This window comes from Macrotis lagotis, chromosome 1, assembly GCF_037893015.1.
Source record: "Macrotis lagotis isolate mMagLag1 chromosome 1, bilby.v1.9.chrom.fasta, whole genome shotgun sequence".
In the NCBI taxonomy this organism is placed as follows: domain Eukaryota; kingdom Metazoa; phylum Chordata; class Mammalia; order Peramelemorphia; family Peramelidae; genus Macrotis; species Macrotis lagotis.
Window position 1 is genome coordinate 474,301,216 of NC_133658.1, and position 56,166 is coordinate 474,357,381.

The window sequence follows — 56,166 nt, forward strand, 5'->3', positions numbered from 1 at the left end:
CAATTTACAGATGTATTATAAAAATTCTTCATGAACTTTAAGTCTGTCACTTCATGAAATGCTTCTAGAACCAACTTCAGGTCCTACCTCTCATAAAGTGTTATTATGTGTCCTTGAATGAGTTACTTATTTTCCTGTCTCCCACTCTTCTATTTTCTTTACTTATAAAACAAAATAGAACCAAAAAAAGATATTAACTTAATACTCAATATGTATATGATAAACTTATTTGTTTATACTTTGTAATAAAAATAATATATTTCAGTAATAATTCAACAATGGCTTTAATAAAATATCAGTTTTTTTAGTAATTCTAGAACTGTCAGTATTCTTTTTTCCATTCAATTTTATTTGCTTTTTCTTTTATCTGCTCAGAATGAATATTAAAGTTTTAGATTTCTGGTTGCAAAGAGAACAAAAAATGAAGAAAATGACATATATGATTTCTTTTATAAATAAACATATTTATTGAAGTTCTTATAAATGGCACAATGGATAGAAGTATTGGAGTTGGAATCATGGTAAACTTAGGTTTGAATCCTGCCTCATATACTAACAGAACCCTAGAAAGAGTCTCAGTCTCAGTTTCCTGATATGTATAGATAATAATAATAATAATAATAATAATAATAATAATAATAATAACTCTATCACAGAATTGTTACCAGTCTCAAGTGAGATATAAAGTATTATATAAATGCAAGCTATTACTTGAAGCAGCCAAATGTTACAATGACTAAGAATACTGGATTTAGAGTCAGAAAAACCTGAATTCACATCCTGACTTGACACTTATTAGAAGGAACTTAGGTAAGTAATTTAACCTCTCCCATCCTCAATTTCTTCATTTGGAAAATATGGATAGGGTAGCTTTGTGACATAATGGATAGCTAGCCTAGAGTCAGGAAGACTGATCTTTCTGAGTTCAAATCTGACCTCAGTCACTTACTAGTTGTGAGAGCCTGGGAAAGCCATTAAACCTTTTATAAAAGAATCTGGAGAAGGAAATGGCAAACCATGATAGTATCTTTACCAAGAAAACCTTAAATGGTGTCATGAAGAATTGAACACAACTGAACAACAACAAAATATTGATAATGATAACATTACTGTGATTAGCAGAATAACCAGAGCATGGAAGGGGCTTAATAAACATTTATGAATTGACAGACTATTGGTTCTTAGGAGGATCAAATAGTATTTTTAAAGCTTTTAAGTGCTATATAAATGTTAGTTATTACTATTTATTATTTTGTTTATTTTCTCTACTTCATTGTACAACAGTGGAAATTAAGGACATGCTCAGATATTAGGGAATGGTTAAATAAATTTTGGTATAGATATGTAATGTAATATTATCATCATTTCAAGAAATGATGACATTGACTTTTAAGAGGAAGATATTTATATTTAGAGAGAAGTGAGAAGAATTCTCATCAATGTAATAATAAATTACGGATCTAATTTCTTTTGGGGGGCAGGCAATGAGGTTAAATGACTTGCCTAACACAACAGAATAGTGTCAAGTATCTGAGGTCAGATTTAAACTCAGGTTCTCCTGATTCTAGAGCTAGCGCTCGAGTCACTCTGACACCTAGCTGCCCCTAAATTATGAATCTAGAGGACTGAAAATGACACACACTACCCACCTCTTGGTAAAGTGATTACTTTTTATAATGAAAAATATGACCTACATTTTTGGACTCTGCCAAAGTCCAAGATTTGTTTTGTATAATTATTAATTATTTTATGGAAGTTCAATTTTTTAAAAAAATCATTCAGTTAAGGGATGGGGGAGAGTACATATGCTTATAATTTTAATTCTCTTAATATCTTTCACATTTCATGGAAATCATCTCCTAGGTTATGCACATTCTCCTCTGTTCAGGTCCAGAAGGCTCTCCCATGGTATCTTAAGATATTTCTCAGAAATTCAGAAAATAGTGTGGAACCTGAAAATAATTATCTTTCTATATAATAAATTTTAAATTAATTATATATTCAGTGCTCTTTTCCCTCCATTTCTGACATCTTTTCCCCCAAATTCTTTAAATTTCCTTTTTGGGACATATAGATTACTTTCTTTCCCTGTGATACTTATTAAAAATTATTTCATTTGTAAAGTGCAATAAGAAGTCCCCAACTTCTTATTTTTATTTATGACTGTCTCTTGAATCAAATATTTTGTTCCCCACTTATCTCTGTTAAAATCTGAGGGTACAAAAAGATCAGTTGTATGATATTTACTAAAAATAAAAGGCAAATGTGCAAGGATTTTAAAATAGATGATATATTTCACTTGGACATAGACAGATTGACTATATACAATGACAGGTGGTTTTAGAAATTTGATACTAAATTGTTTCCCAAAAAAATCTTTTTAAAATAACATTTATACTACAAAACATAAGTAATAAGCAAAAAATTATCTTTTATCTTTTTGTTTCAACATATTTTTCCTCAAATTACTGGAAGAAATATATATGAGCCCTATAAGAGACTGGAGATATCATTTTTAAAAATTCCTAAATCCCCTGCTATGTTCTAATATTTGTTGGGTACATTTTTAAAAATATCAAACTAGTCACTACCACATAGAGTGATTATTATTCATTTGTACTAGGTACTTTCTATGGGAGATACAGAAAAATGGTTGCAAGCAAAGCATTTAAATAAGAGACAAAATGAAAATGAGTTCAAATTACATAGTAATTTACATGTGATTCTATGTTAAAACAAAGTTTTTGTTGGTTTTGATGTTTCTTTTTCCCAGTCTTTCTCAAGATTTGAAATCTTTAAAATGTTTTTGGATTTCCAACTTCTTAAATTGAAGTTTTAAAAATAAATAAATTATAGGTCAATGCAATCTGTGGATTTTAGTTTTGTGGGGACAGTTAGTTGCTAGAGTGAGATCTTAATAGGATTTGGAAAATTCTGTTTTCATCCTATATTACATAAATTTTTTTTATTAATAAAAATTTACACCAACGTATTCCCCTTTCCTATTTTCCAAAAACAACATGTAGGCAAAAGGTAATAGGTGGTAACTGGGTCAGATTTGGTTCAATTCTGAATTTTAGATTTTGTGAAGAGTTTAGCTCTTCCACTGTACTAAATCAAGGAGTAGACTCTTTACCCTTTTTTTAATGTTGTTGAACATACCAACCATGAACAACTAAGTACCTCTTTAGTTTCCTCTCATAAACTGGTGCAATACACATTCCTATTAATTAATCAATCAATAAAAAGCATTATTAAGCACTAGTAAAATGCCAACACCTTGCTGCTAGGGTTGTAAGGAAAAGAAACAATTTTCACCCTGAAGGAGATTTCATTCTATTGGCGAAAATCACACATTCATATACAAATATTTCAACACAATTACTGAGAATAAAGCATCTAAAAATTTACATGTGAAGATGGGAAAGTATCATATTGAAAAAAGTGGAATATTGATATGAATTAAATCTAAATACTTATGGTAGCAGATTAATAATGACTCAAAAATAGACTCAAGTTCATATGGCAGCAGATTTAAAAGCTAGAATTTATAATGACTAAAAATGATGCAATTATATTTCTAGGCTTTAGTTTTTTAAAAAAATCCTAAGAATAGAACAATAAGATTTCAAAAACATTGCTTTAGAGATTTTGTTTTTAGCATTTTGCATTTATAATCTCAATTTAATAATCCATTTAGTTTTTTCTAATAATCACAGAAATAACATATGGAGGAGGATCTAGGCTTTCCTTTCAATGTTAAAAACAAATACTTAAATTTCACTCATAACTGAAGTCTATAGTTAAATAAACCTTTTTTATCATTTGTGTTGGTGACTTTCCCCCAAAAATATCACTGGAATGAGCTATCTTCTTCACCTTTTAATTGTCCTCAAATGTATATGAATTAGGGAACAATACACTTTTATATTTGTCCCTCTGAAACTTTTACATTCAAGCATTATGACACAAGTAATGGAGTTAGAACACATAAAAGTTTTATAAAAGACTTTCTAAGAATGAGGATCAGAGTGCAAGTTCTCATTTCCACATTAAATAATATGACCATTAAATCATATATTTTTTTTAAAAAAACATCATTATACTTCAGGCAAATATCTTTGCATCTTCATCACACAAAGAAATTTGCAATTTTCATTTAGGTGGATCAAATGTTTTAGGAGAAGAAAATTCTTTTATTAGGTTGGTGGGTCCACATACACACACACACACACATACATACACACACTCAAACATCTATATAACATACATAATAAATGTCCATTCCCATCTTATTCCAGTTCATATGACAGTCTTTGCAGATTCTTGCCTCCTTCAGACATTCTCTGTTTCTGAAAAAGGAAGATTGTAAAGAAAATGTCATTCTATGGAATGTCCAACATAGATATAATTTGTCTAGAGTTCAGTAAAGCATTTGTCAATTTAAACATAGATAATTAGAAATGATAATAGAGTTTAAAGGGTTTTGAATTTTTGGAATGTTCTAAAATAATTACTAGCATCAATATTAACTTGGAGGGAGGTCTCTTTGTCCTAGGATCTGTCCTTGCGTCATGGGATCATAGAAAGTTCTCCAGAAGGCATCCTGTCCAACCTCTTTATTTTACCTGAAGAACTGAAGTACATTAAGTGACATTTTAAAGGTCAAATGATTAATAAGTGCCAAAGTCCAGATTCAATCTTATAGCCTTTGACTATAAATCCAGCACACTTCCAGTTATTTAAAAACTCTTTCCAATAACTTTAAGGAAGGCATAAATGAAACATTCATCAAGTTTTTAGATGACACAAAGTTAGGAGGGATATGTAATTCATTAGGTAACAAATTGAGGAACCAAAAATCCTAAATATGCTGGAAGTTTGTTAGCTTTAGTGAGATGAGCCTAAAATCAAAATATTAAACAAGTTTAAAAAGTCATCTTTACAGGAGATGATTATAGTAATCTGCTCTTTGATAAACCCAAAGAGTCTGGCCATTGGGATAAAAACTCCCTCTTTGATAAAAACTGCTGGGAAAATTGGAAGTTAGTATGGAAGAAACTTAGATTAGACCAACACCTCACACCCTTTACCAAGAGAAGATCCAAATGGTTACAGGACCTAGACATAAAAAACAATACTATAAGCAAATTAGAAGATCAAGGACTAGTCTACCTGTCAGATCTATGGAAAGGGGAACGTTTATGACTAAGGAAGAGTTGGAGAACATCACCAAAAACCAATTAGATATTTTCGATTACATTAAATTAAAAAGCTTTTGCACAGATAAAACCACTGTAACCAAGATCAAAAGAAATGTAGTAAATTGGGAACCAATCTTTACAACTAATGATTCTGACGAAGGACTCATTTCTAAAATATACAGAGAACTGAGTCATATTTTTAAAACAAAAAGCCATTCCCCAATTGACAAATGGTCAAAGGATATGCAAAGGCAATTTACAGATGAAGAGATCAAAGTAATCCATAGTCATATGAAAAATGCTCTAGATCATTAATTATTAGAGAAATGCAAATTAAAGCTTCTCTGAGGTACCACCTCACACCTCTCAGATTGGCCAGTATGACCAGGAAGGATAATGATCATTGTTGGAAGGGATGTGGGAAATCTGGGACACTATTACACTGTTGGTGGAGCTGTGAACTCATCCAACCCTTCTGGAGAGCTATTTGGAACTATGCCCAAAGGGCAACAAAAATGTGCATACCCTTTGACCCAGCAATACCATTACTGGGTCTATACCCTGAAGAGATGAAGAAAAAGGGTAAAAACATTACTTGTACAAAAATATTTATAGCAGCCCTGTTTGTGGTGGCAAAGAATTGGAAATCCAGTAAATGTCCTTCAATTGGGGAATGGCTTAGCAAACTGTGGTATATGTCATGGAACACTATTGTTCTATTAGAAACCAGGAGGGATGGGATTTCAGGGAAACCTGGAGGGATTTGCATGAACTGATGCTGAGTGAGATGAGCAGAACCAGAAAAACACTGTACACCCTAACAGCAACATGGGAGTGATGTTCAACCTTGAAGGACTTGCTCATTCCATCAGTGCAATAATCAGGAACAATTTTGGCCGGTCTGCAAAGGAGAGTACCATCTGTATCCAGATAAGGAGCTGTGGAGTTTGAACAAAGTGCAAGGACTATTCCCTTTAATTTAGAAAAAAAAACCAGATAGCTTATTGTCTGATCTTGTTACTTCTTAGACTTCTCTTCTCTTTAAGGATATGATTTCTCTCTCATCACACCCAATTTGGATCAAGGTACAACATGGAAACAAAGTAAAGACTGACAGAGTGCTTTCTGTTGGGGGGGAGGGGGGAGGGAAGCAAGATTGGGGAAAAATGTAAAACTCAAATAATATCTTTAATAAAAATAAATTTAAATTAAAATATCATCTTTATAGACACACAATGAGGAAGTTTGGGGATCAGTTTCGGTTAATCTAAAAAAGAGCAGGAACTTCTGATGGACTATGCATGCAATATGAGCCAATAATCCAGTGTGGTGGCCTCAAAAGCTAATGATATCTTATACCACATTATAAAAAACAGAATGTCCAGAAAAAGAGAAACAGCATTTGTCCTCCTCAAAGTACATCTGAAGTAATACATTTAGTTTTAGATGTCATATTTTTGGAAGAAGTGTAAAAAGTTGGAGACTCTCCAGATGAACCAAGATGAATTGAGAATCTTCAGAACTTACTATATGAAGATCAGTTGAAATGGGATATGTTTAGCCTGGAGAAGAGAAAGCCTAGGGGAAATATGAGAGCTGTCACAGGAGGCAGTGTGATATCCCACCACTGTACTTCAGTGACCCTTGAGCAAGTCATATACTTTGGACTAAGTTTGAAAAATGAAGATATTGGAATAAATGACCTCTCATTTCTCATTTAGCTCTCAACTTTTCATCCTAAAATGCTAAGTATTCATTCGAAGGATCAAAATGTAGAAGAAATATTAGATTTGTTTTACTTGGTCCCAAAGAGAAGGAGTAATGGTTAGGAATAGCAGAGGGAAAAGATTTAGGTTTAAGGCAAGAGAAAGGTGGGGGAGAAAGCTACAACAAACAAATTAGAGTTAGCCCAAAAGTGTATGCTTTGAGTTGCTTTGAGAATTACTAGTTTTCCCTCTTTTAGTGACCAATAATAATAATTACAATTTATTGGTTGGTTGCTATGCAAAATGCCTTACATATATTTGATTCTCACAACAATCCTAAGATGTAGGCATTATTACTATTTTCATCTTAAAGATAAGGCAGATACAGGTTAAGTTACTTACCTAGGGTTATATAGCTGGTAAATAAATATCTGAGGCTAGATTTCAAGTCTGGTGCTCTGTACACTTTGTCAGCTAGTTGCCTTACCAAATCTTTCAGTTGAAACTGGATGATCACTTATTAGGAATTTTTTAGAGAAACATCTTATATAGAAAGGTGCTGGACTGCATTTATAAAGAGGGTTTTTCTATTTTGGGACTGTAAACTAGTTAAATCATAGGTCTGGATCCCCTTTTCCTTCAAATCATAAATCAAGTAAGAATGATGTGAAGATATTAGAAAAGGCCCCTGGCAATAGGAAAGCAACCAAAATTAAAGATAAAATTTATCTATGGCATAATTTATCTTTTAAAAATTTCTTTAGAATTTGCAAGGTCTCATTTTAGGGAGACATACTATTGCAGTCTGATCAACTGCCAGCAGAGGGAGACTATCTTGCAATTTACAGAAGATTGAGACTAAAACTAAAAAGTTCTAATTTATGGGCTCAAAATGTAACATCTAATCAATGTTTTTTTTTTCCCCGCTGAACTCAATTCTAATATCCACACACAAGAAAATAAAGGCATGATCTATAACATCCCAGGATAGGCCTTATATTTAAAACTTTAATTAATGTGGCTAAGGTCAAGCTCTACCTTGTCCTTTCTGATCTATATTTTAGAGATGTCTTTATGGATTTCAAATAAAATTAAGTATAAATGTTGTGTGCCAGTAATTGCACCTGGTGAATCAAATAAGTGCAGTTTCTGGGGTGACCAGATACCTCCTGCTAGGCTCCTTAGTTGTGCAGTTGAACTACTCAGCAGAGGCTTCAATTTCTTTTCTGACTTTTTGAATAAAAAATTTCATGTTTTACACACACTTTTTAAAATGATTGTAAATGAATTAAAACTTTCACAGAAAAAATTTTAATATTATGCTTTTGTATGAATAAATGTGAAAAGTATTGCTTTGTAAGACTACAACTATGCTATAAGGAGGCAGCATGAGAGGGAAACTTGGAGGCAGAAGACCTGGGGTTTCAGAACACCCCTCTTTACTACTTACTATCAGCTAGTTGGCTATCAGTAAAAAATTATTAATCTCCTTTTATTAGGCAATGTACTAAATGCCGGTGATTCAAGAATAAAAAGCAAAAAATAGTCCCTGCTCTCAAGGGGCTCACAAACTAATTGAAGAACCACATGCAGTCCACTCTCTATGAACAAACTACATAGACAATAATTTAGCAATAATTAACAGAGGAAAGGCATCAGAATTAAGAGGAATCAGGGCATCTGAGATTTAAAGAAAGCCAGGAGAGCCCTGAGGAAGAGAAAAGAAGGGAGAGAATTTCAGATTTGAGAGATAGTTAAAAAAAAAGCCAGAGGTAAGAGTTGAAGAATTTTATGTGAGGCATAGCAAAGAGTCAAATGTCACTGAATCACAGAGTAGGGTTGGGGTTCAATAAAACTTGAAAGGTGAGTGGGGAGCAAATTATAAAGGGCTTTGAATGTCAAACATGTAATTTCATATATGATCCTGGAAGAAATAGGGAGCCACTGAAAGATATTGAATGGAGTACTGGGAATGGTGTACTGGGTTTGGAATCAGGAAGACTCATCTTCATGAGTTTTAAATCTGACCTCAGACATTTATTAGCTGTGTGACCCTGGGGAAATCACTTAAATCAGTTTGCCTCAGTTTCTTTATCTGTAAAAATGATCTGGAAAAGGAAATTGCAATCCACTCTAATATTTTTTCCAAGAAAACTTCAAATGGCATTGCAAAGAGTCAGACATGATTCTTGAATAAAGGAGCTTATTGAATAGATGGATTTTAGGAATGTCACTTTAGTAGTTTTGTATCTATAGAAACTGAGGGTTAGTATATTTCATTTATAACATCCTTTCCAATTTTAGAACTATGCTTTAGGTTAGATCAGTGTATCCAAGCAACTTGGTAGTAAAAACAATAATAATATAATAGCAAGTTTATGGATGAGAAAAATTGTCTAAATTTAAATATTAAAGATTCTAATCTTTTCTTTAATTGCATGCTTTATTTCTCCTCCATTGATTCTAGTATATTTATGTACCAAGGTACAGGTCTAGTAAATTAGGGAAGCTCATTGCCAGGATGAGTACAATCTTAAAAATAAACTTTTTTTAGGTTTTTTGCAAGGCAATGGGGTTAAGTGGCTTGCCCAAGGCCACACAGCTAAGTATTTATCAAGTGTCTGAGGCCAGATTTGAACTCAGGTACTCCTGACTCCAGGGCCAGTGCTCTATCCACTGTGCCACCAAGCCACCCCCTAGGATGAGTACAATTTAAAATTTAAAGCCATGGCCACTTTTAAAGATCATCCTCTGAATCATAAGGAATTTGTGATCTGTACCACTGGAAATCAGCAATTCTACATGTGATGAAATGGAAGACTTATGCTTTGAATCAACCTTAAATGCTTATCAAAGCTAGTGTCACACCATCAGCAAGCTAACTGATCTCTCTGGGATCAGTTTCCTAAAGTGTAAAATGGAGATTATATTGTCTGTTGGACTTCCAGAGTTATTATAAGGTTCAGATTAGATAATGTAGGACAAGTACTTGGGTAAATTTTAAAGTATGATATAAATACTGCTTTTATTATTATTAAGTAGGGGAAATGAGGGCTCAGAATTAAATTAACAAAATTATGGGTAATTATATTTAGAAAACACACATCAAAATAATATTTTTTGTTGAGGACATGAGAAAATATTCAATTCAATTAAATAAACCTTTATTGTCTACTACCTGTCACGCACTTTATTAAGTCCTGAGGAATTTTTTAATCAAAAAAATTTTTTTAAGCAAAAGACAGTCCTACTTACAGGACTTACAATCTAATGGAAGAAACAATATGAGATAAATAGGAAATAATTTTAAGACAGAAATTAAGAAAGATTAGGAAAGGTTTCATGTAGAACTGGGTTTATTTGGGACTGAAAAGAAGTCATGTAGGTCTGTAGTTGAAGAAGAGGAAGGAGAATATTTTGGGCTTTTGGGATAGACCAAGAAAATGCCCAGAGATAAGAAATGATGTTCATGGAACAACCAGAAATCTAGTGTCACTGAATTGAAGAGTATGTAGTTGAGGAGTAAAGTATAAGAAAATTAAGAAAGTAGAAGGGGGCTAGGTTATAAAGGGTTTTGAATTCCAAACAAAACTTTCTGCATTTGTTCCTAAGAAGGGACTTTAGGCAAGCAAACTCACCAGCAAGCTCTTGCAGTTATCTAGGGGTGAGGTGATGATGTCTTTCACTAGAGTGAGGGCAGGGACAGAGGAAGAATGGAACATATTTGAGAGATGTTGTAAAGGTGAGATCAACAGGTCTTGGATATCCGATATAAGAGATAGTGAGAAATCCAAGAGAAATCCTTACAGGACCTGGGCACAAGGTGTTGCCCTTTACAGTAACAGGTAAGGTAGAAGGGGTATGGAAAAATAACTTTTTATTTTTTATTAGAATTTTGTTTTATTTTTTTCTAATGGGGAGGAAACAGAAAGGACTAGAACTTAATATTTATTCATTGGTATAATGTTTGTTTATTTAAAGAATCTTCTAGCTCAAACTCCTTCTTTTCCCAAAGGAGAAAAATGGAAGTCAAAGTTTAAGTGACTTACCTAAGGGAACATATAATAGAAGGGATAGAGCCCACCCCTGTATAGGACAAATGAGGCGATAATTTTTTTTTTAACAATGTGATATAGATTGTAAATGTATATCTGTATCAGATTACTCAGTATCATGGGGAGGGTTGAGGGAAGGAAGGGAGGGAGTCAGAAAATGTGGAATTCAAAGCTTATAAGAAGATAAATGTTGAAAATTATCTTTGCATGGATTTGAAAAAAAGAAAATAACAAAACATTAAAATGTTGGAGTATGGAGTATATCTCCAAATAGTGATCAATATTTACTACATCTACTTTCTCATTGTTCACTGACTTCTTTTTATTTATTTATTTGTTTGTTTGTTTATTCATTTATGTATTTGTTTGTTTGTTTGTTTTCATTCATATGCACATGAATATTTTTAAGTTACAAAATTTTCTTCCCTTCCCACCCCTCTCCCCTCAACAGTGAACAGTCAGGTTACCATTGTACATACATATTTTTGATAAACATTTTTACAGATTAGCTATTTTTGGTATGAGAAATTGGGATTAAAGAAATATATGAGAGATTTTTTATAAAGTGTTATCAGATTCTGAAGGGTTGGGTTTTTTGTTTGTTTTATTTTGTTTTGTTTTTCTTCCTCTCAATGGGGATAACATTGTCCATAACCAGTTGGGGAATAGTTTAGAGGGAAAGATGTTTTGGGTTTAAAATATCTACTGAAGAGATTTCTGAATGGCAGTTGGAGGTCAGAGAAGAGATTAGGATTGGAAAGGTAGATTTGTGAGTCATTAGCATTGAGATGATCATTAAATCCATGAGAGCTGATGGGAACACCAAGGAAAGCAATATTCAAGGAGAAGAGAAGAGGATCCAAGACCCCTAAGGATACTGATGGTTAGAGGGTGTGACCTGGAGGAGGATCCAGCAAAGGAGACAGAGAAGGAAAGTTCAGATAGGTAGTAGTAGGAAAGTGATGTCCCCAAGCAGAGAAGCAGAGAATCCAGGAGGAAAAAGTGATAAACAATGTTGAAGTCTTCAAAGAGGTTAAAGAGAAGGAGAATGAGAAAAGAGCATTGGGTTTGGCAATTAGGATAACATTAGTAACTTTGGAAAGAGCAGTTTTAGTAACATGAAAAAGTTAGAAGTCAGCATGTTAAGAAAAGAATGAGAGGAGAGAAAGTGGAGGTACATATCATATGCAACCTTTATAGTCTTTAGCTACAAAAGGCAGAAGAGATATAAGACAATAGTGAATAGGAACAGAATGATCAAGTGAGGATTTGGGGGGGATAGGAGAGACATGGAAATGCTTTTAGGCAATAGAAAAAGTCAATAGAGATGAAGAAGTTGAAAATAAGAGAGACTGAGGATGACAGAGGGAGCAATCTGTTGGAAGAGATGGAATGGAAAGGGATCACTTAAACAAGTAGAAGGGGTTTACCTTGCTTCAGAGTAAGACCACTTCCTGTGAAACAGTGGGGAAGAAGGAGGGGAAGAAGGTATATGTGTCATAGGAAATGACGAAGAGAAGAGTGGGGGAACTCACAGCAAATGCTCTCAATTTTTTTCTCTAAAGAAAAGTACTCTGCTGAGGAAACTGGGAGAGAGGGAGCCATGGGAGGTTGAAGGAGAAATGAAAAAGTTTGGAAGAGCCACTGTGGAGAGGGGTATCGAGTTAATTTGGGAGGTAAAGCAGAATTTCCTAGAAGCAGTGAGGGCCAAGTTAAAGCCGTGCAATATAAAATCTAGGTTAAGGCTCACCATTTGTTCTGCAGCAGTTTCTCCTCCGGTTGTAAGCAAAATAGCTGGTTGCTGCTCCAACGAGTGATACCACAACCACAGAAACGATGGGAGAAACTATTCTAGCTATTGAATCACCTGTGATAAAGAAGAAAAGAGTTTGTTTTTAAGTTCAACAAGATGGAATTCTCTTGTTATTCATAAATAACTTTCTAGTTACCTATTTAATATTGAAAAGAACAAAATTATTTTTGGAAAAAGAACAAGAATTATTTTTAAAAATATGAAAAAAATCTACTTAAAATGCAGAAAAAACTCATTTTTAGAAAACTTCAAACAATTGATGGGGGAAAAAACCCTAGAGCCTTGTTGTCCTGGCATTGCCTTTTCAAAGCCCTTCTACTTAATATATTTTTCTGTGCATAAGATTTCAGAGAAAGACTTTGAAAGGAATAAAGAGATTTCAAATAGGGTCTTAGTCTAACCTTTGTAACCCTCAGTCTCTTCATTTGCAAAATGAGGGAAATGACCTCAAATAATCCTTTGAGTTCTATATACATTGATATGATTTACTCTCTCTGTGTGTGTGTGTGTGTGTGTGTGTGTGCGCGCACACACACACACACACACAAATATATGTATATATGAAATGAGAGGAGTTTATCAACTCCTAAGTACTAAGTGTTGATCTGTACTGACAATTCCTAGGTTCTGGGGATTTAGAAATAAAAAATGAAACAACACCTATTTGCAATAATCTTATATTCTTAGTAGGGAAGATAAGTACAGATAACACCATGTATAGCATAAAGTTAATAAATCTTGTATATATTATATATATATATATATGTATGTATATTATATGTAGAGAAAGTGAGAGAAACTAAATACAAAATAGTTTGGGAGGGAGGGCACTACAAGTTTGATGACAAAACTGACTTTATGTAGAAGGGATCTGAACTGTATTTTAAAAGAAGAGGACTCAGAGATGGCAGAGGTAAGGAGGAAGTGCATTTCAGGCTTGGGGATGGGAAATACAAAGAAAGTATACAGGAAATGAAGTGTCATATGTGAAGATCTTTAAAAAAGACTTGATTGGCTGAAATTATAGAATGATGGATGAAGAGTGTTGTCAACAGAAGTTAGAAGATAGATTGGGAATAAGTGACATAAGGATTTAAAAGCTAAACAGATGAGTTTATATTGTATTCTCAAGACAATAGGAACCTATCAGAATTAATTGAATGCAGGAGTCACATGGTCATATATGTGCTTAAGCAAAATTTCTTTGGCACCAGGATATAGGATAGACTCAAGAGTTAGGTTTCATTCCCCTTTCATTATAATCAAACTGCATTTTCCATACTGACAGCTTCTTCTCCTTATACAGTAGAACTGAATCAAAACTTTTTCATTTACCATGTGCGTTTCCATAATTTGAATATCCTCCTCCACCTAAAAGAGAAAAAAAATGTGACAACAAAATATCTAGACCAAAAAATTAATTACAGCTAAACTACACCCAAGGTGTCATTATATGACCGATGACAACACAATTGATCTAGGACAGGCAAAGGAGTGTGCTACTCTTTTGACAAAGGGCTGAGCTTAAAAAAGAGACATTTTCCCAGAAAGATGTTCTCTGGAGAAGTTTAAAGTCATTGCCACAGTTATTTGTTCATGATCAAAGTAAAACTAATAAATAATAGAATAGTCTGGAAACAATCCTGTTCTGGTTCTGAGGACAATAGCACATCATTTAAGTTTGTGCCATGCTAAGCAGTCAGACGAGTCCTTTTTTTTTTTTATAAATAGTATTTTATTTTTTTCCCTATTAATAGGGAATAAGCCATGATTTAAAAGCAAACAAATGCATCAATAAAACTTTTTTTAAAAAACTTAAAAATGATAATGCAGGAAGGTAAGGGCTCTTATAGAGAATTTGCTTATTCATAAGAGTTTGTCCCAAACACAAGTGAATTTATTTTTGATTATCTCATCCAGTCAAACTGATAAATAGCATGATGAATTTAGAGTCCGAATGATGAAGTTAATGGACTTCAGTGAAATACTTTATTCCTTTTCAAGGATTTGGCAAATCCCTAATAAGAATGTTTCTACTTCATTTTTGCAGAAGACCATAACATCAGGGGAGGTGATACCATCACAAGCATATGAATTGGAAGAGTGACCTGATATGCAACAATAACTGGAGATGGCCCTGGATGTGAGGCCGTCAGGGCTAAGTGACTTGCCCAAGATCTCACAGCTAGTAAATGGCAAGTGTCTGAGGCTGGATTTGAACTTCTGACCTCCTGACTCCATTTCAGGAAAAGACAATTTCTAATATTCTTTTTTTAAAAATTTTGAGTTCTAAATTTTCTTCTCTCCCTCTTTCCTCTCCCCTTTCTCTAAAATGGTAAGCAATTGATAATAGGTTTTGTATATATATATATATATATATATATATATATATATATATATATATATATATATATATATATATATGTGCAGTCATGTAAAATATAGCTCCATATTAGTCATAATGTGAAAGAAGAAACATTAAAAGGAAAAGATCATAAAAAAGTAAAAAATAAGCATGCTTTGATCTGCATTCAGAATCCATCAGGTTTTCTTTTGAATGTGGATAGCATTTTCTATCATGGATAATTCTTTTCTTAAGAATATTACCATTCATCTATCATTATGAGCAATTTTTTGGGAAGGCTAGGTAAAAACTAATCATTGACCCACTAGGAAACTTACTGGGTGAGTCAATTCATTTTTAAAGACAAACCTAAATATTTTAAAGTGTCGGGGAGGACACTTCTAGCAAATACTGCATTAGAAGTCATGTTCTAGAGAGAAATATTAAAGAAAAGAAGCCAGGAAAGTTTTTTTGTTTGTTTGTTTGCTTTTGCAGAGGGGAAGCAAGAGTTTTGAACTACAAGAGTCTTGAATCTGGTTTGTAGTAAATCAAATATTTTCTTCCATCAAAATTTCAATGAAGGTCTTATTGAAGCAAAGTTTTGACCACTTGGTCAAATAGCTCTGAATTTATTAGTTATAATCATTCTATGTTGTTAAAGACTCTTTTGCTACTATTCTACCTAAATCTACTTATAAAATCTGCAGCCCATGATACCACAGCATCATGACAAGTCAAAGAAAGAGAATGAATGCAGATGACATCAACAGAGAGAGCAAACACAAAACAATGGACCCTCAGAAATGTAATGTAAACCCATTCTCTAATGGGAAAAGTTCATATATAACTGGGAACTTTTTTTAAGTTCCTTTCTCTCAAATCATGCATTTACCATGGTTATTGTAATCGGAGCCCCCTCCTCCTGCAGGAAAAAAAATAACAATTAATGAGAGTTTGTTCAGATGGAACCAGTATTTCCAGTCAAAAATCATTCCTAAGATAAGAGGAAATGTCAACTAATAGGCTAAGCTGGCTGACCAAGCCCACATATCTTTAAGATCAACCCAAAAGAAAAGCAAAGATCATTAATTGCCAGAGATGAAAAAGCACTAGCTAAGACAGCTCAGATTCAGTGGGTGACCTTGCAGAAAGAGTTAGTTCTTTGTAAGGGACAGCTCACTTCAACTGTTGGACCCTACAAAAATGCTAGTGTATCACAGCCTTTCCAAATCTTGCTTTTACCATATGTGTTGCCAAAATTATTGGAATGATATCCTCCTCCTGCAGGAAAGAAAACTGGTACTAACACTTCAAACAGAAAAACATGACTAAATTTATAAGAAGCTTTATGAGACACACCAAATCATCCCCTAATTCACAGTTTTATATAATTTCAAATTTATCAATTTAGAGATTTTGATACTAAATTTGACTTATATTTTAAATGTTTTAAAAATAATCTTTAAAACAGATATCCATCATTTAAATGCATTTGATTTTTAAATATTTTTACAGAGAGGAAAGTGCTCCAAATAGAAGATAATAATTATCTTTTCTAAGGCAACTTCTTGGATATGATTTTGTACCTGAAAAGAAAAAGTTATTTATTTTCAATGTGATCAAGTCTCAGGATGAATTAATGAGAAAATACCATACATTTGAAAAATAAGATTCCAAATGTTAAATATTTAATTAGAGCACTTTTGCCCTACTAAAAATGTAATTCACATCATTCCTGCTCTTTATTTTATTATATTTAGAATATTCTTTACTATGAATTATGATTTTTCCTAGTGGTAAAGAAAAATGAATAACATTTTTAAGAAGGAACCAAAAGTTTAAAAATTATTATTCCCAAAATTCCAGTTGTGTCATTGTCTTTTCCCAGTTTAACAACTCTTCTATATGTCTTATGATGATGTTTGTTCTTTGTTTTCATAGAAGACCATGATATCAGGGAGGTGATGTTATGACAAGCACATGAATTGAATTCAATTGAGGGAATACTGTGCTAAGTCATGTGTCTCACTTTCTCCTCTAGAGCCATCTGGGTCTAGAGGCCAGATATGAATCAGGTTTAAATGACTTGCCCAATGTCACACAACTAGAAAGATCAAGGGTCTGAGGCTGAATTCAAACTCTGTCCTCCTGATTCCAAGGTCAGTGCTCTATCCACTGTACCACCAAACTACAACAATGAAGTGGATACCAAGACACTGAATCTCAAAGCACCAGGATCTGAACTTTCTGTGTCATCTTTATTGTCTTCATAATCATCATTCTTAAACAGTTGCTACTTGTCCAACTTACACTAAATAATAATAGCTAAAGTTTGCATAGTGCTTTAAAATTTTCAAATGTTTTATAAATAACAGCTATCTTAGGAGGTAGTGCTATTACTGTATTCATTTTACAAATTAGAAAATTGAAGCTGACAGAAGAATTGCTCGTAAATGTCGTAATTGCTCGTAAAGGTTAGAGTCTGAACTCAGGTCCTTCCTGATTCCAGATTCAGCTCTCTAGCTGCCCTAAAAAAAACTCCATTCATTATTAAAGGGAATCATGCTGTAATGATATCAAATATCAATTAGATCTCCAGTCTTGCATTTCCAACCAGATATCAAATAGTCATCTTAAATTCAACATGCCTGAAACTGAACTTGTGTTTCCTCCTAAACTCTCTGTCCCTACCAAACTTTCCTATTACTGTTGAAGGCAAGAGCATCCTCTAGTCCCCCAACTCATAGCCTCAACTCCCCACCCTCACATTCTCCCAACCTCCACCCCATAACTCAATCTGTTGCCAAGGTATATCAATTTCACTTCTGCAGCATCTGAGTATATGCCCATTCTCTCTGATCCTGGCTCATCCTGGTGTAAGTCACACCTGGTCTACTCCAAATTGTGTGTTAGTTGGTATACTTACCTTAAATCTCTCCACAATCCATTCCATCCTCCACTCAGCTGCCAACATGATTTTCCTGAAGCCCAATTATGACTATATCATCCTCATATGCCAAATAAGTTCCAATGGCTCTCCTATCACCTTCAGGATCAAATTCAAAACCCTCTTTTTTGGTATTCAAACCCTTCAAAATGTCCTCCTCACCACTATCTCCCTAATCTTCTTACACATTACATTGCCCCCAAACAAATGCTTTTAGATCCAGTGATACTAGCCTCCTTGTTCTATGAATAAAATACTCTCAGTTTTGGGAATTTTCTTTGGTTGCCTCCTATGCCTCAAAGTTCTTCCTTCTCATGTCTATCTAACGGCTTCCCTGATTTCTTTCAAATCCTAACTTAAATTGCTCCTTCCAGAAAACTTTCCCAATCCATCTCAATTCTAGAGCCTTCTCTGGAATATTTCCTATTTATCGTGTATATAATCTGTTTATAAATTTGCTTATTGTCTTCCTTTTTGAGACTGTGAGCTCCTTAAAAGCAGAGACCATCTTTTGTCTCTCTTTGTATCTTTAGAATTTAGCACAGTGCTTCACATATATTAGGCACCTAACAAATGCTTATTGACTGACTGAAAACAATGTAAATATTGCATTGTCTATCATACCTGCTGGAGGTCTAGGTTTGGGTGGGTAACGTCCATCATCCAAATCTAAATCATTAATATTACCTGTTGATGTGAAGCAAAATATAATATGTAAAATTATCTCTTTTTCACAAAAGAATCAAAAACTGAAATGAACTATTTTTATTATTTTTGAAGGCACAGGGTTGCTTACATTGATATATAATTTCCTAAATCTTTAATTTTTTTATTTCTAGCATTTATATTTTACATTTACATTTAGTATTACATTTTTAATATATAGTTATATAAAATTTCTAACATTTTAAAAACTTTGAATTCCAAATTCTTTCCTTTCCTCCTTCCCCACCACTTTTTTAGAAGGTAAGCAATTTCATATAGATTATATACCTGTTTTGTCATATAAAACATTTCCATAATTGTTGTGAATGAAAATATAGATTTAAAAAACCTTCAAGAAAAATAAAGTAAAAAAAGTGCATCAATATGTATTCAGACAACATCAGTTCTTACTCTAGCTTTGGATGCATTTTTCATCACAAGTCTTTCAGAGTTGTTTTAGAAGATATTTAAATGTTTAAAGACTATGGGTTCCTTTTTGAGCCTTTCCTTTTCTAAGGCTATGCATCACCTATACGGTCTTCCTATAATTCTGTTTTCAGGTTTTTCACTATCTTGGTTGCCTTTTGCCTTTATTTCATCAATTCTCTTCTCAAAAAGAAGCATTTGGAAATAAGTATAATAGATCCCTTAATATGTATACTTCAGTTCTATGTTTGCAGCTAAAGAGTTTATTAACTTTTTTTTGATAGTCACGCTATTGATTTTCTCTAAACTTGTAGACAACTCAAATGCCTTATCATATTTTTAAGAGAAATCTATGGGATCAGATGGAGTACCTAGGTATAGAAGATAGAGCACTAGGCCTGGAGTCAGAAAGACCAAATTTAAATCCAACTTCAGATACTTAATAGCTGGTCAAATTACTCAATCCCTGCCTGCATAACATTAAATCATTTCAGTATCTTTGCCAAGAAAATCCCATGGATAGTCCATGGAGGTCCACAGGGAAATGAAGAGTCAAATAAAACCAATAACAACAGCTATGGAATCAGAACTCTATTTTAACCTACAAACATTGCACATGAGGAGAGAGGTACCACTATGGCAAGAATTTCTGAAGATGTTCCATCTTGGCTTAGGTTTTAACCTGACAATTATGGTTTCCTTCTGAATGTCATTGCTAAGCAATCTCTAGACTGGGTTATATCACTATATGCTGCTCAATATTACCATTCTTTAATGCAGTTCCTTCTTGGTCACATGGTTCTAAATTCATTACTATTTTTTTCTCAATAGCTACATCACCAGTTCTGAATTTCCATAAAGATGTGTCACTGGTTTCTCAAACTCTTCATATCCAAAGTGAAATTCGTTTTCTCTCCTTAATGTCTCTCCAAAACTTTTCTATTTTTGTCAAGGGCATATTTCCCTAGGCTCCCATTTCCTTGCTCTTTTTCCTCTAATTTAAAATTCCTCAATGAGATAAATTTCTTTTTAGAAAACTTCTCCTTTATTTCTCTTCTCTCTGTTCTGGTGTTTATTCAGTATATTAGAACCTAGATCTCTATCCAAATAAATAGTTCCTCAATTCCTTACTTAGCCTAGTGTAAACATCTCACTAACTCCTTTGAATCTCTTATGATCAGGGTCACATATAAGCTGAATTGATATCTCTCATGAGTCCTTTGATAGATCCCCCCAAGTCAGCCCCCTTAACTTTGGTACAGTGTTGTTCTTCCTTTTTTCCCCCCCTTTGGTTTTTGCAAGGCAATAGGGTTAAGCAACTTGCTCAAAGTCACCCAGCTAAGTAATTATCAAGTTTCTGAGGCCAAACCTGAACTCAGGTCCTCCTGACTCCAGGGCTAGTGCTCTATCCACAATACATTCTTTATGTTGTGTGTGATAGGGCAAGGGGAAGAGGGTTGATAGTGAAGGATAGTAGGAAGTCAGGACTCCCATCCCAGGACCACTCCTTTTTTTATTCCTCTTTACTATTAGGAGATACTTAAATTGCTAGAGCTAAGGTCAAGCTAGCAAGCTTTGCTCTGAGCTTGGTGTAACACCAATCCTTTCTGATCTTCCTTTGGATGAATTCTACTGCAGCTAAATCATAGAATTGACTCCAACTAGCCTCCAGTGGTCCCCTGAGCTTTGACAAGAACCATCAGAAACTATGTTCTAGTCATAAAGTCCTTCTATGAATAGATTTTTTTTTGGCACTAGACAAATTTGCTAATTGTTGCTATTATACCTTACCACCATGCTTATACCTCACTACTTCACTACTTGATTCTTTGGATTGCCACAACTTTATGTATCAAGGCTTAGCTTTGCTGCCTTGAATCTCTGTCTTAGAGGAGATTCTGGCACACATCTCATTTCCCTCCTCCAACAGAATAATGAAAGCTTTTCCTCCATAATCTATGTGAGCTCTTTGGTTTTATTTTTTATTTTTTTTACTTTTCAGAGTTAGTGGTTGGTGCATAATCTCTGTGACTCTGGTCATTTATTTTTAAGGTTTGACAAGGAAGATCCCAAAACTATAGAAATAGAGGCTATGGAACAAAGTAGTATGAAATAAATAAACAACCTTTAGATGTGAAATTAAAGATATTGTAATATTGAAAAATAAAAGTAAAATCTAAAATCTTTCAGGTAAATTATTTTTATCAAAAAAAATACAAATTATCCTTTGACTTTATTTTATCACTCAGTGGAGTCAGAGCTAATAGAAGATGACATTGTTGAAGATAAAGGTAATATATTGATATAAACTACTGTATCTTGACATTTTATAAGGAAATTATTTTTATTATTTCCTGCATTATAATATTTAGATTTTTAAAAATTACAATATTCTTCAGGCAGATTTATGACCCTTAAGTTAACACTAAATACTTTTATATTTGAGATTGGTTGCTTTGACTGATATAATGATGTTTCCTTTGGCTTTTCTTTTACCAAATTTCTTTTTTAGGTTTTTGCAAGGCAAATGGAGTTAAGTGGCTTGCCCAAGGCCACACAGCTAGGTAATTATTAAGTGTTTGAGACCGGATTTGAACCCAGGTACTCCTGACTCCAGGGCCAGTGCTTTATCCACTGTGCCACCTAGCCACCCCTCTTTTACCAAATTTTTTAAAAAATCTAACAGAATTTTTATTTTTAGAGAGATATTCTCTACCCCTTATTCATCTTTATGTGCTCTGATGTTTTTGGTTTTAAATTTTGCATTTAAAACTCTATTCTTATTTAAAGCTTTATTCATAATTTCTTTTGAAATTAGTTATATTAAAAAACTTTAAAAAAGAAATTAGTTATATTTATCTTTTGATCCATTATGGAATTTGTTATAGTTATTCCATGATTTCTAAAGAGTCTATAAGATTTTTCTTTCATGATTCATTTCCTTCCTACTATGGCAGTTATTCAAAATGGTTCAGTTTCTTTTGAGGTTTTATTCATTTTCATTTTTTATGATTCTCTCTGATAGTTTATCTGCTTGTACAGTAGGATTTTTATTTAAATGCTCTCTTGGTTATTTGATGTTTAAGATTTTTTTTCTCTTCCCTGTCATTTTGGGAATCTTCCTCATTCTTTGTTTTCTCTTTTTCCATTACTGCACAGACTCATAAGACTGAACTCCCGACTGGCCTCATTATATACCATTTTGGGAGCTAGGATTAACCTGTCTGGGTCCTTGTTTTGAGTAACTGCCAGAAAAATAGAGTTATCTTTGGATGGATTTCTTTTTCTTTTCTAGCATATACAAATCTCATTTCTCTCCTTACCAGTGTTCTCCAAACTTTTCTGATAATGAGCTCCTATAATTTTTGTTCTTTCCTGTTGGATATGCTGAAAGCAATAGTATATTTATTTTTCCTGATATCATCTGCAAAGCTGTCACTCTAAGTACCTAAGTTGAACTTAGGTTATCAGTACTTTGAGAACATATACCCAATTCAGGTGGTGGTGGTGGGGGAGATGGAACTTGCACAGCAGAGGGAAAATGAGCAAGAATTGGGTTCTAAGGTAAAGAAATAGTTTTTATTGTTCAATTTTTGGAGACAAGATCCATGACTGGACACTGCAGGGAGAGTGTTTTTATGTCATATTGTAAATGTTTTATTATCTTGTTAATTGAACTATAGTCAATCTATATCTGGAATATATTTTCTGGATTTTTAGGTTTAAATATTGGAGAAAGTTTCACAGAAAAAAATGAAACTATTCTCTGCCAATTTACTTATAAAAATGCCCCAAACTTTTTGTTTTTTAAATTATTAAATTATTATAATTATTTACAATCAGGCTAAAATTTTAGTTACCTAGAAAAATATCTGAAATACAATAAATATAATATCTAATAAATGTAATACCTAGAATTCTTACCTCCAGGATTGTCATAGGTTCCAGGTTGAGGATGATAGGGTGGCTTCGGTTTGGGGTGAATATCTGTTGGAATGTCAATACCAGAATTTTAGAGGAAAAAACATGTGCCTCAAATATTTAGAGTAAAGATACAGAGCATTTAAATATTAAAATTTTGGGATTTTGGTTCAAAGTTGTTACTTAAAGATCTCTCAATTAAAATAATCAATTAACCAAGTTTAACCAGAGCTCAAAGCTTTGGGTTGTTTTCATTTCTTTTTTATTTTTATTCCTAATGGCTCTGTCTAGGTCTTATTTTCATGGCACAGAGATAGTGTAATTGCTTACAATTAATATGACAGATGCTACCAGCATGAAAGATTTGAACAACTGCTTTATGGTTATTATAAGTGACAGAATAATTTATAAAGACTAATTTGAGCCTTCTTCTCCTACCCACCTCTACTCCCTATAAGGTTAACTGAAGAGGGTTAAAAATTCAAAAGTCCCCAAAGAAAACAAACTATTCATAGAAAAATATCTGCTTCTACTGCTTGGGTAAACTTTATTTCCCCTCACCAAGACTCGCTTAGTACTTCTTCGGAATGATTTGTTCCCATTGTTTTTGCTTTGCTTTGTTTTGTTTTGTTTTTTTTATTGGCAGTTAAAAAAGATTAACCTAGGGGAAGCTAGGTGGTGTAGTGGATAAAGCACCAGCCTTGGAGTCAGGAGTACCTGGGTTCAAATCCCGTCTCAGACACTTAATAATTACCTAGCTGTGTGGCCTTGGGCAAGCCACTTAACCCCATTTGCCTTGCAAAAACATAAAAAAAAAGATTAACCTAGATCCGGGAAAAAGTGATTAAAACATATTCAATTTTTCTGCAAATTTGATTTAAAAAAATATCATTTCAACACTTCAATAATTCATGACTTCATTCATTTAGGATGTTCCTTTACTCCCATATAGGTGGCTAAATTGGTAGCTGTTCTTTGGGAGCTGTTTTGACTCAAAATAACATCAATTAATCTGTGGGAAACTTGATAATAAACTATGAGAAGCATCCCACTTCTCCTGGTAACCTAAGTGACCTTAGGAAAGACACTTAATCTCTCTGCCTCAGTTTCTTCAACTATAAAAAGTTTTTAATTAAATGCCTTCTGGGGATCTTTCCAATTTAAAATCTATGATTCTTTTTTTTTTAAATTATCTGTGATTTTTATAATGAGGAACTCTCCCTTCACAAAAGGAGTTAACAAGATCAAGATTGAAAGCCTTCTTTGTCTTGATTGGTATATCCTAGAGGGCTACTTGATATTGCAAGAGTTTCAGTGAATTGTAGGCATAACAATAATCATTTGCACTCAGTCATTGGATGATCTCACCTTCTTACAAAATCATTTCATTACTGTATGGCTTTGACCAGCACCAAGGTATTCTCTGAGCTTGGACAATCACTAGACAAACTCAAACATGAAACACTGCTATGATTCAAACTTGTCTCATTGTTGCTGGTTTCCTTTATTGTCAGGACTACAATTATCTGTATGTAGATATGGTATAAATATAGAAGTTTAGTCACACTAAAGTGAGCCCTAGCACCAGTACCTCTATACATGTGTCATTGCTTGCAAGCCATTTCCCCTCTCTTTGATCTTAAACTTGTGTTTATTTTCCCATCTCTCCTGTCTCTAGACTGCCATCCACAGGTTAGAGGCTTATTCAGTCTGGTTATGTCTTGGTAAACTAATCCCTAATCTCTAATCACAAATACATATTTTAATGCTGATATACCTATAATCACAGAGATTTCAGGATATGTTCTAATGTTTTATGATGCATATTTCTGAGGGTTTTTTTTTAAATTTGTTGGTGGAAAGGAGTGGGTAGGAGAGAGAGAAAAAATTAAATGACTTTTAATCAGAAAGAAAATCAAAATTGAATTTGAGGAAGAAGATAAAGTAAAACCCAGGAACTCAAAAATAAAAAGTTTTGGACCATAAAATATACCTTCTGATCAGCTCATTGGATCCCATGGTCATTACTGCATTGAAGTATATTAACTGATGTTTATCATAAATGAATGTGTGAAGTTCTTACTATGTGCATAGTACTATAATAAGAATGAGTTACAGAGATAAAGGTTAGATTCTCCTCTCTCAAATGTTCAAATTCTGATGGATAAGAATGTTGGAGGCTCTGATGAAAGGTTTCAACTCTAAATTAAATAGTAAGGTCCCATGGTCCTTAGAGTACAGCAGTAAAGCTGACTGGTAGTTGATGAGGGTGACTGAACCCTTGGCCATAGCAGTTTGTACCCTGACAATAACTCTGAAAACTAGGACAGGAGCAGGATCCAGGGAGGTCCTGTCTTTGGGATGCCCTCCCCAGAACTCCTTCATTTCTAACAGCTGAGCAAAAGCTGTTGCTAATGGGTATGATGAGTTCCTTCTCCACAATGATGACTTTCTGGACAAGACTGCTATTCCAAAGATTCTTCTGCTCAGGACTCTTTCCACAAGGATTTTGGGGATATGGTAGTTAAAGCTGTGGTGCTGATTTGACTTGTCAGCACCTACTGACTCTACCTGAGAGAATTGTTATCCTGAGGCATCATCAATAAGTATATATCTCAATAATTGCATTACAAGTTGAGGTAGGATAAGTAAAAGTACAACCTAAGTATTATACATGAGGGTAGGGAAGTATCCTATTGGTGGTTGGGGGAAGGAGGTGAGTAGGGAAGGGATGAACAATATGAAAAAGCTTCATGGACAAGGTAGCATTTGAACTGAGCTTAAAGGACAAATTCAACAAGCAGAGAGAGTGGTAGGGTAGAATGGATGGGATGAATATAAGAGATGACAAATGGTCAGCATGAAAGCAATGTGGAATATGCAATGTAGACTCTAATACAGAGAGCTGGGTCAGATAAGACTGGAAAGTAAAGGTGATGTGAGATTGTGGATGGCCTTGAATAACACAAAAGAGTTGGTACCTTATTGGATAACTTTATTTAATATTTTGGACTTTGTTTCTAAAGTATTTATGACATGCCTAGCACAAAAATCTATTTAATAAATGCTTTTTGATTCATAGGTACTAGAAATTTTGAGCAGAAAAATAATAAAACTGCATTTTTGAATATGGAAAATTAATCTGGTCAGAGAGTAAAAGATAAATTGGGGAAGGAATTAGGAAGACCTACTTGGAGACAAATAAAATAAACCAAACAAATGGTGATGAGTGCTTATACCAGGAAAGTCACAAGAATATAATATTTTATTTATAAATATATAAGAAAATATAAGGTTTCATTTTAAAAGTTTTTAATCCTATAATTAGACAAAAATACTTCAATATATGCAAGAAGTAATGATTATGTGTGAAACAGTGAATCTCTACGTCATACTACTTTTTTTTTTAAAAGCAAATAAATTCCACAGGATTTTCAAAATTGTCTTATTTGTCTGTGCTTCCTTTTGTGTTCTCTTCCAGGTTCTCTGTACTGTACTGTACTATTGCTAAATCTCTAGCTACCTTTCCCCAACAATTAAATATGTGGGGATGGTGGAGACATATGACAAATAAGCATAGTTAAGAAAAACAAATCTAAATAGTGAACCTGTTGACAAATCATGGTTTGTTTGTTTTTTTTCCTGTATCACCTCTCTGTTAATATATGCATAGAAAGTATTGTCATAGGTTCTCTGGATGCTTGATGGGTCATTGCTTTGATCAGAATTCTTAAATCTTGTGCAGCTATTTTTATTTAGTTTTGCTATCCTTGTATAAATTGTTATTTAGGGTTTATTCATTCTACTTTGCCTTAGTTCAAAATACTTAGCTCTATTTTACTCTACTCTATATACTCCGCATTATGTACATGCATACACACACAAATATGAATCAGAAAGTTTGTTTTGGTTTGCTTATTCCATCTCCTGTATTACCTTGACATCCTCACCCCACTCCAAGTGTTTCCCTCTTGAGTTTGGTATATTTTTACACCAAACCCTATGTGTGTATTTATCTCTTCTTTGTCCATTTCAGAATAGCCAGAAGGGAACATAAGATCTAAGATTTAGAGCCAGAATTTCTGAGTCTACTCTAATCCTCTCACTTTACACTTGAAAAAAATGAATTCCAAAGAGAAAAAGTGACTTAATCCAATTCACTCCAGAGTAAGGATATATCTGGTATTTGATACTAGATCCTCTGACCCTAACTAAAAAAACAGCACTTTTTCCTCTTGGACCACGTAGATAATGTCTCATCATCCAGTCATACTGAATTGTTTGGACACTTTTAGAAGTGACAAAATAGTAAGAGTTCGTTTCTATCTCGATGTTATATTTCTATCATGCCAAATGGTAATCTTTTCTATTGTGCTATGCAATTGTGAAATCAGGACATCAAATATTTATTGTGTTTACTGTGTACCAGAAAATGCTAAGGGATAAGAATCAAAGCCCAAAACTTTACCTGTTCTCAAAGAGCTTACATTCTAGTAAGAAAAAAAAATTTGCAAATAGTTAGGATATTTCAAACAATGTAGGGATAGGTACACTGGATATTAAGTTTAAAATCAATTATCTGCATACATTAAAATGTGAATATATAAAAATTACAATCTATAAGTGGAATTATTTTTAAATTTTGCTTCTTAATTAGTAGGTTTAGATAAGTATCATAAGGAGCAATCCCTGGGAAAACTGAAATTGTTTTATATAAATTGTATTGAAAAATTTCTTCTTAGTACTTACCACCATTTATATCATCTAAATTAAAATTTGTTCCTTAAGAAAAATATATGATTTATTTTAAAAAGATGTTCTTTCCTTGTCTTACCCCAAGTTAAAAAAAATGATATATTCTAATGCTTAATGAGTCCCAAAAAAGGGGAAGAGAAGTAATTAACCTTCATCTGTATGAGCTATATTTGTAGAAAAGTTTAATTTAAATTTATTTAGTTAATCAGGACAACACATCACTTATTCTTCACTGGGCTTTATATTAAGTATGTTCCACCCTACTAGTTTATCAGAGATCCTTCTTTAGAACTCTAACTCGAAGTGTTTGATGATGCAATGGGAACTTCAACTGCTACATATTTCGTGGTACTTACATTCTTAAATTTTCTAAAATGATCTTTGATTTCATTAGCCTGGAAAACTCCAATAAAGGTAGTCCCTCCTTCAAAACAATCAGTCTATGACTTGGAGTGCTACCTGCAGCACTGAGATATATTAATGATTTGCCCATAATAACCCAATTGGTAAAACCACAAACAATTTATGAACTCCAGTCTTCCTAAATCCATGTCTAATGCTGTATTCTCTAGGCAGTGCTACGCCTACATCTTTTATACAGTTTTTTTTATTAATTTAATAAAATATTGACTAGACCACTGTACCTTTGTGACCATATGAGAGTATCCTACCTAAGAAGAATATTGGGAGAAGGAAGGAAAGAGCTATTGACATGAAATCTTCATTTTTGAAAACTATAAAAAGTGAGACATATTGTGTGAATTGGAGACTAGAACCACAATCTATTTCAACATTTTAGACAGGATTTCATGAGCCCTTTCTCCTTAGAAAAAGGAAGTGATCTTATTCCTCATAAAAGCAGAGGAAAAATTGACTAGGAAGATATGAAAAAATTCTGGTGTTTGTCAACTTTAAAAGAACTGTGCAATTTGCAAAGGTAGGAAAATTAGAATAGAATTTACATTTTAAAGAGGGAATTGTTAATTCAGAATTTTAAGCAAGATGAAAGACTTCCTAAACATTAGAGCTAACCAAAAGCAGAGTAGACTACTTTGGGAGGTACCAAACCATTTTCAGAGAGAATCTTCCCAGAATCTTAAATTTACTTTTCTCTAGGATGTTGTAGAGGGGATTCCTTGTCTAGTTATAAGTCTAACTAGATGACCTCAAGGTTCTACTTTGAACTGAGATTCTATTATTCTAGTAAAAAGATATTTTTATCTATTTCATTTATTTTTTCAATCTCTCTGCTATATTGTTGCTTTTGTTATTAGTTCTATACAATTCTTTGTGACCCCATTTTGGAGTTTTCTTGACAAAGGTACTGGAGTAGTTTACTATTTCCTTCTCCAGTTCATTTTGCAGATGAGAAGCTGAGGCAAATAGGGTTAAGTTCCTTGTCTAGAATCTCACAGTTAGTTCATATCTGAAACCAGATGTGAATATTTGAAAATTAGTATTCCTGATTCCAAGTCCAGTGTCCTGCCCACTGTGTCAGTATGCTGTTTACATTTGATAGTAAATAATTAGTTTTATAAAATAGGCTATTGTTTCCCTTAGTTTGATTGTTTTGGAGAGTCCCCTCAGGCTTTATTAACTAAAAGTAAAATAAGTTAGTCATTTCATCATCAAAGGAGTCACATATTGAGATGGGAAATAGATAAATATCTAGATAGATATCACTATCTCTAGATATATTTGTAGGCATATACATATAAATATATGTATAGATGTAGATATATTTACACACATATTTTAATATACCTTTTATATCCTACACAACATCTAGTACAGGTACACTAAGAAACAGTTGCTTTCTGAAAGATTTTAAGAATTTTCTTTATTAGATATTTATCTAGGAAGCTTCATGTATATCTCTTCTGTTAGTACCATCATTCTAATGCAGGACTTATTCCTGGACTATTAGAATAATCTGCTGATGGTAGTTCTGTCTACCTCAAATCTCTCCCCATTCTAGTCTATTCCATTCAGTTGTCAAAGAGATCTTGTTAAAGCATGGGTCCAATCATTTACCTCCTCCCACCCATACTCCTCACCCAATAAACTCTGAAAGCTCTGTATTACCTTCAGGATCAAAAATAACATCCTCATTCACAGTCCTTCAAAATTTGTCTCCCCTCCCCCCAACCCTTCCATTTTTCCTTCACCTTACAACTTCTCCCTCTCTCATTTATTCTATGTCCAGTGACATAGGCCTCTTTGTAGTCCTTAAAAAAGAACCAGTATCTCAATCTGGGGCATTTTTTGATGGCTGACACTCTTGCCTGGAATTCTCTCCTTCCCCTTCTCTGCCTCTTAGATTCCCAGATTTCCTTCAAGTCCCAACTAAAATCTCAACTTCTGCTAGAAACATTGCCCAATCCCCTTTAAAGGCTTTCCCTCTGTTGACTATTTCTAATTTACTTTCTTTTTTTTAAGGTTTTTGCAAGGCAATGGGGTTAAGTGGCTTGCCCAAGACCATACAGCTGGGTAATTATTAAGTGTCTGAGGTCGAATTTGAACTCAGGTACTCCTGACTCCAGGGCCGGTGCTCTATCCACTGCACCAACTAGCCACCCCTCTAATTTACTTTCTAATACTGTGTTTGTACATATGTTTTCTTATTGTTCCCTCCCTAGATTGTGAGTACCTAGAGGACAGGGGCCATCATTTAGTTTTTTTTTTTTTCACATATACAGTATGGTGGTCAATTAATAAATATTTATTTACTGGCTGATTTTTATAAATCAAGTTAAAAGAGAAATTTGTTAGGAAAGCATTTCTGAAGGTAGGGGGAACAGTTTATCAAATAATAATTTAAATAAAATAAGGTAATGCAAAAAAATCTTTGAAAGCTGTTTCAATCTTAAATTGCATTCATTAAACCCATAACAAATGATAAAGTAATCCTCTATACTTTGCACTGGTTCAACTAGTTTGAAAAGTTTTATTCAGTGCTTGGTATTCTAGGGAGCCTAAAAAAGAAAATGAAAATATTTTAGATGAAAAATGATTAGAAAACTGGAGGCATCTAATCTGGGGAAAAGGGACTATAATAGAATTGAAGTACATGAATAGCTGTAATCTGGAGGAGAACACATTTATTTATGTGTGTCTTTAGAGAGTTAGTATGTAATTGAAAGAATACAGGACTTGGAGCCAGGAAGAAATGTTTGAATTCAACTTCTGACACTTACCAGCTCTATGAGCATGGATAAGTCATTTAACCTCTCTGAACCTCAGTTTTTCCTTGTCTATAAAGAAGGGGCAATAGTATCTCACAGAGTTGTTGTGAGGGTGAAATGAGAGGCAATAATTATAATCTTACAGAAATCAGTTCATTGTAGGCCTCAAGATAATATAATAGTCCATGAATTCCTTGTAGTTCCTTCCTCCTTAGTTGCAGGGAATCTATTTTAGATAAAAAGCTTTGAGTTCAATCACAAGTACTCTGAGCCCCCAGATCGGAAAATTCCCAACATAGAGACAGAGGTCTTACTCTTTAATTAATTTGAAGTTAACTCCTGAAAGTAGGTCCTTTCCAGTGATTTATTTGTTTTGACCCTTCCTGGAGAATCACATATGCTGACTCCAGGGCTGAAAGACTTTAGGCTCTGAAATGATGAAGTAACACCCTCTCAAAGGCCAAGTAGGTGAAGGGAAGATGACAATAAGGTATTAATAGCCTTGACCTCAGCCATACAAACATCTTCAGCAATACAGAATCAACTCCATGTCTCTGCCTTTTCACTCAGTCATATCATTTCTGTCCTTTAAGTCCATTGTAACTGGCTTTCCCTTTGTAATTCTTGGGGTGAATCCATGCTCTGTTCCCTGATGCCTAAGTTTATGTCTGATTTGGTTTCTATCTTTCATTTCCCTTAGGTTAGGAAGACTAGACTATCAATAATCATTTTACTTCAGTTTACCATAGGGATAGGATAATTTTTCAGGGGTCTAAATAAAGATGTGATACCAGGACAAGCAAACAACGTTGTCTCCAGCATCCTGTTATAGTTAAGCCTATTCATGTATGCTACATACATACATATCTGTATGGGTATGTCTACACAAATGTAGCATGTGCATACATGTACATGTGTGTATATTATAAGTGCATACATGTGTGTGTTCTGTTTATATAAAAATCTCTAGATGGATGATTCTTGATATCAGTAGTGGTAATTCTATTCTCTTCCCTTTTTAGATTGCACTGGGAATATTGTATTAGATTAAATTATATGTATTCAAAATATTGAAAACCTGGAACATGTCCAAAGGAGGACATAAAAATAGAGACGCAAGATCTTGCCATATGAGACTTGATAAAAGGATAAAACTTAGATCAAAGTTTTAGGAGGAACATGAAAATAATCTGAAAATTTTCCATAGACTTTCATATGGTAAAGAGATTAAACTTCTATTTAATCCCAGAGGGCAGAACAAGGAATAATAGATAGAAATTACAAAGAGATGATTTAGACTTTATATGAGGAAAGATTGCCAAAATATCTTGAGTCAATAAAGTGGCACAGTAGATAGAACCCTGGACCTAGAGTAAGGAACACTTGAATTCAAATATGGCCTTAGTACTTATCACTTTTTTTTAGGGTTTTTTTTTTTTGCAAGGCAAATGGGGTTAAGTGGCTTGCCCAAGGCCACACAGATAATTAATTATTAAGTGCTTGAGGCTGGATTTGAACTCAGGTACTCCTGACTCCAGGGCCGGTGCTCTATCCACTGCGCTACCTAGCTGCCCCAGTACTTATCACTTCTGCTACCATAGGTTCCTCAAATATAAAATGGGGATAATAACATCTATATCCAAGGGTTATTGTGAGAACAAAATGTATTCATATTTATGAAGTGCTTTTGCAAAGTTTAAATGTAAATTCTAGCTATAATAATTAGTGCTATAACAAAGTAGTCAGGACTGCCTTCAGATAATTTTAAGATTTTCTTCATGTAATTCTTCAAGGAAGGGCCAGATAACTATCAGTTAGGTGTGTGCTGAAGATGAGACTCTTATTCAGGTATAACTTGGACTACTTGTCCGACTCATGTGGCCCCTCAAAAATTCTGTGATTTGAATATCTAAGTCTAAAATTCAATATGCAGATATTTATTTGAAAGAAACAAAGAAAAGATGGAGAGAATTCTATATTCAAAGGATTTTTACCATCATGTATCTATCTTTAAATCCTCATTTACAACTAAGTAAACTGAGTTTGAGATGAATTGACTCAAATTCAGGAGATAGGAATAGGAGTTCTCGATTAACCAAAGATTCTTTTTAAGCTTTATTTGATCCCAAGACTCATTGTTCAGTCCATTCCTCTCTGAGCTGTGTTCCTGACTGTTTGGATCACTTTCTCTGCCACACAACCTTTTCATCCTGAAAAAATGATTAACTTCTCCCTGTGGCCTCTTCTTGTGATTGGTCAATTCCTCCTACAACCTTCATTTTAAAGAAAATTCCTAAACCAACTATGTTCATTTCTTATTCTTCTCTGGACTCTGCTCCCGACTCACCAGACCTCTTTTTCATCATGTGGAGTAGCAACTCCTTTTCAGTTTCCTTTTATGTGTTATCTTCTCTCATTAGAATGTAAGCTTTTTGAGGACAGGAACATTGCCTTTCTTGCTTGTATTTGCTTATCCTCATATCTGGTATGTGCTAATATCCTGATAAATGCTTGTGGACTTGTTTAGGCCACTAGATTTTATCAACACTTTTACTATTTTTTATTTATTAAGGGTTCGTTTGTTGTTTAGTTGTTTTCAGTCGTGTCCAACTCTTCATGACCCTTTTGGAGTTTTCATAGAAAAGATAACTGGAGTGGATAAACATTTCCTTTTTCAGTTCATTTTGCAGATGAAGAAACTGAGACAAACAGAGCTAAGTGACTTATCCAGGGTCACACAACTAGTAAGTTTCTTGTTGTTTTTTAAATTTAATTTTATTATATTTCTCCAAGTTATATGTGAAAACCAGTTTTAACATTCATTTTTAAAACTTTGACTTCTGAATACTCTCTTTTCTTCCCACCTCACTTCCTTTCATTGAGAAAGCAAGTTATTTGATATAGGTTAAAAACATATAGTCATTCAGGCTAGTAAATTTCTAAAGTGAGATTTTAGTTAGATCTTGCAGCCCCTAGGGTCAGAACTCTCTCCACTGTACCACCTAATCATTAGGTTAATTTTAATCTTCATCTTGTTTGAAAAGCTCAACCCACATATGTGTTTAGTACAAACTTTAATTTTACAATTTAAAATGTTTTCGATTAGTTAAAGATGTAACTTACCTGATCCTGGTTTCTTGGTAATTGGGTTGGGTTTCCTTGTGATTTCCTCTATGATATGTGTGTGTGTGTGAGAGAGAAAGAGAGAGAGAGAGAGAGAGAGAGAGAGAGAGAGAGAGAGAGAGAGAGAGAGTTCAATATAATTAAAATTTGAGAATTTGTCAGCATTTCAAATAAGAAGTCTTCAGATAAATGATCTATTTTCTGGTATTATGTAAACTCTAGAATATTCTTGATCAGGACAGGGTTAGAAAGGTTGATCTATCTCTAAGATCCTTTCTAAATCTGAAAGACTGATTTTATACATTAGTGCAGTTAAATTGGAGCAAAGGATTAAGTTAGAGAAGCTTATCAAACCTTTGTCAAAAGGAGGTAATGTTCTGATCTTCTCCCTCTGTGTGGAGGTTCAGTCTTGTAGCTTCTAATATAAATACATACATACATGCATGCATGCATGCATACATATATATGTATAGACATACATATATATTCACATTTGATATATACAGATATATTATATGTGTGTATATATATGCATGTATATATGTTTATAGAGATACCCCAAAATGATGCATAATGTGCATGTAAAAACATAAATATAGCTATAAATAAATATATAGCGAGAGATATATGGATATGTAGATATATAGATATAACAGGATACTGAAGACAACGTTGTGGGTTTGCCCTGGCATCATCTCTTTTCTTATATCTCTGAGAAATTGTCCTAACCTTGTGGGAAACTGAGATCATATGGCTATTGACAGCCTAGTCTTCCTTTCATGAGGGAGAGGCAAGGTAAAACAATATAAACAGACCAGGGACATGCAGTAGGGGGCAGCAGGTGAGACAGAGCTGAGCCTCATCTTGGATTGAGAAGGGTTGAGAGCATACAATTGGCACTCCTTAGTGTATATGTGCTCAACTGCCTCACCTGCTGCTCCCTCACCTCACATTCCTGAAGTAGACCCAACAGACTAAGGAAGCATTCAGAATGCTCCCCAGGTGAAACTTTTTGATGTGAAATTATAATCAATTTCTTTTTTATATGAAATTATAACAACAAATTTTTTTAATATTATCTGCATCATACCGTGGAAAGATCACTTGTTTTAGAGCTAGAGATTCCATTCCATTTAGTTTTAGACCTGTATTACTCATATGTCCTTGGGAAAATTATTTTTCCTGTATCTCAGTTTCCTCATTTGTTAAAAGTAAGTTAAAAAAAGAGGGAAGAGGTTGAACTAGAGATTTCTTCTCTAGTTCAATGATCCCAAGATTCTGTACCTAAGACTTCAGGCAACTTGCAGCTCCTCAAACACATCATTCTATTTCTCACCTCAGTGCCTTTGCTTCATGCTGATAATGTTCTTTCTTCTCACCTTGGTCTCTTGGATTTCTTCCAACTTCTTCCAAGGTTGGATTCAAGTGTAACCTACTACAAGTTGTTTTTTCTGCCCTATCCTCATTTGTTAGTGCTTGTCCTTTCCACTAACCCCCCCCATAACTTTCTTTTTTCTTTATCCATCTGTGTATCTATCATAACCCTCTACCAATACAAATACTTTTACAGCAGGAGCCACTTTTTTGTAGTCCCAGTATTTAGCATGGTGCTTAGAACATAATATGGGGGGCTCAATAACCCCATTTTCATTTTAATTGAACCTTCCCTGGAGATCTATAGATAACAGAAATATATGGAGGAAGCACAACCCCTCCCAGTTCATCTGCACAGAAAAAACCATTAGGAAACTCTCCACTGGCACAATTCTACTATTGCTACACACTAGCTTCAGTGTTGTTCTTTCTCTTCCTCTTTCAAACATCTAAGGCTATACCACTGTGATATAATCAGTCCATTTCTACACAAATTCATTTCCACACACTGCTGCTATCTACTGCCTTTGGGCTGTCTCAAAGTCTGAGAAAGAGTGGTATTATTGTTAGGGCTATTGATAATATCTATTGTCTTAAAGTCAATCTGTGGCTTTTAACAGAGGTAAAAGAACATTGGGTTAGGAGTAAAACAATGTGGGTTCTAGATGTTTGAATTTAAAAAATTCCTTATAATTATCAGGGACACTAATAATAATGGCTAAAGTATTTCAAGATATTTAAATCACATAAAACATATGTTATCTCATTTGATACAACAACCCTTTCAGGTAGGTGCTAGCATCTGTGCTATTTTCCCCATTTTTAGTTTGAGGATACTGAGATTGGGAGAGATTAAATGACTTGCTCAGGCTCACATAGTTAATAAATGTCTGAGGCAGGATTTGAACTCAGATCTTCCCAATTCCAAATCCAGGCTCTATCTACTGTGCCACCTAGTCTAATTTAGTCTAATTTTATTTTATGGAAGATCACTAAACTTCCTGCTAGTAGTAAAATTATCTGTAAGGCAGCAATTCTAGATAGATGATGGATAGATAGATTCTGTATCAGAAATTTTTTCAATCAGATAAGAGATACTTGGAAAGCAGAGTCATTAAAAAAGGACTAGTGACTAGAGCATGGAATATTTTTCTTCTTGGCTTTACTTGTAATTTAATGCCTTAGCTAGCAGAAGCTGGTAAGAAACTGTGCCACAAAGGGAGAAGCATTGGATCCTCTCCTCTTATAGGCCATATGGCCCTGTGAAAATGGACCTTGGTTCCTTGCCTGCCTCAGTATTTATTTCAATTTTAGGTGAAAGTTATTAAGAAAAGGTACTCCAACCTTAAGATCTGTAGACAGTGTTCAGGAGTTCTAGTGTCTGGATGTCCTAATGTTCCTTTATCAGGGTTTTACAATCAACTCAGCTGGGATTTCCCCAAAGAATTGACCTTTTGAGACTTAGCCCTGAAACAAGACTTCATCTGGTAATCATGTCTCATCCAGATAGAAACTTTAGGGGTCTTCTATGTAGAAATGAGTCACTCTATTCTCCCTAGAGACCTATGTGAGATAGAAGAGTATTCCCTGAAAGTGCTTTTACTTTGGTTCTTGCTTATATCTTTAATATAAATAAAAACTGATAAAAACTAATGGTTGTCAAGTGGTAAACTGAAACTGAGAGCTACTCATTGACACTTAACAGCAGGAAGGTGTGAGAAATAGATCATTTGGACCCCTTCTCTATTCCAATCAACATCAATCAAATTGATATGACTTCATAGGAATATGAAGTAAATTATAAGATCTGTAGAGTTCAGAGCTATGAATTACAGATTGTAAGATCACTTGTGTAATCACAGGAATCTAGCTAGAGACCCTTAGTCCTTGTTTTGCATTGCTGTGGTGACAAACCCAATATGATAGAGGTGACTCTATTATATGGAAAGTTATCCACTCCTAATATGTTCTTGGCATGTAGCTTTAGCTTGTACCATTTCCTCCTGCCTAGTCAAAGGAGTCCATCTATCTCATGACCACCTAGTTAGCATAAATAGTTCTTGCTTCATCCAATCTGTGATCCTGTTGACAGATTGTATTTGTCTATTTTAGTTTATGTTTCATATGCCAATGGATGGAATTATTCTCTATTTTGTATAATTATTCTGGAGTATGTAGATATTAAACCTTATGAAAATAGGACCCTGGAAGGAGAAGGCATCTCAGATCATGAGATCTGAGGCTCACCTCATTAGAGGGGACCATGAACCTTTTAATAAAGTGTCATCTGTTTCTTTTATTGTGGGTGGGACAATTTTATTTCCCACAAATAACCTGACCAGTAGAGATTTAAGCAACTAGAAGAAGAGACAAGACATCCCCCAAAGTCCTCAGGATACTCCTAGAACCAGAAAGGGCGAACAGAGATGATCTCTTTTTGGGAGCGTGAACTACAGTTTATTGACTATATAATAAATGTACATGTATGTAATATATGAATATATATGTAAAATATATGCATACACCCACATAATGCACATAATGACTTCAACAGATCCTTTTTAGTGATTTTTTAAAACTGAATTGACAATATCAAATTCATGAATCCATGGAAAACAGAACAATTAATATTATCTAAGGAAGAGTGTGTTTCATGACTTCATAGTTGAAGCTTTGTTTTCTCACATCCTCATGGGAAATTTGCCACAATAGAAAATAGACTGGCAACCACAGCAAGATCAGATTTGTGAGGAAGTCCAAAGGAAAAAATCTTTTATCCTAACCTTAAAAATGAGGCAAAATGTATAATAGAAATTTGACTTATTTGAATTGGCTGAAGACAAAAGCATAGAAACCTCTTCTGAGCATCTGAGAGATAGAGAACTCATCTGAACATTTGATTAGTCCAAAGTAAATAACTGGAAGAAGTGGAAAAGATTAGATAAAGTTGAAATAGAAGTCTAAGACATCATTGGTTTTCTTCTCCAAGAAGATCATTGCTCACACCTGGCTAATCATAGGTCTAACCATGATGAATTTTAACAGAAAGAAAAAAAGCAAAGTGCAAAATGCATACTTAGCTATGTGGGTAGGAAATGATTCTATAGGAATTGGTAGTCTATGAAAGAATTCTACCAAGAATTTAAAAAAAAACTTGAAAGAGATGAAGGCCAATAAAAGGTATTCAAGACTAATCTAACCCCACTCCCACTCCCCCAAAAATGTTTAAGATAATTGGAGTCGGGGCAGCTAAGTTAATTTGGAGTCAAGAGAGTTACTATCTCCATCATCACCAGGATGTTAGGCACAGACCACACCTTGAAACACTGAAAAATTTTCAAACAAGATGAGAAACTTGGTTTCATTCATCTGAGAATTGTAATTCAGATAGTGGAACAAAAAGCAGTGTTAGTACTTTTTCACCTAGCCCCTGAGATAAAAAAAACAACAACAACATCTTTTTAAGTTCCAGTCTCTAAGATCTTTGAGCAAAGGATCCATTTACCAAACCAATGGAATGCTATCTTGAATTCCTGGACATATAGAGCCTGATATAAACCCCAGATTCTGGAAATTGGTACCCAGAATGTACAGCTTATGGCAACTTGCAACAAACTTGTGACAACTTCACTCACTCTAAGAAATGGTTAATTTCCACTCATTCCTGGACATTCATTTATTGACCCTTGCTTCACCCTATGGCTATGAGACAGTTCTGTGTGACCATGTCCTGCATCCTGAGATTCAAATCCAAGCACTGATGAACTTGTCCATTAAATTATCACAATGGGAGTGAAAAAGATGAAAACTTTTGACAAATTGATAGAATGTATGGTTTGTGGATGCTTTATATAATGTTATATTTAATGACCCCTGAAGTAACTTCATTCCCTTAGCCTAGGGTCCTAGAATTCTTTATTTTTTGTTACCTACCAGTATCATCAAGTGCATCTGCTAAATCGAAGTCATCTTGACCTATTAGAAAAATAAACAAAAAGTCATAATTTGAAGGAGAAAATAAATTATTTTATTTTGTTGTTTCCAAACTATATCCTTTAACCAATATTTCATTGAATTAGTCATTTGCCATTTCTTTAGCTCCTATTATGTGTGAAGCACTAGGAAAAGAGCTAAGGAAATATCTACAGTAAAAGATTTTAAAGATTCATCAGTAAAAATGATCATATGAAAAAGAAAACTATACTTTCCTCCAGGAAATTGGTTCCTCTTTATGCAGTGGAAAGAATGTGGGAATTACAATCAGAGGAGGTAGATTCAAATTCTGCCCTCCCCCATGAGATTTCAAGGAAATTATTTCCTTTTTGTTTGACTCAATTTCCCCATTTGCAAAACAAGAAAGTTTGACCAGATGACTTTTTAAGGTATCTTGCAAGTTTAAAACTATGGTTTCATTAGTTTCATTTTTATTATATTCCACATCATTTTATGATAACCTGCAGGTCAATAAATTCAATAAATATATATAAGGCTAGTAATTTGTATGAGATACTATAATAGATGTTGTGTATACAAAGTCAAAAATGAAAAAGAGTTATTGCCTTCAAGAAGCTTACATTCACAGTCTTGATTCAGTCTTCTGTCACTATTTCATTCACAGCAATGATACTTTAAGATTATTAAGATCTTCAAGAAGATTTCATTTTATCATTTCACACAATAATTTGAAGATTTTAATATCTGAGAATTTACATATAACCATAACACCTCCCCTCCACAATCATGCAAACTATAGCTGTTTATAGAATATTAAACTTTTCAACTTCATAGATTTCCTCATTTATCACAAATATGAAGTGGGAAAATATTCAATTTTACAGTTTGGACTGGGAATATTAATGAATTATAATGAAGCACATAATCACTGCAGTGCCATCAGTCTGACTGAACTATAAGCTCCTTAAGGACAGAGACAGTCATCTAAAGCTTGAATTAAAAAGCACTGCTTAAAACTAGTTCTTGTTATTTTCCATCTACAGGGGTAGCCCTTTCCAATGGGTTAAGATATTGATTTGGGGAAGTAATTGTATATAAAATACTAAAGTATATGACAAACTAAATAAAGAAAAAGGATCTCTTAAGTATTCGTGTAAATGAGAAACCAGTGTTTCTCAATGTCTAAGCTACTTTCAAGTAATGTTTTAAGCATTGGGGAAGTTGAGCTAATCTTAGAATAGTAGTTTTTAACCTGGAATTCGTAAACTTTTTAAAAAACTTTTTGAAGCTTGGATTTCAACATATTTAATTTCCTTTGTTTTTCTATTTGATTTTGTAATCATTGTTAAGAGAAGGGGTTCATAGCTTTTATCAGACTTCTAAAAGGATTCAGCACACACACACACACACACACACACACACACATACATACAGTTTAAGATTAGTGTCTTAGAAGATATTTTCATTTATTTGAGGAGGGATGAATAAACATTTCATAGTGTCTACAATGTGCCAGTTACTGGATTAAACACTTTCACAAATATTTCATTTGATCTTTACTACAATTCTGTGGATAGGTGTTATTATTATTTCCAACTGACTTTTTAGATTATCAAATTGGAATGTAGCATCTGAAAAAATGAAAAAGGAAGGTATTAGTAGAAACTTATCCCTGAGAAATAAAAACTTAAGAATTTAAATAAAATTTAGATAGTTACTTGGACTCATATGAAAGAAGGAAGAGGCAGGGAACAAGAACCTATTATCAATATTTTGTAAATAATCATTTTCTCTTTTCATATAAATGAGTATGCATTGAAAAACAAAGAAAAATGCTTTATCTCTCCATATAAGATGAATAACTATTCAAAAATGAGCCTAGATACCACTGGTTGATAAATTCTTTCCTCTTGAGTGTGTTAAAGTAGAAATAACACCCACCCTTCATTTTTCTTTAATCTTACCATAAGAATATTTTAAGGTATATGACAAACAAATGAATTATTGAGAAGTTCAGACAGATAAATATTTAAAGAATTTGTTTACACATATCAGATTCCAAAAAACTTGCTTGAAAAATGAAGATTAAAAACAGAGAATGTAAAAATGATTCTATTCATAACATTACTTTTCTTCTGATTAAATTTGGAGTAAGTTCTTTCTTCTTGTTTAGAAAAAAAAATTCTAGATTCATCATCTCCTTCCAACAAAAAATATGTAGATCACAAAAATGTTATTGCAATAGTCTGCTGGTGAGTTCTACCTGTCTTGTCTTTCTCTACTGTAATCCAATTCAGTCACTAAAGTGATTTTCCTAAAGCATTGGTTCAATCATGTGATAGCCTCCTACCCCCAACTCAGTAAAGACCAGTGACTTCCCTACTGCCTCCAGGAACAAATATAAAATTCTCTTTTTGACATTCAAAGTCCTTCATCATCTATACAAATACTGGGCAGTTTGATGGTGGATAGCACACCAGCCTTGGAGATAGGATGATCTAAGTCTAAATCTGGCCTCAGATATTTGATACTGTGTGGGCTTGGACAAGTCACTTAACCCTGTTACCTCACATCCAGGGCTATCTCCAGTCATTCTGATTCATATCTGGCCACTGACCCAAATGATTCTGGAGGAGAAAGTAAGCACCCCCTCACTCAAATCCAATTCATTTGCTTGTAATGGCAACACCTCCCTGATGTCACAGACTTCTTCGAGAATGAAAATCTTATCATTTATAAGCTATCCCATTACTGCCTTTCCAGTCTTCTTATACTTTACTCCCCAACAAGTACTCTTTGATCCTCTGACACTGACTTCCTGGTTATTCCAAGTCACACATCTCAGTTCTGATCATTTTCTTGGGCTGTTCCCCATGTCTGGAACACTTTTCTCCCTCCATTCTGACTACAGCTCTCCGAGGTTTCCTTTTAAGTCCCAACTAAGATCTCACCTTCTACAGAAAGCATTTCTGGATCTCTCTTTTCCCTATTAGGTTTATAAACTCCTTGAGGGCAAGAACTATATTTTGCCTCTTTTGTATCCCAACACATAGAGGATGCTTAAATAACTGTTAATTGCCATGACTGATTTACTATTTGTGTGACCCTGAGTAAGTGAGTGAAAGGACTTGCAAGTCCTTTCCTGATAGAAAAACTAGGATATAATCCTGTAATTTATGACCACCTGGTAACTGACTAATAAAACTCTGAAGTTGCAAACAAGATAAACTACTCCACAAGTAGGGGTTGTGGAGTGTGGGGAAAATCATTGGGAAAATTTTAAGCAAAGGAACTAGAATGTGATTATGAGTCACTTTGGGTGGAGTAAATGGCTCATTATTCAGACATGCTACAAGAAATGTGGGAGTACCATTCCTCCTGATCTGAACTGAGGCTTTGTAGGTTTATACAGGCTAGTAGAGAACACCAACACAGATAGTCTTGCTGTTTTGGAAGGAATACATTTATTTTGGGGCAACACCTTCTGAGGAACCACACAATTCAATCCTAGGTTTCTTGGATATTGAATGCTAGATTTTAAAATTTTTACCATATTCAGATATGTTTGGACTGATTTTCTTATGCAGAGGAAGGGATTTGGTCAGTCAGAATACCTAGTTTCGCTATCATTAATTTTTTGTCCTTAATTATTTAATATTATCTTTAATTATTTGATATTAATAATTTAATATTTAATTAATATTCATTATCATTAATTCTTTAAGTCATCCAAAATTTATAAGTACCTAGGAAGGAATGGGATTACTGGCCTCAAATATACTTTCCATCTCTAAATCTGTAACCTAATAGTTCTTTATTATAGAACCCAAAGCAATCAGTTAAGGTACGCTTTTCAGGAGACTCAAAGTTCAGAGATAAAATATAGTATCCATTCTCAAGGAGAATATAGTCTAATTGGGAAGTATGACAGCTAGATATCAAGTATAATAGACAGAAGTGCTGGTTTTGAAGTCAGAAGGATCTGAATTTAAAATCTTGCCCACACTCTTAGTACTTTGAGTGATCCTGGGTCAATCCTTTGGTTTCTCTGAATCTCAATATCCTCATTTGTAGATTGCCCCTAGATATGATCTTTTTGGAATATAAGAATCAGAGAGACTATTACAAATATTACTTCACTTTTACCCTCACAACAACTTTATGGGTAAGGGAGCCTTGATCCTTCCCATTTTTTAGATAAGAAAACTGAAGCATTTAAAGGTTAAGGGTCACACAGTTAACAGTAAGGTGAATTCAGGTCATTCTGACTGCAGAACAAGACTTCAATCCACTATCTTTTCTTGCTAGATATCTGCTCAGTGTGTTATTTTTTCTTAAAAAACAGAATTAATTTAGGAATATATAGAAATCCTGTTTTTTTTTTTTAATTCTCCAGTTCTGTTTTAGGTTTTGTTGATTGACTGTAGAGCAAAGAAGGAACTCAACTTATGAAGTGAGTTGCCAGAGGCAGCTGGTGGTACAGTGGATATGACTAGAGGACTCTAGTCAGGAAGACCTGGATTCAAATTTAGCCTAAGATACTTCCTAAGTTTGTGACTCAGTACAGATTAATAAATTAATGATAAAATAAAATATAATTAATAAACCACAGAGAGTAATAAAAGCTAGTTCTGAACCTTGATTTGCTCCAGTTTCCTCATCTGAAATATGAGAATAATAATGGCACTTATCTCCCAGGGTTATTGTGAGGATCAAATGAGATATTATTTGTGAAAATGACTTGTCACAGTGCCTAGCAGAAAGCAGGAACAATATAAATGCTTATTCTTTTCCCTCATAAGACACAAAACAGTTGACTAAAATATATGCATCCAAAAGGGATAATTATTGACAAGGAGAATCAGGAAAGATCATGGAGAAAAATTCCTTTAAAAGGTGAGTGTTATGGGGCAGCTAGGTGGCACAGTGCATAGAGCACTTGCCCTGGAGTCAGAAGTACCAGAGTTCAAATCCGGCCTCAGACACTTAATAATTACCTAGCTGTGTGACCTTGGGAAAGCCACTTAACCCCAATGCCTTGAAAAGGAAAAAAAAAAGGTGAGTGGTAATATGCCAGTGAAAAGATAGTTGGGGAAAGAATATTACCAGGTATCCAAGAGCTTAAAGGTAGAAAGTTGCCAAGGTAGAGATTTCTTTTTGGGGGGTGGGGGGAGAGGGGAGCAGTTAAAGAGAAGGCATTCATATAATTCCAGTTTTACACTATGCAGAGAGGAATATTGTGAGACAAAGATGGACATGTATAGGAGTTTCAATTATGGAAGGTCTTGTATTCCAAGCAAATAAGTTTAATCTTATTCAGTAAGCAGGGAATTTTGCTGAGGTACTGAAATAAACTACCATCATTAAAAATTGATTTCAACAGTCATTGTTGCCACTCAGATCAAGACACAGGGAACTGGAAAACAAATGCAATCTTTTTGTCTTACATAAGTAATCTTTACTGATTTTTGTTGAATTAAAGAAATAATTCAATACAACAAGCATTTATCCAACTCACTACATACAAGGCCTTAGGCTAGAAACTAGGTATAAAGACAAAAATGAAACACTTGCTAGCTACAAAGGTTCACATTCTTTGGAATCAAGACCTTCTATTACTCTGACTTCTCAATTCTGTAGGGAAATAAAATTTTTTTTCAATCAATGTTTTTTGCATTATTGATCATTATTGATTTCTGACATTCAATCATCAGAATATAAATTTTTAGAATTAGAGAATTAAGAATTAGAAAAAAAATTTAGAAATCATTTATTTCAACTTCCATATTCTGTAGATGAAGAAACTGAGACTTAGAAAGGATGACAATAATGATAGTAATAATAATAATAGTTAATATTTATATAGTGCTAACTATGAGGTGAGAGAAATGATTATTAATAACCAATGATTTGGAGAGATTCAGAGTCATTTCTAAAGTCCTGGTTTCAAAAGTTAAGATTCTTGAAGGACATTATTGATGATGGGATTGGATTAGCTTTTTTTTAACAAATCTCATTCAGACCCCAGACAGGTGGGGAAGCTATTGTGCTCTCCTCAAGATAGGTGGAGATAAATTCTTTGAATAGATTGCCCAGAGTTGGGAGTACTTTAGAAATAAATGACAAAATCAAAATTTATTTGAATTGGTTCACCCTCTCATTGTAGCATTAATTCCCTTATTAATTATTAACCAATCAGGATTGCTTACCACCATTAGGAACATTCCTCTTGCAAAGGACATATAAGCCTGAACCCAATGCCATGATTGTTTTTGTTATAAGAGTGAGAGATGGCTAAATCACCATCCTTTAATTAATAAACATGCTGGCATTATTAATGAAATCATCAAATTACTTAAAAATTATGTCTCTTTTAATCTCTGCTGTTGGAGTAGATAAGGAGGGCAGTTATCTTGAACTGAGGAGTTCTGAGATGCAGTAGGCCATGCCAATCAAATCTCTACACTAAATTTAGTATCAATATGGTGAGTTCTAGGCTCAGAGGACCCACCTAGCTGACTAAGGTAGGATGAATTGGCCCAGGTTGGAAACAAAGTCAGTGTGAAGTCAATTTTTGAGCTATTAGTCACTAGTCTTCCAGTCTGGGAGAGAGTCTTTTTAAAAAAAAAAATATTGCTTTAGAATAGGCAGTACATTTTTTTTATTTCTATGCTTAGTTTAAAAAATTACATTGAAGGTTTATATATTTTATAGCTTCTTAAAAATATTTGTTCATTTTCTGATATGATTGACTTCAGAGATCCTCCCAGAAAACAAGAATATGGAATAGTTTTTCTTTGCTATAAATTAAAAACTTTTGTGTTTAGTTACTGAGATGGTGTTAAGTCATAGGGAATAGATTTAAAGTTGGAAGGGTCCTCTAAGTCCATTAAGTACAACCTCCTCATTGGTGCTTTATAAATATTTGTTGAATGAATTATCATCCAATGTCCTCCTTTTCCAAACTCCCTGGAGTTAGAGGTGAAATTAATAAGATTATTACTCTGTCACAGTTAATAAATGGCAGAGTCAAGATTAAAACTTGTCCTCTTACTCAAAATTCAGCATTCTTGACACTGTATCTAGTATTTCCTCTAGTATGATTAATGAAACTGAAATCTGATAAAATTGAGTTTCACTTTTCTGAAACTAGTCTTTCTGCTCTCTTCAACAATGAATTACCCTGGATAGAAGATAACCTATTGTACCTTGAATAAAATCATGTTAAAGTCAAATTCCAGTGACTTCCTAGTATGATATTTCACCATTGCAATGGATACTTATGTATCTACTAATCAACAGAGATTAAAAAATTTTGCAACATTATGTGTGGAATAATTGTTAGTAATGAAACCCCACTGACAAGTAAAGAACAATAATTATTTGGGAAAGCTTACTGATCACATGGTGAACAAACAGAACTATTGATTTTTCTTGAATTATTTAGTTTTGTACTGGAAGAAAAGAACAGCTCAGAGGAGAAAAAGGAAGAAGTAAAAACATAACTACTGCCTAATTTTTTTTCTATCACTTGAATTCATCAACCCAATGTTAATTTTGTTTTTCAGTAGTGTCAAAGTCTTTGTAATCCCACTTGGAATTTTCTTGGCAAAGATACTGGAGTGGTTTGCCTTCTCCAGCTGATTTTACAGATGAGGAAATGGGGGGAAATAGGGTTAAGTGACTTGCCCAGATATAGAAGAGGACTTTTTTTAAAGATATCAGAGAAAATGAACCTTCAGCAAGCCTGAGGCTCTCACACCCAAAGCTATGTTTGGGAAACAGGTTCTAAAAGGACAGAGATCTATAGCAATCTTGCCAAACCACCCTAACTTGAAACCATAGGATTGAAACCAGCCTCCAACCTAGAAAAGACTGGACTTACACTGTACAAAAGAGATTTAAAAAGAGATTCAGTCAGGCAAGATGTAGGAAACCAAGAAATATTAAGGCTGAATCATTTACTTGTCCATATACAGGAAAGACTAGGATTAATTATTAAAATCTGGATAATTTTGCAACATCATGTTTTATAGTTTTCTTTATCCAGGGTAAGTAAAAAATCCTTTAAACAAAAGAGCAGAGCAAAGGAGAAGGGAAAAGCATGAATCCTTTGCTCAAAATAAAGTAGAAGATGAGGAGCTCAGTTTGGCAGGAGGTGAATGAAATAAAATACTGGTTTATCATTAAGAGAAAAATAGGTTTTGGTGGCTACAATGTAACATACTAGGAGTTGACACAGAATTTCAGTAGAATTATCTGAAATGTGGCAGTCCCAAAAAAGGATATTTATCTTCTAGCCACCCTATGGAAAAGTTGATATTAGAGAAGCAATGTGGGATGTATCAATCAACTCTGGTCAATCCATAAGCAAGTATTAAGTGCCTCCTTTGTCAGAAATAATATAAAAATAAAATTGAAAAGGTCCCTATCCTCAAGGAGCTTACATTCTATCAGAAAAGCAACAAATGCTTACTTAAATATGTACATTCAAAATTTAAACAAGGTAGACACAAGATAAATCAGAGGAACTGGGGAAAGGAAAGAGAACTAGGAGACAGAAGATTTAGAAAAGACTTCATGTAAAAAATGTGACTTGAAGACAGTCCTGAAAGGTCTCTAAAAGACTGTGGCAAAGACAGTCACAAGGGATCAAATTCTATGCAGTGGATAGAGCACCAGCCCTGGAATCAGGAGGACCTGAGTCCAAATTTGATCTCAGATACTTAATAACTAGCTAACTGTGTGACCTTGGACAGGTCATTTAACACCATTGCCTTGCCCCCCCCCCAAAAAAAAAGGATCACATTCCAAGTAGGGAGCACATCCTGTATAAATTCATGGTGGAAAGTGCCCTAGCTTTGGGGTCAGGGAATCTGGTTCCTAATAATTATCACTTGAGAAGCTAGGGCATGGCATTTAACCTCTTAGTCAGGATTAATGACCTCTGAGGTTTATTGGATCCATTAACTCCATGTTAAGAACAGAAGCATTAGAGATTGGGTCTCATCATCTCTGAGATTCACTTGACTTTCAGAGTGAACACTATGAATAAAGAGACTTTGTCATGTCCTTGTAGTTTTTCCTCCTTTGTTTAGAACCTCTTTACCACTTTGTATCACACAATGGAGACTCACAGTCTATTGTGTTCTGAAGAGGGACAGATTATTTCAAATAAATTGACTATTTTTTCAAGTCTTAGCAAAATAAAACTATATTACAGTAAGAGTTTATTTACCAGGATAAAAACTCCTCATTACACTTGAGAAAGATGGCCTCTGCTGACACTAGCAAGATTAATGGAAATTCTGTGTTGTTTCTGCATTAAAAGAGAATTGCGTTTTTTGGAGAATTAGTGCTCTGACTCCCCTCTAAACTGAACCACTTCATCATAAATCACTGTTTGAAAAGGATAAATAGTATAAAACAATCTAACCAAAGCTATCAGACACTTAGGCACCTCCTGAAACAGTCATATTCAGTAGTTAAATGTGGATATGCCAAGTGTGCAGTTTATGGTAATAAAAAATTAGAAAAGAAGAAAATAAAATTTGATAGTTCCTTTCCCATTCTGAATAGCTCAGGAGAAACAAAGAATGCTGAAATTATTTTTGACTTGGATGTGTAGACCCAAGTAATGTCATTCAGCTGTTGCCAAGAAAATCTTTTATCATCACTTGAAGTGTTTCAAAGATACTGTTAGGAGTGTTTGTATTTTAGTCAAGTAGACATAGAATGCATCCTGCATTACGATGACCTTGAAGATTTCTAACCATTATAATATTTTTTATGATAGAGTATGAGTATAATCACTTCCTAATTTTCTTAGAAGGACTATATTCCCAATTTTAGGATTTGGCAAAGCAAATGGGGTTAAGTGGCCTGCCCAAGGCCACACAGCTAGGTAAGTATTAAGTGTCTGAGACCAGATTTGAACCCAGGTACTCCTGACTCCAGGGCCTGTGCTTTATCCACTGCGCCACCTGGCCGCCCCCATCTTCCCAATTAAAAAAAAAAGTATAATTTTGAACTTTAGAGGAAGACATTTCAGTCCTTTGATTTTTTTCCTCAATTTTACTTGGAACATTCTATAAATCCTTTCTATTTTATATGACAATAAAAATGTAAAGTCTTCAAGTTTTAATATGAAATTATAAAAAAGGCAAAAATCAATACATGGTATCTCAACTAAGCATCAGGTCAATGATGCTAACTCTAGAGTCTTGATAAGATGACTTAAACCTTTCAAGATTATGCAGCAAGTTCTGCTGGATAGACATTATTGCTGATTGTTTAAGAGACCCTCAGACCTTGTTCAAGTAGCTTGTCTTCCACAAAAGCAAACATAAGAATGATATGAAGACTAATAAAATAGAGTGAGAGAAAAAAAGTCTGAATGTTCCTTAGAGTATGGGAAGAGTGACATTGTGTAAGAAGGCTAGAAAGGTAGCTTGGAGCTCATCCTACTCTCCAGAATGTATTCCACTAATTTGTTATTAATTGGTAAAACTGGTTAGCTAGGTGGCATAGTGGATAGAGAACCCCATTTAGACTCAGAAAGACCTGAGTTCAAATTTGACCCTACTAATTGTGTAACACTTGGCAAGTCACTGAACCCTGTTTGCCTGAGCTGTAAAAGGAAATGGCAATCCTCTCCATTATCTGTGCCAACCCTAAATAGGGTTAAGAAGAAGAAGACATTACTGAAATAACTGAACAGCAACAAAGACAAAATGTTACCAGCACTCTCTTCTATTTAAAAGCATTTTGAACCCTCAAAGGGGTACATAATTGTGAGCTATTGCTCCTATTATTATCCATATTGAAACTTGGAAAAATGTAATTTTTCATATAAAATAAGGATTCAGTGCAGGTTCTCTGGAATTTTCTACGTAGAGAGCCCTTTAAACCAGTCTTTGCCAATTACCATTACATCTACAACTCTTAATAGCACCTTGCTTTCTCTGATGATTGCTTCCTTTTATTCCACAGAGTTAGAAGATGTAGTCCAAAACCTGATACTACCCTGCTCTTCCAGATTTATTTCACGCTATTCTTTTTTACTCTCCCAAGAGACTGGACCAGTTTTGCTCCTAACAGAACTCTTCTTTTGGTTCTAATCACACTACTACCCAAGGAAACCTGTAATTCACATTCTTGTGCTTTTCCCTTGTTAAATTTCTGTCCTTATTTTAAAACCTATATCCCAAATCACCTCCCTTTTGGTATTTCCATAATCTTCTTAATCATTCACCACCTTCTGACTCAGACTTCACATGTTACTTGTATTTGTAACTCTGATGAATTAAAGCCAAGATCAGCAAACTTATATGTCCCTGCTGCCTGTTTGTGTACAGTCTGGGAGCGAAGAATGGTTTTGACATTTTAGAATGAAGCTTAAGGTGTCAAAAACCATTTTTAGCTCTAAAGATTTGACCTTGGGTTCCAGTTTGCAATCCCTTGCTCTAAGGTTTTTATTTCTGTGTTGTGTCTTATTCCCCACAGTAAACCAAAATGTACTAGAGAAAAGGAGGTCATATCCCATCTTAACTTTCTTTCACCCTTAGCATCTAGAACATTGTTCTGTTTATGGCAAATGCTTAAAAAAATTGTTGTTATAATAACATCCTCACTGTTTATATTTAATGTATGTTTAATCATTATAATTTTCTTAAATAGGCTAAACTTCTATCTTAAAACAAGCAATAAAAAGAATAGTTGGGAAATGTATGTCTAGGTAAGAGACCTTTCTGAAACCATTGGTAGGAAAATCTGAGGATTAATTTTTTTTATTCAATGGAAACTTTACAAACTATTTAAAATGTTGCATCTGAATTACATAATTTTGGAGAAAGAAATTACTATAAGCATGTATTTATAGGCAAAAATTTTAGACTAAATTCAAACTAAGCATTACATGTTGGTATGTATATATGTATGCATGAATGTATATATGTATATATACCATGATCAAAATGCAGGTAAGGAATCTGAAGTACCTAAGTTTTCAAATTATTGGTTTTCCAGATACAGTGACTTCATTTAATCCAGTTATATTAAATACAGTCCATCCCATAAAGAATGTCTTTGGTTGAAAGACCAAAGGCTAGGCAAAAATCTTTAGGTATGATCAAGGTTTATTTTCAGATGGTTCTTCCAGATGAAGAATGATTTGTGTTGTAAGGAATGTTACCATGTGGCAAGGCACTGTTCATAGTAGCTGATACTGTTTTCAACCATATTTGTAAATGCCAACTTGATACCATTTTGTATGCTTTAATTCCATCTGTCCCAGTTAGCTTTCAGAGCATTATTAGCACATTCCACTTTATTTTCTAGTTTTATTATCTTTTTTGTAAGCAATTATTTTTCAGCCTTTTTGTAGATCAAAGGTTCAACTCTGGAATCAAGTTCTGCCTGAATTTTGTCTCTTCATAACTTCCATAATGTCTCAAAAAGGTCAAATATTCATTTGGTGGCCTTACAACACTTGTCAATGCAGCTGGCCATATTTTCATGAAGTCAATCAGATTCTTTTCTGCTGCTGACCAGCAGGCATTGATGGGTTTCTTCATTTCCTAAAAAAATATTTCTTTTCTTCCTTGTAAATTCTATTATATATTTTTGTCTATTATTTCCTGGATATATGTCCCCATGGAATCATTCATTTCAGTGAATTCATCTGTACACTTTTTAGTTCTTACTGAATATCCTTCAGCACTGACTGTTTGTCCCATCCTGCTAAGCAATCCAGAATATTGTTTCTTGTGCAAAGAGAGTTCCCAGGCTTGGCAGTAAGAAATCTTCATTAAAAGTTAAAAATGGGTGATCAGCAATTCAATTTGAGAATTTATGCAGTGCCTTTCTTCAAGTATCAATGAAGTCATTATTAAATCATTTCACCATGCCTTTCATTCTGATATTTTTTCCAGTCAAAAGAAGAATACTTAGTGTAGGATGTGCTTCTTCAAGTTTTAGTTTTAACCAAAGGAAATCTTGATAAATCTAACTTGATTCACTAGAATCAAATTCAACCCAAGATGCCTTAGGGAAGCATCCTTGCTAAAGACCTGCAGATCATCATTATCTAGGTCCAGTACTTCTGGTTGCAGCAGAACTGTGACTCCACCACCCCAGAGGGCTTTCCAAAACTCCTACCCATCCCTGTCCAGCAGCCATGGCCCACTCTTCTCTTGGATAACTTTAAAGGGTGAAAATAAAAGATGCTTATACCATGGGAATAGGATTTAAAAATGAAACTTTTCCCAAATCCCAAATAAAGCATGCTAAAATACACAGAGTTACAGATCATCTATGATTGTTCATAGTTTCAATTAAAAACAGGTGATTAAATTTTGTTGAAAAAAATAGATTTTTTAATTATTTTATTTTTTCAGACACATGTTATGAAAGCTTTTCAGCATTCATCCATTATGTATATGCATATTTTTAAATTACATAATTTCCTTCTATCCTCCTTTCCCACCCACCCCCCTTCCCCATAGCAGCAGTCAGGTGAAAATTGTACATACATATTTGTGTCAAACATGTTTACAGGTTAGTTGTTTTCAGTATGAGGAATTAGGATTAAGGGAAAGAAATACTTAAGTAAATGTATTGTTCATCATTTAAAACAGAGTTCTATTTAGATAACTAGGGAAAATATACCTATTTATAATTCAAATAGAAACAAAATAGAATTTATTTATTTCATGGCCAAAGAACAGCTTTCGGTTTTATGTCTATAACTTAGTCTTTTGCAGTTTAGTTCCTACATTTGTAACTCCACCTAGTTCTCCAATTGGTTTTTTGATCTCCACTCACCATCAAAAAAAAAGTAAACACTCCATTTATTGTTGTTTTTCCAAGTCTCTTACAAATTGATATAATATATCAATTGATATAATATATTAGCTAGAAGCTGATTTGGAGAAAGGATAAAAAAATTACGTAAGGGAAATCCACACTTAAACATCCCCCAAATTATATCACACTCATTACCTTGAATGTGCCTCAGAAAACACAGGATCATGAGGAAGGAGATCTTCTGCCATCTTTCCATGGTCTTCAATATGAGGGAACTTCAATAATTGCTCATTCCAAATAAACAACAATATTCAAAACCCCTTCCACCCTTGTGGAAAGTCCAGTCTTGACGTATAGATATGAGAGAAGGGGTGAGTTATGTGGCAAAAAGTTCCTTAAGTGGAGAGCATTAGCCAGAGCAACATTCCACCTTCACCAAAACCTCATAGATTTGTCAGGAAGATTCGAAATCCAAGAAGCCAAACTACAAAGGGAGGTACAGGTATGTGCATGCTTAAAATATGCATGGATAATTAGTTTCTCAATTCAAGGTGTTCATCTGGCTGCAACATAGGGCTAATAGGATGGCATCAAAGCACCAATGAGAAAATGAGGCTCTGGAAGCTGGTATAGCCTGCTCCTATGCCCTGCCTCCCTTTTGGAGAGGGGTGGCACTCCAAGTTCAAAGGCACTTATCCTAGAGCCATGGCAAGAAGCCAGTTTTCCCTTGCCAGAGAACACACTGCAAGTTCACAAGTAGCTTACAAAACTTCAGGTGATTCAATGTTCCTTTGTGGAAAAAACTGGAAGAGCAGAAACCTGGTTCATCATATAACTTTGGATGATATTAAAACCATGGAGCATCATATAACTTTGGATGACATTAAAACCATGGAGCAAGAATTGAGAGGCTTTAGAAGTGTGGAACACCCTACCCCCCAACTCCAGTTCCCTTTTTTCTGTGTTTTTCATTAGTTCATTCAGCAAGTCATGTTGAGCATTGTTTTATTGTTTTTGTTTTAGGTTTTTTGCGAGGCAAATGGGGTTAAGTGGCTTGCCCAAGGCCACACAGCTAGGTAATTATTAAGTGTCTGAGGTCCGATTTGAACCCAGGTACTCCTGACTCCAGGGCCGGTGCTCTTTCCACTGTGCCACCTAGCCATCCCCTGAACATTGTTTTTAAGCACATTGTGTGCACTTGCAGTTACCACAGGGGATATAAACAAGTTAAAAAAAATGAATCTTGCTTTTAGGGAAATTATTATTTAATTATGACCATTCACATGGGTAAAAAAATTAACTATCAATAATAGTTAGCATTTATGTAGTACTTTTAGATTTGAAAAATGTTTTGTAAATATCTTGATATTTTGTGGCCAACACGATCTTAGGAAGTAGATGTTATCCCCATTTTACAGATGAGGAAATTGAGTTAGGCAGTGCCTGGTGCATAAATCTAGTAATAATAATAATAATTAATAATAACAAACATTCATATAGCACTTACTAAGTTTCAGCTACTGTAATCAAATAAGCTCCTTTTTTGGTTTTTGCAAGGCAAAAAGGTTAAATGACTTGCTCAAGATCACATAGCTAAGTAATTATTAAGTGTCTGAGGTCAGATTTGAACTCAAGTCCTCCTGACTCCAAGGCCAGTGCTCTAAACAAAATAAGTTCTTATTTGATCCTCACAACAACCCTGGGATATTGGTACTATTATTAATTCCATTTTACAAATCAGGAAACCGGAGACACAGAAGTTAAGTGACTTGTGTATATGTGTGTGTGTGTGTGTGTGAGTGTGTGTGTGTATGCATGCATGTTTTTATATATGTATACCCTGATCAAAATGCAGGTAAGGAACATGGAGTATCTAAGTGTTCAAATTATTGACTTTCCAGATACAGTGATTTCATTTTGATCCAATTATGTTAAATACAGTCATATAACTAGTAAATGTCTGTGGTCATATTTGATATCAAGGCTTCTTGACTTTACCCACCCAACCACAAAGGTTCCTAATAAAACAAGCTAATACATGACTATAAATAATAAACACAGTAAGTTCTTTAGGCTATCAGAAGAGTGAAATGTTAATTCTGTCTTTAGAACTATATGATTTTACTTTTAGGAGAGGATAAAAGGAGAACAATATGGGTAAGTTACAACAATGTCACAAGCATAGACTGGGAAATAGGAGATAAAGAACATTGGTAAATAAAGAATATAGCAGTCTGGTTGGTATAAAGGCTTCATGCAGGAGAATAGTGCATCCCAATGCTAGAAAGAGACAAATCATGAAGCCAGACTATGTAGGAATTTAAATAAGGACAACAATAATAAACATACCTAACTAGCAAATTGCCTGGCACACAGTAGTCACTTAATTGATGTTTATTGAAAATAATGATGTGACAAAGAATTGAGGAATGGCTGAACAAGTTGTAGGATATGACTTTAATGGAATACTACTACAATGCTATCAGAAATGATGCTCTCAATGATCTTAGAAAAACACGGAGAGACACATGAAATAATGCTGAGTGAAATGAGCAGGCCCAAGAGAACACTGCATATTGTAATAGCAATATTGTTTTACAAACAACTTTGAGTGAATAAGTGATTTTGACTATTATAAAACTGCAAATTAACTACAAAGGACATATGAAGGAAGATGCTATCTGCATCCAGAAAAAATGAACTGATAAATAGAAGTATGCATAGAATGATTTTACAGAAATGTGTGGGTATACAGATATCTATTTATCTATATCTATATATTTTTCTAATGGTAATCATCTAAGGTGAGGGGGAAAGAAATAAGAAATTTACATAATTTTATTACCAA

The 56,166-nt window shown here is 34.0% G+C and overlaps 1 protein-coding gene and 1 pseudogene across 3 annotated transcripts; both read right to left on the reverse strand.

The window, feature by feature from the left end:
- Positions 1-320: 320 nt before the first annotated feature.
- On the reverse strand, positions 321-53,833 carry XG (Xg glycoprotein (Xg blood group)). 3 transcript variants are annotated; one of them, XM_074213634.1, is made up of 10 exons: positions 53,514-53,833; positions 39,492-39,533; positions 34,185-34,232; positions 23,125-23,187; positions 18,694-18,756; positions 16,365-16,403; positions 16,015-16,044; positions 14,114-14,149; positions 12,716-12,832; positions 321-4,352 (listed from the first exon to the last, which is right to left on the reverse strand). In XM_074213634.1, exons 1-10 carry the CDS (start codon positions 53,572-53,574, stop codon positions 4,336-4,338), a joined length of 516 nt encoding a protein of 171 aa, XP_074069735.1. In that variant the 5' UTR covers positions 53,575-53,833; the 3' UTR covers positions 321-4,335. The 3 variants fall into 3 exon arrangements, with proteins under 3 accessions (XP_074069735.1, XP_074069738.1, XP_074069737.1); XM_074213636.1 differs by lacking the exon at positions 16,365-16,403 and having other exon boundaries at positions 322-4,352; XM_074213637.1 differs by lacking the exons at positions 16,015-16,044; positions 16,365-16,403.
- Positions 49,893-52,807, reverse strand: LOC141519944 (sorting nexin-7 pseudogene; annotated as a pseudogene).
- Positions 53,834-56,166: the final 2,333 nt, after the last annotated feature.

Coding starts and splice junctions, on each gene's coding strand:
- XG (XM_074213634.1), bottom strand. CDS start 53,574: ATGGAAAGATGGCAGAAGATCTCCTTCCTCATGATCCTGTGTTTTCTG. Junction 16,404..18,693: donor CAAACCTAGACCTCCAGCAG/GTATGATAGACA, acceptor TCTTTCCTGCAG/GAGGAGGATATCATTCCAAT. Junction 14,150..16,014: donor CTCCGATTACAATAACCATG/GTAAATGCATGA, acceptor TTTCTCTTTTAG/GTGGAGGAGGATATTCAAAT.